Raw genomic sequence first — 69,571 nt, forward strand, 5'->3', positions numbered from 1 at the left:
GCCTCAAGCCCCAAAGCCCCAGCTTGCTCCTTTCCAAATGGCGCGGGGTGGGAGCTCTCCATCCCCATGCACACCTGTCCTGGTTTCGGCTGGGATAGAGTTCATTTTCTTCCCAGCAGCAGGCACAGTGCTGTGGTTTGGATTTAGTAGGAGAAGAATGTTGATAACACACTGATGGTTTAGTTGTTGCTCAGTGCTGCTTATGCCAGGCAAGGACTTTTCAGCTTCCCATGCTCTGCCAGGGGCACAAGGAGCTGGGAGGGGGCACAGCCAGAACAGTTGATCCCAACTGCCCCGAGGGCCATTCCATCCCATCCGGCGTCATGGGCAGTATGGAAACTGGGGGGGTTGGCCGGGGAGCAGCGATCACTGCTCGGGAACTGGCTGGGCATCGGTCGGCGGGTGGTGAGCAATTGCATTGGGCAGCACTTGCTTTGGATATAATTATGGTCCTTATTATATTGTTATTATTATCATTACTATTTTACTTTATTTCAATTATTAAACTGTTTTTATCTCACCCCAGGAGTGTTTCTCACTCTCACTCCTCCGATTCTCTCCCCATCCCATCGGGGCAGGGGCAGTGAGCGATGGCTGCGTGGTGCTGAGCTGCTGCCTGGGGCTGACCCACGACAATATCGTACCGCTGAGCCCCCCCGTGCGCCCCAGGCAAGGGCAAAGCAAGGGCTTTTCCAGCAGCTGATCCGCCGGCTGCGGGGCAGGCCAGCACCGGCCCCGGCTGTGGCTTTGCCAGCCCGGGGCAGACCCACCGCAGGTACCCGGGTCCTGGGCGTGCTCAGCCCCACTGCGCATCCCCGAGGGACGGAGCCGGCACCACCGGGGCACCGGAGCTGCAGGCAGCGCGGGCAGCCCGGGTCACGGGTACCTCCCAGCAGCGAGACACGCGTGTGCGCACATGCAGACGCACAATCCCCCCAGCACGGTGCGCAGCCCCTCTGCGGCCCTCCGGGCAGGGACGGAGCGCCTTGGCTGCCACCCGCCGCGGCACCGACCCCCGGGCAGCACCCCGGGCTCGGCCCGGCCGCACACGCGTGTGCACGGCAGCCCCGGCAGCCCCCCCGCCTGCCTCGGCAGCACGTGGTGCAACCAGCCCCACCGTATGCATTGCTTCATAAATAAATAAAGCAGCCGTCTCCCACGCTCCTCGGAGCGCAGAGAGCCCTGAGAGATGATATCACAGCCCATAAACTCATCCAGCGGCGGGAGTGAATCAGCACCACCCTCTGCACTTAGCCAGGCACGAAATGAGCTCCGGTTCGGTGGGCTGAAGGCAGCGCAGGGGAAGGATCGGTGCCAGCGCGGCGCAGGACCCCACCACGGCAGATATTTACCGATGTCATTAGAGCGGCGAGCGGGGAGGCCTGTTATCTCCCGAGCTGTGGCAGAAGCTGTTGACCCCTCTGTAAAACAAAAGACAAGTTGTACTTTCCGTTTTCTGCAGCAGTGTGTCATCTGCAGACGCCTTTTACGCGTGGACTTCAACAGATAATCCATACCCTTGAAGCGGAGTGCATCATCTGCTCATCACCAATGATAAATCATTTGCAAAATATTAAAATGCTTGAGGACTGTCATACGGGCTTCATGAATTGCTTTGCAACACACACACTTCTGCCTATTAAAGGAGAAAATGTATTCATGGCAGACCCAGGCAGAGCTATCAAACTCTGCTTTATTTACAGTCTGGAGTACAGAGCTATTGGAGAGGCACAGCGGTGGAGGGAGAGCCGCCTCCCGGCCCCGCCATTGCTGCCTTTCTAGATAATCTGACACCAGCTATGGAAACTCATTAAGGTCGTTAGGAAACGTGCCAGTCCTCCCCAGGGAGCCGGCTTCTTCTAGATTAAAAAAGGGAGCGAGAGCGCGTGCGAGCGCTGCTAACTGCACGCTTTATTCGCATCTATACAAGTGTGCTAACCACGGGGAAAGAGTAATCTAATATATTCTCAGACAATTTAAACTCATTTCAATAGAAAAAGAATTAGAGGGAAGCAAATGGCAGGGAGAGCAGATGTTACAGGATTGGTGACACCCAGCAGAACAAGCCCATCGCGCTGTTGCATGGAGACACCGCTGCCAGCCCCGGACGCGGGCCGGGAGTCACGGGATGCCCCGGGAGCGACCGGCTCGGAGCAGGAGCCGGGCTGCCACCGTTTCACCTGCTCCCAGGAGCCTGCGGCCACCAACAGCTCCCAGGGACCCTGTGCCACGGCCGAGCCTGCGGGGACACACCAGCGGGACGAGGACCGGCGGGTCCGGGAATCCACAGCCATTCTCGACCTGCAAAGCCACCGGCGTTCATCCGCAGCGGAGAGCGGCAAAGGGGCCGGGGGAGCTGGGGCAAGGACCAGTGGAAGGGCGTGGAGGCTTCCCAGCGTCAAAGCCCTCCGCTCACAGCAGCACCCCCTCTCCCCTGCCACCCCCGTCCCTGCCCGCCGGCCACCAGCTCCTTGAGCAAGGCGACCGAGCTCCAGGCGGGGCACGCAGCCAGAGGCACATTAGGGACCCAGGTCCTGCGGCATTTGGGGTCGGGACACCCCAGCCGGACCCTCAGCCACCACGGAAAGGGGCACGGGAGGTGCCCGGGCTATCCCCCACCAGGGGTTCCTGCAAATGCTCCGGCTTGTTTGGTAAATAACGACTTTGTTATAAATATTCCATAAGTCCAGGAACTGCAGTGCATTAAAAAATGATAAGGTCCCTGCTTCCCAAGCAGCCGCTCCTCTGCACCAGGGCCTGGAAGAAGTGTTTAAAATCGAATGTCAGCTAGGGCCGACAGAGGAATTTGTCGTGGGGCTGATGAATAGTTTGAGAAATATTCAATACCTTCAGGAAGGATCAATTTATCACAGTTTGGCTCAGACCGAGTGGAAACATACGGCCATCCACACTGCATTCGTTTATTAAGAAATTCAGGTCATTTTGTTAGACATGTGGTTTATTATTATTTTTTCACCAGATGAAACTAATGTAGAAAAAGAGCCACGCGGTGCCTTGATAAGTTGCTCCAGCAGCCAACGCTGTGCTCGTTTCCCCAATTTAAACACCTGCAGAAAAGAGGTGGCAGGACCAGCACCAACATTGGTTGGCGATTGGTTTAGTGCGGACTTGGTAATGTCGGGTTAATGGTTGGACTGAATGATCTTAAATGTAATGTTGGGTTACCAACATGGATGATCTTAAATGTAATGTCGGGTTAATGGTTGGACTGGATGATCTTAAAGGTCTTTTCCAACCTAAATGATTCTAGGATTCTGTGAACAGCGCGCGCTCCCAGCCGGGAGGGACGGGGAGGGCCTCAATGAGTGAGCAAACCCTGGCAGCTACGAAATCATTTGCTTTGGGGCAGCGGCCATCCTCTGCTCCCCAAGTTTGAGGCCGTCGCCCCAGGGCAGACCCTGGGGTGCTGCTCATCCCAGGGGTGGTGGCGCGGGCGGGAGGAGCCCAGCGCGTGCTCCAGCTCTCCCATCTCCAGGGCAATTAAGCACCACCAGCTCCAAGCCAGCCATCCGTCGGGAAGAGCCGAGACCAGGGCATTACAGCCTTTGCAAAGCCTCTACGTAGGTTTGCAGGTGCAAAACCAGGGGAGACGGAGCCACCACGTCCGCGGGCACAGAGGCGCAGCCAGCTGCCAAGGGCCGAGGGCCGGCACGCCGAGGAGCGCATCTCTCATCGGCATAATGCTCCGGTGTTAGCGGGAGGGCACCGCAGCTCCCGGATATTGTCAGTCTCTTCTCTGCATACGACAAAAACCTGGACATAAGTTTCCCGCGGCAGACGGAAGGAGCGACTTCCTCAGCGACCCAACCCCACAGCCCCGCGCCTGCCCCCGTTAACCATCGACCGACGCCGTGAGGGTCCGCCGGCCAGGCGAGGCTTCAGGAGCAGCTCAGGACTTCCCCTCGGCCTCAAGGCTTTCAATTAGGTACATATGTATTTATGAAATATTATGACAATTGAAAGCCCGTTAAGTGTTACAGTAAAAATCCCTATGTGCAAAACAAGCGGGGCATCAGCGCAGCCTTAACTGCTAAATCCATTTGGTAATCAGGTTAGGCTGCCAGCGAGAGGCCGGTGTCAGCGGTTTTTATTAAAAGCTGGGTTTTTGCTGTAAGAGGTACCGGTTTTATGTTGCCATAAATTGTCAACAGTTGGTCAGATCCCCACAGAGAAAGGATCGATACCCAGCAGAGGGGAAAAAGCGCTGAGAAAGGAAAAGCGATACTCTAATTAGAACAAAATTTAAGAGTCCAGGGTTACGGATGACAGTGCCTAATATGTTGTAATTTATTGACGGCCTCCAAAGATGGGGTTTTGCTCTGGCTCTGAGGCAGCCAGGTGTTAATGAACACCCAGCAGACAGCAGCTGCCTGCAGGCAGGGAGCGGGCAGCTCCTCGCGCACCGATCCTCCGCGCCCTCGGCACAACCGGCGGCCAGCCTTGCACGGCGGAGCCGCCGCTGCCGCCGGGTCAGCTCCTCCAGCCCAGCCGGTGGTTTCTCTCGGCTCCTCCGGTTTGCGCATCTGCCGGGGTCCGCGGTGCCCCCCAAGCCGGCCGCAGCCCAGCTGCCGGGGCACGGGGACAAGGCGCAAAGCCCGGCCCCCGCCACGGCCAGCGCTCCCCGGGGACACCCCCGCCTCCCCAGGGTGTCAGAAATCTGCGCCTCGCTTGGCAGCAGTCTAATCCTGGCTTAGCGCAGCGGTAATCCCGGCCGAGCACCCGAACATCTGCGAGCCCCAGCTCTGCGCCCAGACGCAGCCTCCGCTGCTGACCCAGATTTAATAACCGCCCGCATCCTAACCTGTCCCTGCTTCGTTTCACAGCGCACGAAGCACCTGCCGTGGGACCCTCATAAACAAGGAGGCAATAAAATTTAATCACTCGAAGATCAAAGTTCTCAAGTGTTTTCCAATCGCCCTCTCGCCACCCTCCCAGCTAGGTTAAGGGAACTGCAGCGGGCTCTCCATTTAATAAGTGGCCATAAAAACCCGGCTGGATTGGAGAAATGTTGGCAAATATAATAAACAAAAATATATTAACTCTAAATCTGCGAAGCCTGTGGCTATATTAATATCTCTTTAATGTAATCACCTATAAATAAGTGATGACCCTGTGATTTAACATGACATCTGTCATCCCCATTTCCATACAAGACATGAAATAATGACTCTCTCTGGTATGTAAGAAAAGGATGGGAATCGTAGGCTCTGGCTGCCCACCAGCTCCTTCACCCAGTGCCTGCAGGCAGCCCCAGGAGGTTTGGCTCTGGCTCACCATTCCCAGCGGGATGGACGGGACCATGGACCAAAGCTGCATGCGTGGTCCCAGCGCGGGGGCTGGCAGTGCCCGTGCATCCCCCAAGTCCCGGGGCCAGGCTGGGTCAAGGGGTAACGCAGCACGGCTTCTGGTAAACAAGGTAGCTTCAATATTTCCGTAACTGCAGCTGGGCGACGGGAGATCAGCAACAGCTGGTGACAGGCGTGTGATTTGGGGACCAAGGGGGGATTCATGGGTGACCCCGCGCCTGCCCCGGGCGGTAAGCAGCGCAGCAGGGGCACATGGCACGCACCAACAGCCAGCACGTCACCTCAAAGCTTAGCGCTTCCCCACGCCGGCGGCACCCTGCCCACCTCGCTGCACCCCTCGGCCGCTGGACGGGCAAGATGAAGCCCAGAGCCCCCAGCCACGTCCCCTGGCCCCACAGCACGGGAGGGCTGGCAGCCTGGCTTCTCAGCACCAGGACCAGTCCTGCCCCAGGAAGAGCCAGGCTCCCGGCGAGGAGCCGCCGTGCTCCGAAAGGCGCCAGCCGGGACAAAGAGGCAGGTCCCTGGCTGCAGCAGCCCCCCAGCAATCCCTGTGCCCCGGACTGGGGTGGGGGCAGCGGCCCCCAGCACCCTCCCCTGCAGGCACGGGGGCAGAGGCGGCGCCTGAGCCCCCAGCCCCGACACCCCCGGGGCTGCAGCCGGGGACCCCCCGGGCTGTGGCACTGCAGCTCCCGGAGCTGGGCCGTGGTTCGAGCACTGGCTGCTGGAAGACCATGGCAATCACAGGCGCCAGCGCTGTAATTTAAGAAAGCTCGGTGCAATCAGGAGGAAGGTAGAGCAGTCCCTTACGTGCATATTTTTCACTTTAGCTGGAGCTCTGCTGTCAGGGGAGGTGCTGGGCTCCCGGCCAGGCCCCCGCCAGCTCAGCAGGGCAGGGACCAGCCCTGCGGCACGATCCTGCCCGCTCCGTTTGAAAGGAGGGCAGCCCCGCGCCCCCCCAGCCGGCGCTCCGGGGCAAAGCCACCCTTTCCCCATTCTGTCCCGGTAGCTGGAGATTACTGGTGCGCCACGCAGCCTGGTGCGGCTTAGTGCCGCCCGCGTGGCTGGAGAGGGGACGATATCCTAACAGCCCCGAGACAGGAAGGCAACATGGTTCACAGGGAAAAAGCAGCTATTGCGGGCATAGGGAGCCTGGGCCGCGGCTGCTCTTCCCACCAAGAGCGTGTTGCAGAACTGCCTGACCCCAGAACTGGCCAGAATAAGCAGAAGAGGCTCCACCTTATCCCCAGCCACCCCGTCCTTGCTCGCTCCTGGAGTGGATCAACCCCACGAGCAGCAGCCCGCAAGCAAATCCAATGAAGGAGAAAAGCCCGACCATCCCGCCCCACGCCCTGCAGAGCTGGCCGCTTGCTCCGGCAATATCGCAAAGGTGACAGCCGAGTAGCAGTAGCAGCAGCCAGCCACGACTCCGCAACAGGAGTCCGCAGCCAGAGTCATCTCTGCAACCCCCTGGGAGAGCCCCACAGCCAGGGAGGGGAGCCCGGAGGGCACAGCGTGGGCCGACCGGCCCTGCCCACCCAGGCCAAAGCAGCCCCGCAGCGACGCCGAACCTCCAAGCCCGCCTCTGCGGCTGGAGCACCGCTTTTGGGCATTGGGACACGTCTGTGACGCTGCATCTCAGAAGGAAGGAGGAGAGAGGAGGGGGAGAAAAACCCTTAAGAATCAAAAACTGCATTTAAAGGCAAGTTTGCGAAGCACGAGCAGCAGCCCCTACCACGCCGATCTGATGGCTTGCTCAAGCGGAAGATCAGAGCCCGCAGTGGAAACGCCTCTGGGCAACTCCAACCACATCATCTTCCATTTTTCCCTCCTGTCCTCCAGCCGAGATGACACGCTGGATTGCTAAACTCGTTTCACATCCCATTTGCCCTCCAGACCGGCACCCAGGCGGCCCGGCAGCCACGGGGCTAGTTGCCCAGCCGTGCCCGCAGCAGCCGCAGCTGAGCAGCTCACCCAGCCGAGGGTGTCCCCTGCAGACGACACAGCCACCCGCACAGAGGACGACAGAGGCCCTCCCTTCAGCAGCCGGGAGCCATCCTCCTCCCACCCTGCTCCATCCTCCTCATCCTCCTCGCTGGGCACGGCGAGAAGGCAGGAGCGGCCCATCTGCATTCCCGCCCAGCGGCCCACGCTCTCCTCCATGGCTGCAGAGCCGCCACTGCGTACCCTGCTAAATGAAAAAGTGTTTAATTAGGACAGAGCTAGAGGAGCACACAATTAACACTCTGTTACTATCTACTCTCGCACGGTTTAAGCCTCAGTTCAATAAAGAACCGGGAAAGGCCAATATTGAACCAAACCTCAAGCAGCAGAGCCGCACTCTGCATCACTACAGCGGCCAGGGGACAAGGAGCAGGCTGCAGCGCGGCCAGCGCCGGCACCGCACGAGGGCACATGGGGACCCTCCCACCAGAGCCTTGCACCCGCCAGCGAGGGGGCACGGCCCCGGGACACGGGGCCAATGCAGACGGGAAGCCACGGTCAGAGACCCACGGACAGAAAGGAGCCGGGGCAGCCGCAGCCTTCGAGCGGAGGCCTGAGCGTTCTGCAGGCTGAGCCCAGATGCGAGGCATGGCCGGGGGGACAGCGGAGACCCCCACCTCTGCCTGGCCAGGTACGAGCCCCCAAACCCCGAAGAGGAGCCAGACAGCATCCCCCAGCCCATGGGGCTCACGGACCAAACTCACCGGCACAGAAAGGCTCCGTCCAGGTGCTGCACCCCGCTCTCGGGATGCGCTGGGAGCAGGGACCCCGGCCGAGCGCCAGCAGCACGCAGCTGCTTCTCTCCGCAGACCAGCATCGGGGAGAGCACCGGGGGGTGAGGTAGGAGCCCGTGTCTCCCCCTCCCCAGCGCACTATCCCCAAAAACATGCCTCCAGGTGCTTGTTTCCCAAGAGGAGCGGAGAGGAGCCCTGCCCGGGATGCAGAGGGAAGTCACCAAGCCCTTGCCCCCCTCCCCTGCCTGCGCGGGCAGGGGCAGAGCTGGGGGGCTGGAGCCGGCGCCGAAGCCCCCCGCACACACCAAGCCCACCCCGAGACGAGCAGGAGGGCGGCACGGCTTGCGAGCAAGAGCAGGAACACGGCCAGGCTGGAGCGGCGGCTGCCGCGGACCTGGAAAAACGCTCACTCAGGCAGGATGCCTAGTAATAAATTTATTGTATTTTATTACATATTCCCCTTTTTGCACTTAATTCCAATTCCTCATATTCAAACTCTTCTTTCTGAAAGAAAATGATTTTTAACATAAAAATATAAATTCTGCATATTAAAAGTGCATACACCTTGAATAATAAAACATACAAATAAATAATAAAAGGCATTGACACAGTCTCATGCACTTGTCCTCAAATAATTTAAAATTTATGGTACAATGTTCAATCCCAAGTAAAGACAGCCTGCTTTCCAGATTACTGTACAGTTCAAAAACATTAAAATACAGAAGAGAATATCAAAGGTGTGGGCAAGCCCCACGTCCCAGTATCAGCGTACAGTGATGTGACATGCAGTTTTTAGAACTGTAGATATTCCAGTGTAAAATCTGACATTGTGTCCAGAAGAGAAACTGCATTTGCAACAGGACTTAAAATTCAATTTTAACCAATGGTGAGGCACAGTTGGTGAGCAAATCTGTACAAATTAATACTTGGAAGGCCACAAGAAAATAATCTAGCCACTTGTAGCCTGTATTCCCTTGTGTCACCCTACCCAAGGCAATGTAGCACCTAAAAATGGTTTCTTATTGCACTGCACAAATGCCATACAAACCTAACGCTTTCTCGCAACGCGTTTGTGCTGCGGGGCCTAGAGTGAAACGGAATTTGTGTTCACTTAGTTTTAATCTGTGTCTTTTAAAAAACACTATTTGCAGATAAATTGAGTGCTATCGCCTTTAAAAAAATAGAAGATTCCCTAAACCTTTAGACCTAATATAGATATTGTACAAGTCTCCAGGTGATTTTATTTTACAAAATAAAGCTCCTAATAGTAAATGCTTTATGGTGCTTTTATTAAGAAAACCATGTCGTACTTTCATCTCACCACAGATTAAAACTAAATTTCAGTTCCCTCCACAGATAACATTAGATACCGCCAAATTATTTTGGATTAGTAGGCAAATGACAAAGATACAAAAAAAAAAAAAAGATAACAGTAAAATTATTTGGAATGTCGTTTCCAAACGCTCTCCGTGCTGGCTGACCAAGGGGGGCGGGCGCAGAGCCCGCAGGGGGAGCGGGGCCAAGAACCTGCCCCACACCCAGCTCAGGCCAGCTGCTCCGTGAGGACAAGCGTGCTGCGGGTGGCACCTCGGGGGGCACAGCCAGGCACCCCGCCAGGAGTCCCGGGCCCTACGCCTTTCGCCAGCCCAACGTGCCGCTCGTGAGACCCCGCCAGCCTGCCCCAAGCCAGCGGCTGCCCGCTCTGCCCGGTGCACCCACGGGCTACGCGCCCGGCCGGCCCCATGCTGCCTCCGGCCGCCCCGGTGGGATCTGAGGTCGAACGGGAGCACGGCTCAGACGAGCCAACGCCACCACGGTTTTGGAGCACGAGCGGGAAGCGCAGCCGCGCCCGCGGGCGGCGGGGGCCCGGCGTGGCTCTTCACGGGAAGGCAGGCAGAAGCCCCGTTACCAGTACGGGCAGCACACCGACAACTGGAAACTGCTCCCTTACCACGGAAATTCAACAAAACCTCTTTTTTTTGAGTGCTTGTACGTCTACAGGTGACTGCCTCTTCTCACAACGTAGAACGTGTCGCTAAAGTTACATGGAAAATGGCAGGCTACATACAGAACACTGATCAGGTTTTCCCTGTTAAAAAAAGAAAAAACAATGCAATACAGAAAACCAGTTTGTTCTCATTTCAACATTTCAGATCCCTTTGACGTTACGCTACACTCCAGCCTTGTCAGTAATGCAGAATTCTGCAAAGGAAAGAATCAAAGATGTGCAAACAAAGCAGGAACCCAGGGACATGCTCCTATGTGCTGACACTCAGCTGCACCGAGAAACAGAAGTACAGACTCAAAGCAGCGCTCCGGAGTCTACACAGCAGCTTCTGATACTGAAAGCACAGCCTATGGTTTGGATTAGATGCTTGCATAGTTAGTAAGTGCATGCATTTGGGTACAGCGAGAGAACTGCCATGCAAAACTGCTTGTATTACTGAGAAAAATGGTTGATCATGCTCAAGTTTCAGCTTTGGAAAGCAAACAACCCCGCAGCTAAGACGGATGAGGGCACTTACAGTGGAGTAAGTGTACTGTAATTAAGCTGCTAATTTTCTATCCTAAGTATCTTTTTTTTATTTAGCCATATTTGATAAGTTTGAAAGGGTTAACAATTCATACACCCAAAGTGAGACACTTAAAAGTTACAGAGAACTGCAGGCACCAAATTGTCTATCAAATGTGATTAATACAAATAAAAGGTGCCTCTTTAATACACATCATTGAAAATGTGCTTATAATTTGATTACTACTAAACACTATCCAAAAGACGCAGCCCAAAAAGGGTAAAAATAATTTCTTTAAGTGACTCCAGCAGGAATCCAGCACTGGAATGAAGGCACTGCTTTCCTGCGCCCAGAGGGCTGATTCCAGGAACAGGAGCAAGTGTCAGACTCGAGATGCGGTGCGAAAGAGGCGGTACGTATGGCGATGCGGTGCGAAAGAGGCGGTACGTATGGCGATGCGGTGCGAAAGAGGCGGTACGCATGGCGATGTGGGTGAGTTCAACCCAAAGCCGATTGGAAACACATCACAAAACCCTTCAGAGGACTCGAAGCCTGCTTTCCCTTGGAGCTTGCACGGCTGTTTGAGACCAGGCACAGCGCCGGACCTCCCCCTTTCAAGGCGTTTCTCAGCAGCGCGAGGCTGCCCGGTAAACCACTGCTTCCAGGCCATCGGCACCGGGGCCCCAGACTCTGCCAGCCCCAAGCCAGGACAGCTCACACCGTAGGCAGCCACACCAGGGGCCGTTCAGCACGCACCATGGCTGCGTGCGACGGGCAAAGCAGACCCAGACAGCAGCCGTTCTCGTCCCGCTCAGACGCCCCAGCAGTGACACCGCCACGACGGCCCCACGCGCCGTCACCCAGGGGCTGGTGGAGATCCCTGGCTGGCGGTGACCTTCGGAAGGCGGCAGAACCCACCTCCTCCACAGGCACAAGTGCTTCTGAAGCCAAACGTGAATTTTGAGAAAAGAGGTGACCATGTACAAGTGGCTGCTTCAGAACAGCCTCAAGCCTTCCCTGCTCTAAGGATCAGTACATGAAGCCAAGGCGGTGTTGACATCTAGGACTTGGGAGATCCCTCTCGGAGCGCTCCCTGGTACCACGCCACATCCTTACAACTGGACAACACGATAAACATGGGCAGGAATTCCTATGCTTGAAAGGGCTAAGAAATAAGTCTGCTTTAAAGCAAGGAGAGAAGGCTGATGTTGCTTTTCCCCCAATCACTTTAAGCAGGGCCTGCGATAACCTACATTCAGTTTTAGAAATATTTAGTCTACATCACTGATGGAGCCGTGACTTTAACAGCAACGAGGCTTGGTTTCACACTCAAAGAACATTGCTGTTTCCTGGACCCACACCCTTCAACCCTCTCCTGCGCAAGGAAGTTCATATACTCCTGGAAATCTGCGATACCAGAAAGCAGAGATGCAGTGGCAGCAAATGGCTGCTTTCCAAACCGCTTTGTTACAGAATCGACACAGCCACAGAACAGGGACTGCACTTTCCAGGTCCTGCACGGGCACGCTTTGCACGTTTTGCCCGGTGCATCCCTTATATTCAACACGAACTACTGCGCACCCTTGTAAGTCAAAACATTTTGCTTGAGGACACCCTAAGTCAAGCCCTCCTGAGCCAGAACACGTGCCACGTGCTGGCAGCCCACAGAAGAGCAGCATCCCATCTGATCCAAGACAAGGGCACTGTCAGCACGGCCTCTTCTGCCCGCTCCGTGCTTATTTGCGGAGCGAGGAGTCTGTGCGCGAGAGCTGCTGTTTTCGGAGGGACAGGTAGGAAATCCAGTTTGGCAGCATATGCAGAGTAGATAGTGCTGGAGCTGGCAGCAACTTCCATCAGGAATTATGGGGAATACACAGAAAAAGAGCTAGATTACGTATCATGGGATTGCAGAGGTTTGACTGCTTTTAACATCAGCTGCTGGAACACTTGGCACCAGGACCTCCCATTCCCATTTTGTCCAAATGGGAGCTATAATGACCGTTCTCACACCCCAAATATAAACATATTGAACTGGTGTTCAGCTAAAATGCCAATTTGGACATGGCTTCCAATTTCCTTCAGTCCATGCACGCAATGCAGGAGGAAAAAAACCACCTCAAAAACCATACACCAGCTTCCAGTTTAAACTTCTCCAGTGAACGATGGCATGAAAAGAAAATGTCATTTGATAAAAATAACCTTTCACAAATGTCCCATGGTAAAACGCACAGAAAACTAGGTTCTGTCTATTAAAAGACACCAAACCAAGTTAGCACTAACTACCAGAATTACATTCTTGCTAGAAGAGTTGTTACAAGAGAAGAGCCAACACAGTGCAAGACCTTAATACAGATAAAACCTTAAACAAATACTTCAACATCAACATTTCAGGGAGTAATTTAAGTACTACAATGTGAAGCAAGTCTTATCTGCTCTGCTGGATATAACAAAAAAATAATCCAAGAATAATCCAAGTCATACATTTAAGAAGCAAGTAATGCAATCTTTGCTTCTTGTTGCTGCAATAAATGAGACTGAAACAATAGCCGGGAGAAGAAAAGCCTCAAGATGGTCATGTTCAGGTTTAAAAACAGAGTCTAGGGCACAGAGTCCAGCACATTGTAAAAACATGCAGGCTACTGGCATCGCTTCTGGGTTGCATGAAGGTTAAGTACTGCAGAACGTCATCGGGACAGAGCAAGGGTTACACCGCAGGCGGGCTCACCGTCACACGCCGACCAGAGCTCTGGGGCACCCCCAGCTCAGCTCCACACACACACACACACTGCCTTTCCTCCAAGGTGTCAGCTACCCCCAAAACACTTCTCTCCAATGCTTGCTGCAGACGTGTGGTGAGCCGAGTACAAAAAGCGATCACGGAGCAGCGACATGCCCAGCAGACCCGGGGGCAAGGCTGCTTGCAGGGTTGTCAGCACATCAGCTCAAGAGAGGCGGTGGAACAGGCTAGCTCAGAGCCACTGCTTGTCTGAGGGCTGTTCGTTACGGTGACAGAAAAGACGTACAGATAGGTCTGCCCACAAGCTAAGCCTGGAGAAGTTTTGCCAAACGCGACTGCATGACAGGCAAAGACCTCATTCAGAAGACAAGCGTGCCCAGCACACTGCCCAGCTGCTGCATGTCGTGACCTACGCAACAGATTGCTGCTGTACATAAAGGATAAGCGGCACATTAATAAAAACTCATGAAATTAAGAAAAGATTACACCACATGTATATAAGAGGACTTGAGGAATCCACCTTTCAAGAGGAATCTTAAAGAACTTGAGGAATCTCCCCTGTAAGAAGGGCATGTAAACAAAGACGTCACTAGGTGTAGTGTTTTAACCCTGATAGAGACTGTCATCCAAACAAGAATGGGGATCGCTTCGCTAAGGGACACGTGGTAGCCAGACCCGCCGGGGAAGGTGACAAGTATGCTGAAAGGAGGAACGTAGCAGCGCTCTGGAGAACATGAAAACTGCTCCGCAGTATTTTGGTACAGCCCCTCCAACCCGCACGAAGAGGCTTGTTCAAAGCATGCTCAGAGAAGGCAGAGAAGACAAGACGACACTTGGCTTATCTAAACATTACTCCTATAAATAACGGATGCTATATTCACACCACTATGATTAAGCATCTGAGCACATTAGGAGATGCTTCTTCTCAGGAGTTTCAACAGGGGTCCTAGCAGCATCACTGCCGTTCAGGTGCATGAAGACAGCTCTCCTACGGCACTGCAACCATCTCCCACCTAGCGCTTTCACAGGTACGAGCTGGCGACCAGTTGCTGCTTGGTGATTTCTTCTGTTGCTCAGTATAGCTTTCAGAAGAAAGCAAGCAATTCAAGAGCACAGGGTAGAGGTCGCCTTAGGTATGGACAGAGTAAAACTCTTCATAGACACAGCAACAAAAAATACAGGTTACATTTCATGGCAGGGGGGGAACCCAAAACTTTCTGCTGTTGGAATGCAAAACCGAAATCTATTACAGACACGCGTACGCACAGACACACAGGTACGTTTCTGTCCATCCACTAATGCTAGTCCCTCCTATACTGGCTGAGTATATACCTGAGAAACAACATTAGTGTTGAAATATTGCCCTTTAGAAAGCTTGAAAAATGGAGGGGAGCAGGGAGAGAGGGTTGAGAGAGAGCATAAAGAAGCAGCAGTCTCTCCTTCCCAGTTTCCTTCGCATCCTCCACAGCTCAGAACAAGGCCATGCACCAGTGCGGACACGGCCTGCTCAGAACAAGACCAAAGGAATATCAGTTCACAGCTCTACAAAGCACACTAGTGTCAGTACAACTGGGTTTCAGATTTCAAACCTTGAATCTGAAGAAAGTTGTTGCATTTTCTATAAAGAGACTCCTGTACAAGTGCTATGGGACAGCTGCATTCATGTTCAACAACAACTCCAGCTAGACTACTTGCATCAGTGCTGGCTGCCTGTGGCTATTTGGTTTGATGGCAGAATCAAAAGGCGCTTTAACAACTTGCAGTTAACTTCTCCTCAAAACATACATTAGGCACATGAACAAAAAAACAAGAGCTCAGAATAAATTAGCTTCTCAGCAGAAAAGACACCTGGATTGCAGCATTTCACTGAGGTTCCAGAGAAGGCCGTACAGACACCTGCATGCTGGAAGGTAATTTTTTCAGCGGCTTGTCAGCAGACTGCTTGCCACTGGAAGGAGGAGACTGGACTCCGGGATCTAGCTGGGAAGACTTGGACTTGCGACTGGATAGCAGAGAATGTTTGTTGGGTGTGGCATCTTTTGGGACAAGTTTTTCTTTTGCGGTAATGTTGGCATTGGTTTGAGAGGCTGGTGGGACAACACCTTTCTCCGATTTGTCTTCCAGCACATTTTTACTGCCTGACTTGGAACTGCCACTCACTGTCTTTTTTGAGAGCATCGTTGTCTTTCCCAGGTCTGCAGACCTCCGTGTCTCCTTCTGCCTTAAGGCTGATTTAAAGAAAGACAATCCTTTCTCTTCTGACTTGCTGTCCCTCTTCAAACCAGAACGCACACCAACATTTGGAGACCGCAGGTTTGCCATAGAGGAACTCCGCACATGCTTGCTGTCTACTGCCCTGCTGTCACTCCTAGAGTGGCTTATCCGCGGGGAGCTCGTTCTTGAACTGCTGGTAACACTCGTTTTATCTGACCCCAGACTTATCTTAGAGCCCTCCCTGCTGAGGCTTCGGTCTGAAGTCCGGCTCTTCCCTGCAGAAGAGCCCTTAGTCAATGAGCCTGATGGGGTTTTCTTGGCAGCTGTGGAGGATGGAGAAGAACCTGACTTTTGCTTCTGTTGAGGCGATGGGACAGCCACCTCAAGGGGCTTCGTGCTATGGTCCTTCCTAGCCTGAGTGGGAGCAGGAGACCCATGTCGCCCACTGGCCCTAGAGGAGTCCGTCTTACTTCTGGACCGGGAAACTTTCTGGGAACTCTTTAGCGGAGGAGGAGAAGAGTGAGAGACTTTGGTCTCTTGGGTAGGTAAGACTGTCCTTCCCTTCCTCAAACTTTTGTCTGGCTCAGAAACTCCCTTGGAGCTGTGAACCTTCTTAGGGGTGCCATCTGCCTTCTCTGCAGCCAGCCCTGTCCCACTCGGGACTTTCACCTCCTTGACTGGAGAGCTATCCACAGAATCACTCTGATCAACAAAGGCGATTTGATTGTTGTTATCAAAAGGGTCCAAAGCAGGGTGATTCCTGTCTGGCTGCACAGAGCTTTTACCGTACCCATCTGAAAGATCTGAGCTAGATGTCCTTACAACAGACTCTTCCCTGAACGCCCCTTCCATGACAGCCAAGGGGGCTCTGCGAGCCGTCCTGTGCTCTCGCCGACTGCCATCACAGGGCTCCAAGTAGCTGCTAGACAGATTCCTCAGGCTGCCGAAGCAAGAGGTGGAGACTTTATCATCAGCAGCCTCCCCGATCTTCTCCAGAGTGGAAGCAGAGGTATGCACAGGGGAATCTCCAGAGAAGCGTGATGGAGAGTTGGAGCGCAACTGCAGTTTTGCAGAAAGCGACCACGAGGGCCTGACACCATTTTCACTCACTGCCAGTGGGCTGGTGACAGAAGATCTGGATGACAAGCTTTGACGCTGGACACTCCTTACAAAGGGACGAGTTGAAAATCCTCCTGCAGAAAAAGAAAGCGACATCCTCAGTACGAAAGGCAAGCCTGCAGTCAGTTTATCCCACCCATCCGCAGATGCTGTTTCCATAAGCGAGCCAGATAGCCCACCTATACCACATTGTATGCCTGTCTCTTCATGCCTGCTGCAGGCACAGCTTCTTGTGTAAAAGCTGAATAAGGAATTCAACAACTGTTATTTGCTAGTGGTCACACAGAAGTAACGCTCTCTGAAGCCTATAACTGAAAATCCACATTTTCTTCTTATCCCCAAGCAGCAAGAGACCAAACACAGGTTTTGTACCTTGGAAGTCCTTGAAGCTAGCAATGAGTTCACCAACTATGATTATGTTCCCAGAAATACATTTTTCTGTATGAAAGAATATTATCCCATACCATCCTGTAAAAGGCAAAGTAGGATTCCTACCTCTTTATCTAAAGCAATGTATTTGTATTTACAAAGTACAACAATAAGCATTTTAGAAGTGCTACTACCATGGCTAGATCTGACAGTTATCGCAACACTGCTGCATGGACACCTCTACACCCGCTTCAGAATGCTCAGACTGACCCCTGAAGCTCCACATTTTCAAGAGTTACAAGGCACTATGTGGAGAAGCCAGGCAAAGCCAGGAACTGAACAGCTATTTGCACACACAAGTGAATTTGCTTATTTTCACACCTCCCTGGGAGCAGCTGCCTGCAGCATGACAGCAGACAATGAGTACCTATATTAAGCGGTTAGCAACATGTCAGCCTCCCTGCAAAGGTGCTGCAGTGAAACCCAGAAAAAAACAAACACAAAGTTCTTGAAGGAGAGGTTTAGTTGATGCCATTTCCTTTCTTTGAAAGGATTCTTAACGTTCCTGCCCTGCTCTTCTCCATCCTTTCACACCATAGAAAAGCTCACCTGTGCCAGAACCCATCTGCTCCTACTGACACAGTACCTGCCTCCCCCAGCTGCTAGAGGAACTGTCCCTCGTAACTACAGCTATCTTTGCAACTATCTTAGTAGGGATCTTGTAACAGAAAGACTAATGGCCCGATATCCCCCACGTGCTGCAGTGTTGATACACACCGTCATCTTCACTCCTTTCCCCAGTCAGCTCTACCGATTCCGAGAGCGAAGCCAGGGATGTGCGCCGCGATGATGCTGCCGAAGCAATGCTGGGCTGCTTGCTACCAGGAAGGCGGCTGACCCAGTGCTCACAGAGCGAGGAGCTTGTGGAGCCTGCAAGAAATCAGGCACAGACATCAGGCCAGTAGCATGCAGCTGCAGAGCATGTGAAACCTTGGAAGGCCACCGCGAGTCAGGTAGGCACTGTGCTGGCTTCGACAGCCACCTGGAGTCTGGAGCTGGCCCACACAGCCACAGCATCCAGATACCGCCGAGAGAATATGTCTTTACTCTTAGGAAATAGTTATGATCATAAGTGAAAGACCAAATTGCATTTGTCCCAGCATGCTGTGAATCAAAAGTGCAGCACGCAGGCAGAGGGCAGTCCTTGAGCCACCACAAAAACGCAGCGCGAATCCTCTCCTTTCCAAAGGCAAGTCACCAAGCCTGCATCTGCGCCCAGCTCACCCCGGATTCAACCAACACATTCAGCTGCTGGCTGCCTACCCGAGACCAACAGCACTGCTGGAAGGAATGAGCTAGTCACATTTTTATGCCATGGTTCTGACAAGGGCAGCTCTGGGCAGAATTACCCATGGGGGTGGCGGGGGACTCCCCCATCTCCACAGCCTCTTTACCACAATTAGCCTTTACAGAAGAGGTGGGACTTTCCCACGGCCTCTGATGCCACGCAGCAGACTGAGACAAGCCTCGCTGAGTTCTGGGACAGAGAGTAGAGGCTTAAGCAGAGCTGGGCAGAAAATTCTTCAGAAGGACAAACTATCCATGAAAGACAAACTACAACTGCTCCTTGACAATGCCAGCGGGGCTTACCTGCCACAGAGCTGTTAGCAGACCATGATGGGATTGCTGTGCGTCGCTGGTAGAAAAGAATATAAGCTGTCTGCTTGCAGACTTCGTTTTCAGAAAGTTGCTGAACATCACTGTCATCAAAGCAGTACCACTGGCCATCAACTGAGTTTTTGCAATATGCTAAGAGAAAATACATTACTATTAGACTTTCCTCACTCCTACTACTCTCAGGTTTGCTGTATGATAACTTAACCATGACCGTATCTGCTATGACAGACTCAGAGGAGAATGAAAGCAACAGATTTATTCATGCAACATATCCTCTTCCAGTCTGACTGGCAAGAGTGGGGCCTGAGGCCACCAGAATACAATAAACAGCTCATATTTCAGGATTTTCTTTGTCCGACATTACTGCTCAGAACAGAACACCGTTTGGGGTGGCTCCACTCACTCCACGTTCTGTTACTTGTGGCAGTCTGCCTCCATCAGTGAATCTCCTTCTGACTGAGCCCACCCAGGACAACACAGCCCAGAGATGTGCATCAGAGGGCAAAACACACACATTTTCTGGGCTGCTGTGTGAAGTCATACAGATCCTAAGAACCACCAAGCAACTTTGTCTATCTCTGGCTGCTCTGGGAGCTGCTGGAACAAGCAAAGAGGAGTTCATAAACTGACTGTGCACAGAGGCAATGTGCAAATACTTCCTATGTGTAACAGCCTCTTGCAACTACAGAAGTTTTGCGCTGAGCGGCCAAGGAGCACTTCTGAAACATGAAAGGCCAGTTACATTACTCTGAAGGAAAAAAAAAAAAATAGCAGAGAAAGAAACGTACAGTAAGACATTTTGGGTCTACAGGCATTGCTCCCTTCCTCAAAGTCATAACAGTTAGCCCCCCAGTATTACATAGCCAGTCCTTATTAGTTGAGGTAGGTCCTTTTGTCAAGAAAGACGAAGAAGTTATGGACACTCAACAGAAAGATATACGTGTTTTCTTTCTGGAAGGATCCAACATACATAATACTGCAGGATACTTGCCTGTATAGTGTCCCCCTTGCATGGTGCCGTGATGATTGCAGACAGCATACAGGTCATAGATATAGTCCTCAGGATCCCTTCCGAGACCATAAGGTCTCCTCCAGGGTGACCAGTGAGATGGCAGACTCCAGCTGCTCTGACTGCGTTTGACAACATGAGGAGTCATGTCCAAGCCACTCAGGGGGAATTTAACCATGTTTTGAAGTTTCATCCTTCGGTCTCCTTCCTGTGTAAATAGAGAACAGCATGAGCTGCAGTGGCAGCAAGGCCACCACGCCTGGTGAAAGCAAAAACCCAGGAGAGGAATGCTTAGGGCAGAACAGCTGCTTCTGAAGAGGTGCTCTAGTCAGATCCCTCCCTGGCTGGGAAGCAATCCTCCAGCATCACTGCAGACATCCTTACCTGTCTAAACCTTTTGAGATGTATGATGAGAACATCAGGTAAGGTCCAAAGGCTCAGTGTGATGCTACCCTGCTGCAGCTGCTTGCAGTGTGGGCATCGCCACGCGTCATCTGGGGCAAGCTACAAGGAAGAGGCATGAGTGGGTATTAGTTCCCAAATTCCAAGGCAGCTTTTACTGCCTCTGCTGCCCCAGGCCCAGTGCAGACGCTGACCCCTGCACCCCGTCTACCTCCAGCATTTATCAAGCTCATTGGATGCTTTTCGAAATAGTGACAAGCAAAGAGACACGTGCGCCTCACGCAGGAGACACTTCCCGCTGCAAGACAGAATCCAGCTAGTGCTGCTGTGCAGAGAAGCTATTTCCACCTTATAAACCCCAATCCCTTTGAAGTGGGGGAGAAGAAACAAAGGCAAAAAGCAGGCAGGCTTGGCAGCCCGAGTAAAAGTATTCTCACAAGAAAACCAGCATCAAAGAAAGAATCAGAACGGAAAGACGACAGGTGTACTTCGAATTTCATCTCTGACACCTCGCTGCCCTCTGGAAACCCTCTTCCTCGCTATGTCCCAATGGCACAGACTTACAAACTGCAGAGATTTTCACTGTCCACCAAGGAGAATGTGTCTTTTCAGAGACACAAACACAACATGCGCTTCCCTCCACAGCCCAATGCTCAGAAAACTCAGAAGCCAGAGAGCTTTAAGCTGTCAAACAACTTTTCCCTCACCTCTGAGAGAAGCAACAAGAGAGGCTCCAAAATTATTAAAGCTCAATCACGGGTCCGCAGTCCACCTCTAGGACCATCCCTTTTTACAGCAGATTAGAGACCTCTGGCAAAGAAATGCAGATTGCTTACGTGTTCCAGGCAAGGGCCAGATCAGACCCATCTCTAGTCTGCCCTGCGGCACTCCATCTCTCCTTCAACCTCCTCACACCACGAGCTGAGCTAGAGAAGGAGAGCGGCCACGCTTCTGGAGAGCCGAGCTCGGCGGTCACTGCGCTGCCGTTCAGGGGGGTCTCACTCAGTGGGGGTTGCCTTGAGCCCTCCCCAGCCCTACTCAGGCTTGGAAACACATAACTGCTCCAAGGCAGAGCAGTAAATTCCCATGAAGAAGCCACACTGTTCTAACCCTTTATAACATATGCCAGAAAAAGACATTGCTACTGCAGAACACAGGCGTAAGTTCTCATATCAACATCTGGGGGGCAAAAAAACCCAAAAGCAGTACCTCCCGCAACTTTCTCCTCACTGCAGAGAAACTCTGTTAGCAGGATGGGTAACTAGTGCTGTGTTACAAATTTATTCTCCCATCTCAACAAATCAGGGTTTGCAGAAAGCATTTACTCTGTGGGAGTTCAGGCAGCACATGGACCAGCCAGACCTTCTGAGTCTTGCCTGCTACACAGTCTTGTCCCTACCTGTTCCTCTTTGGTGTACAGTTGGAAACACTGAGATAAAGTGCAGGTCTGAGGTTGATGATGAAGCTCTCTCTGCTGGCGGACGCTTTCAGAGTCTGGAATATACTCCTCTTCCGTATTCACAAACAAGCTGCATCAGGGAGACAACACATTTACCAGCACATCCACCCGCTCCCCATGCTGCCAAGGAGCCATCCTAAAGGTACAAACAGCAGCTCTTTCCTGGATTTGTCCTACTGCATGTGAGAGAGCTGACTGGCAAGAGATCCCACCAGGGCAACACAACTAACACAGGGGTAAACAGCTTCAGTGGGCACCCACTCCAGTTTATCTCAGACAGAAAAAGCTACTCACTGCCCACGAACTTTCTCGCACAACTATGATTTGTGGGGGAAGGAGCCACAAGCGAGACACCTGCTCCATAATGCAAAACCCCGACTACAGAGAAAAGGACTCCAACTCAGAGCAAGTTTAGCGCACCCAGCGCAATCTGTCCCTGCAGACAGGGGCCAGGGCACGGGGTGGAGTTTTTGAGGGGTCTCAGGTTTGCTGAAGGGTGCACAATTCACACAGAGCCAAACTGGCCACAAGCATTGCTCTCAAGGTGAACACACTTTAAGGCTTTCTATTTCATACTTACTAATCTTTAGTTTCTTTGTCCCATTCTACCACTAACTTCACATGCGCAGTTCCCCCCTGTCCGCATGACTTCAATGCCCTGGAGAGAGAAGAAGTTAGAACATCTTTTAATCGGAAGCCTTTGTTATCTTATAGAGGCATGTAACTTCTCTTTGCTAGCCCTTCATCCTTCCTCCACTCCCATTCAGCTCAAGTTTGCAAAGGAGTGAAGGAATTCAGGCAGCAAAGGACATGGCAAAGCTGGCAAAGTGCATTTATCTAGGTACATTAATTCTGTAAATAAATGTACACTTATTTACAGAACAGGCATCTGCAAAAATTTCTAAAGAATAACAGTCACTAAAAAAATGGGGGAGTAATACTTTCATTCTCTTCTCCATTTCCAAGGAGGACAGACTCCAGGTGACATGACACATGACTGAGCATCCTCACACAGCTTCACAAGACATTCGGTCGTCTCCCTGCTCCTCAGGCCTATGAAGTCCATTCCCCACATCCACACCAAGACTGTCCCTTTCTGCATGGCTACACACCAAATTCCCAGCCGACAAACCTCTCCCCACTCCTGGGAATGAGGACTAACCCACCTTTCCACTGTTGGATGGCAGAGAGGTCGCTCCTCCTGAGGTAGCAAGTACGTTATGCCCACAACACTGACCACTCGCAAGCTGAATGGGCAAACCTGCAAAGAGAGTAGAAGCCATCTCAGTGACTCAAACCCAACTTACCTATATGCAAATCTGCTTTCAGCACCAGCTGACATGTATTTTATCCTAGAACGTGTGTTTTACATGAGAAAGTAAACGCACAAAGTCTCAAATATGCCTATGCCAATCAGCTAACTGAGGGGTGAGGTACAGCAGGTGAGGCTTTGTACCCAACAACTCCTCTACGGTGACCAAAGACACCCCTCTGCTCTCAGAGGGAGCTCTCATCAGAAACACAGTCACTAAACAAATGTTTCAGCTTTTCTTTCAGGCAAACACCACCAACCAGTGGATTTCCAGTGCAAACAGCAGCACTAATCTCTCAAGTACTTCCTTACGTGGGGGTAAGGAAGGAAGTAAAGCATGCAATTTCTTCACCTGATCAGTCTAATCTGACTTGTACCTTTCAGCAAATAGACAAAAGCACTGAAGAGGTGGAATACCAGACTTGGACGTTATTGCACAAAGAAATATTGGGAAGCCATCAGTTCAGCATGTTTATTGCTCCAAGTAACTGGCTTCCCCTTTAGCTCACATCACACAGAGCTGGAAGTCTCAGAACAGACAAACCATTTGCCTCACCTGCATGCAGGCTGCTGGCCGCAGGAAATACTGCATCTTCTCCAGAATCTCCTTCTGCAGAATATCCCAAGCAATTGTTTTTTCCAAATGCAACACAAAGGGCAAGCCAAACCTACAGGAAGGAGTAGCATTTGAGGGAGTAATTAAAAGATTATTCTGTTCAGCCATCAGATCCCCAAACTCTGACAGTGCCACCCCTTTTTGATCAACACATTCTTTAGCACCTAATGCAAGGTAGGAACGCAAGCAGTCGCTCCTTCACCTTGTGTTTTCACTACGCGGTGAGTAAAACCCAGGTCAATTAAGGAAGCAGCCAGAAGAGTAACTCCGTGAAGCTGCCAGTCACCTTTTGCTCTGCTGTCCAGTGCACGCTCTGTTACACACCAGCAAGACAATCTTGTCATTTGCTGCTGGTTTAGTAGAGGACTGTTCCAGTTTTCCAGACTTCAGTGTTCCTTGAGAGTAAGATATTGTTCGGGAGTGCTCAGTGCCACATTTCAAGTTATTCAGGTTATTGTTCACATGTATTCCTGAAAAATTAGGAGAAAGGAAACGTTTTGTTATGTCATTTGCCTTTAGTGCCCTGCTGCCCCCCTCAAGAAATCCTCTTTTGGCTGCAGAGGAGCAGGTCAGTATGGAATCGAGACCATTTTTATTACTTGTATGAAGGCTTCAAAGAGCAATTACTTTTCATAGTGACTATGTCTTTACAGAAAGAAATTATATGCAAGTGGTCACCTAACAGATTTTTCACAGTCATTTCTACAAGTACTCATAGCTTCGTCTGCCTGTAAGAAAAGCTAAAGTGACAAAACCCCTACTTGTTACTTCCAATAATACAATTTGCTTTTGACTACGCTCCATCTACCCAGGATGCAATTATTCCCTTTCATTGACAGAGAGATGCAGAGAAGCTGAGTTTTTTCAGCTTTGAAAGAAGAAGTGTTTGTTCATTCCTGAGACTGTTTATTCATCACTGGCAATCTGATTTTAAATAACACAATTTCAGTGGCTTCATCTGGTCCCTAGCAGATCTTTAAATTAAGCCTGACAACAGATTTCACATTAAGCCAGCCTGGCCTGCAGAATCAGCCCCAGGAAGAGGAAGAAAGGAGTGTACATCGCTTCTTGATAACCTCCCAGCTGACAACACCATTAAGTCTGCTGGAATGAGCTCGGACAAAGTCAGAGTTGAAATCAATACACCAGAACATCAACTACTTGTGGGACTTTTATTCTCAAGTACATCCTTCTCCAAAACAAGCCTCCCTCACCTAGTCACCTGAGGTGGGCATTAAACAGAGTTATCGACTTACCTCTCTGACTAAGGATACCCTCGGGCCTAAATATCTCTGGGGTCTCAAAGGCAAAAATGCAGTCGCTTTCATGAATGGTGTCCAGGTCATCAGTATCGCAGAAGGAACGATGAAACCCATCATAGTACATCTCCGTCAGCACAATCTAGAGTCAGCAGAAGCAAATCAGAACCCATTAAACCACCCATGCCTGGTCCAGCTGAGCTGTCCCATCTCTTGACTGGGATTTTCCTGCTACAAGAGGACATTCCTCAAAACATCCTGGCATCAGCCAGGAGCAAAGAGGAGGGAAAAGGACTGCCATAAAGGAGAAGCTGGGGTAAAGGCGGTATGAAAAGAGGTTTTGGTGGGATCCAACAGCTTTCTTTAAGCTCTTCCTACAGAGGAGTTCCCATAGGTGCCCAGTGGTTCCCTCACTGCCAGCATGCACAAATCACCGGGTGATCAGGCAGAAGGTCGGCACGCTCCGCGGATGGCTATCCCAAGGTCGCTAGTTTTCAAAAAGTCAATGCACAGGGAAAAGCATGATCCAGATCATCACCACCCTGCTTCCCCCATTCAATCATGGGCAGCGAATTTCAATTCCTACATATCCAACACGGGATGAAAGCCTCCGCATGCCCTCCCGCTGAAGGCAGGGCGCGCGGGTGAGGAGACCAGCCCGTTACCTGCTCCGTGGGTATCTTGGTCTCTGAGGAGACAGCCTCCCGCAGCCTGGCCACCGTTCCAGAGATGGGCACTGCCACCCCGATCCGCATGCAGTGAGAGCACTTCCCCTGGTACACCACGGTGACGTAGAGCGGCCTGCGGAGAGCACGGGAGGCACTGCTGGGGCTGGGCTGAGCATTTCCCGGCAGTACCTTCACAGAGTCAGCCCGACCTGGGTGCATCCAGGCTGCCCATAAGCTACGGGGCCGTCTCAGCAGTCTGGATCCACCGCACATTGGAGTTACGCTCGGCCACAGCCAAATACGTTTGGTTTCTGAAGACTCCTTTCTTACTACATAGACTGGTGTTACTTGTTCCCAACAAGCAGTAAGTCTTCTCAAAAAAGCCCCACAAAGTTAAAAATAAAACTCCCTATTACAGGGCAATCGTAATGTTCCAGCAACAATCCTGTAATGCAGCTTAGGACAGCCCGAGGCAGCACCTTAAAGCACTGGGAGAGAGCCGCTGCTGGGAACAGCTGCTCCAGGTTGTCTCTCCACGCTCAGTCCTGCCTCCAGCAGCACCCAGAAGCGCTGCCTCAGGAAGGGAAGAGTGGGGCAGCTGCCTACCCGGGACACCTTCCCTGGAAAGCCCAGTCAGCCTCCACTCGGCGCTGGAGCAGGGACTTCTGAACCAAACGTGACATCATTATATGTAATACGTTCTTTCATTACTTTGTTCCATTGCTTCTCGAACCCATACAAGTTTTCTGCATCCAAAACATCAGGTGAAGGAGTCGCTTATTTATACAATGGGTAGTTTTGCTGTGCACCTCTCTATCTTCACTCTGAACTTTTTATCTGGATTTTTTTTTCTCCCTGGAGCTTTTTTCTTTATTGGCAACAGCTGTCTTTCAAAAAAAGCAAAACATTTTGCAGGAAAGCCTTTAACTTCACTTTTTGAAATTGGAGTGATCAGTGAGACTGTTCTAAAGAAAGCAGAAAAAAAAGCATTTCATCCTTTTCCCCTTTTTAATTTTAAAATGCTGTAAGTTAAGTCAAAAGCAAAATATTTTGGTTACCTGAATCAAAGATATATTTTTCTCCCCAAAATTAATTCTATACGAAGTTAAGGGTGGGGGTAAAGGGCTGTTCTGAAACAAGTAAAAGGCTTGATTTTCCAATTTACCTGCAAAGCAAAAAATTTAAGCCCCATATGGTCCTATCGATCTTTTTTAAAGACTTACCGGAGAGATTTTGCTGACATCTCTCTTCCTTCTCTAGCAAATTAAACAACACTATATGCATGGGAAACAGCCAACGTTAAGTTCAAGACAGTTACATACCGTGTATGAGGCAAAGGAATCGGCAGAGAGATGCAGAGAAAAGGGTCAAAGGTGTTACTCTGCTTCTGGCAATGAGGGCACGTCAGGGAGGACCTAGTACCAATATCAATAATAGGACAGAGTTATACCTCATTTCATCAGAACGGACAATTCACCAAATCACAAATAACAGCCTTCGCACGTCAACCTGGCTGCCCCTTTCTGCTCTCCTTTCTCCACACAGAGCAGCTCCGCACAGAGGCTGTACAGGCATAGCTGCTGTAAATGATAGACTCCTGATTTCTAGATCCTTTTAATTAGTATCAAAGTTCATTACAGGGCATGCCAGGAAAAGACTTCACTCCAATCACTGAATTTGGGTTTTAATAAACATCACTGCAAAATTAATAATTCACCAACAGTAGCTCCAACATGGAAGACCTGGAAGGATTTTCTTCGAAGAGAAGGGAAGCGACAGGAAAGAGTGCAACAGTCAGCACTGCAGGTTTACAGATCTCTCTTACTCAGAAGGGAAAAACTCCAGACAATATCTCTCTCGCATTCAGAATTAACCTGCACCTTACACTGGTTTCATGTTTTATACCAGGCTTAAGGCTTCTCCTTTGCAAAGGAAGCTTTGGCAAATAACAGGGAGAAAGCCCAGCAATTAAAATTCTTATAGCAGCACAGATACAAGCCATCGAGAGGCGCTGGAAATTAGGTTGTTTTCTTGTATTAGTTCTGCAATTAGAAAGCTCCCTTCCCAGGAAGTATGGGAAACTCATGGAAAAACCCTGAAGGGACAGTGAAAGGTTCAAGCTCAGAATTCCCAAGTGCCAGATAACAGGAACTCTGCAAGACGTCTGGGATCCGTAACTCCCCAGCAGCCCCCAGGCACCTCCAGATCTTGCCACAGGCTCTTGCCTCTGAACAGCCAGGGTAAGCCTCACAGCACTGAGTCGTCCCCAGTCTTTGCTCCATTGAGCACTGACTTGCTTTCAGGATGCATCAGGGCAGGTGAAGAGGTGGTACATACTGTAGATTTTCACAGAATATACCAAATTAGAAGTAGTGACACTCTCTCTCCTCTGGAGCAAGATCTTAGTTCAGATTTCATTCAGCAGGCACTCAGAAACAGGTGCTGACACGATGACACCAGTCTCAACTGCGCTGGGAGCTAGTGTCAGGGTAGAGTTATAGCGGGGTCACCAATACGTGCAATAATGCCTCAGAATTTACAAAATATCATACCTGTACTGGGCTTGAAAGAGTTCCTGCACAAAAGTACTACTGATTGGAAAGGCTGGTCCCTCGAGCAGCACGTCATCCTCCAGCGGTGGCTAAAAGAGAAGAATAAACCCTAGAAGGGCATCCAAGCGCGGAGGTGCACCACGTTAGATGGCTCCAGTACTCCTCGTCAAATTTGTGCCCTCCTTGCCCAAAACCACCAGAAAAAAGGTCACAGGATTTTTAAATAACAGTGCGCTCTGCTCACATGGTGGTTATGCAGGAATACGAGGTAGCTAGGGCAGCCCAAGGGAAGGCAGGGATCTCGCGCCAGGTGATGCATCTGGCAGTCCCTCCCCTGTAATGCCTCCCAGCTCTCGCAGAGCAGAATGTGACCATTCACAAATGGGTGTATTGGGGTGCACTTGCCAGGGAGTAGTGAAACAGCTAGTTACATTCACAGGGCCAGAAACAAACAGTATTTTAACCCAAGCTTTTGTTCCATACAAACTATCAGAGCTGAGAAGCCAACACGTAGAGCTAATCTAAAAAGAAAGACTGTATGCAAAGTTACAGCTACTCTCCCACATTGGCTCCCAGCAAAATCCCTTACCTTGAGCGGAGGCATGCTGCTGTAATTCACTGCATTGTTCAGATCTTCATGGACTCTGTCTAGAAGCCAAAGCAGGAACTCTTGCGCATCGTGCTGGGCATTCCCACGGTACTGCATAGCGTTCTTGGACACAATGTTCTGCAGGGAGACAGAGACGGCGTATAGCAAAAGCACAAGAATCAAGCTCTTCCCTCTACCAAGCCCTCACAATCAGACCGGCACAGGTAACGGCGCACTCAAACCCAGCTCTGGGTGGGGCACTGCCTTCCCATGCCACCTGGGGACGGGCCAGGACGCACCATCGCGTGCCGGACCCTCTGCACAACTTGCGTGAAAGCAGCAGCAGATGCCTTGCTGGGCAGAGAAACTGCCACCTGCTCTCCGAACTGACCAGAGGGGTTATGGCAGCAGTTAGAGAGGAACTGCATCGCCGTTTAAACAGAAATGTTTATAGCAAACTTGGGACTCAATTAGACGAGATGAGCACCAAAATGATCAACCTACAATGCCTTCACATAGGTCAAGAGCGAGGCAAGCTCACTTCAATCCACTGACAACAACAGGCAGTATTTCCCATGCTAACACGAGTGAAGGGTATTTTTAATCATACCTATCCATGTTATTTCCTGTTAATTTCCTAAAATATATTGGTTTAAGCCGAAGCAAAACAAGTGTTTAGTCTCTTAATGTCCACTCACCCTTGTCTAGCTCATTCCTGCTTTGGTGAGATAACAGGTTTCCTAAAACCTAGATGCAGATGCTCAGTGCTAATACAGGTATCCAATTCCAGGAATCAGCCAAAAATCAGTACATCAAAACTGCAGATGCTCAGTGCTAATATAGGTATCCAATTCCAGGAATCAGCCAAAAATCAGTACATCAAAACTGCAGATGCTTCTACAAACTGATCATCCCAGTAATATGCACGTAGAGCAAACTTACTTTGCATCAGACACTCTCTTAAGCTCCTAAGAACTACAGTCACCATGTACTTTCTCCACTAGGTATCAAGTATCCACTATGCACAACTTGCTCATCCTAAATACCACCTTCTATTGCTGCTACCCAAAACAGAAAACTTGCTTAGGATGGACCACTGAGCAGTAAGAAAAGCACAGGTTGCACTGGCATTGTACAGCTCAGAACGACTGTCCCAGCCAGACGCAGCTTCCCCTCTAGCCGGAGCAAGCACAAGGAACCAAAGCATCACAGCACGACGGATGCCAGAGCAGCACGGTACCCGACGGGCACGGCTGGGCCGGCAAACTCCAAACAAGGGAGGACTCAGCCAGCCATGGGTGCGATGGGCACAACCGGCACTACTTTGGATACACGCTGAGAGCCTGGGGAACGCATCTAATTTATGCTTGAATTTCCAGAAAAGCCGTCTCAGAAGGACACCAGCACACCCAAGGGGTTTGCTCAAACCTGTTTTTTTTCTGGACACAAATGGGAAGGACTTGAAGCTCACCAGCAACCGAAATCTGCACTTGGCAGATTTATCCTCACCCTGCAGCTCTGGGGACACCCTCCATAATGTTGAAGTTTGCATTGAGCCCCCCAGCCGGGCCACGTGTGCCCCTTCCTCAGGACGATGTCTCCTCCTCCTCAAAAAGCCAACGGGAGCCCACAGCATGGTTTGGTAGGGCATCTTCCTCACCAAAAACCAACACCAGGAAATGCTTTCCTCTCCTCCAGCTCTCTGATCTCACTTTTACCTCTACAACACCACCCAAATGGCTGGCCACCACTCATCGCTGTGCACCGGGGAACATAGCACAGGCTCTGGAGGATGGGAGCCAGGCACCAGCTTCTGCGTTCAGCAGGAATACTCTCTGGAATCATGTGCCGTGGTGGGCTGACCCCAGCAGCCGAGCCAGACCTCCTTCCCGAGCAGCAGACACCAGCACTGCCGTAGAAAAGCCAGCATTTTCTGCTTCTTCAAGGAGGCACCGGGCTGCAGCCAGGAGAGCCAGCCTGCTCCTCCCGCTGCTCATGAAACAGGGAGGACGTTCATCTAACACATGGTCACAGGTCAGCCACCCCCATGCTCCCACTCCAGCAATTTTAACCACAAAGTCAATACCAGGGTTTGCTTTGTACGAAACAGGCTCACGGCAAGGCTCGCATCAGTCACACAGCTATTCCCCAACCTTCCTGTGCTGCATGTTACCAGGAAAAGCAATCCTGTTTGGGATGTGCTGCACCTACATCCTTCAGTACACCTGCAGAGAGACAGAAAGTGCTCACACGGGACTTGAACTTGTTTGAGCAGGGTCCCCAAAAAGGGGCAGTGGCACCAGCAGAGACCAGGCTGTACCTGCGGGGCCAGAACCACGCGGGAAGGCTGCGGCAGACCAGCCACCCCAGGCAGGCTGCGCACGCACACGGTACCGGAGCTCCTCCATTTCTCTAATCAGACTTTGCAACAGATTTGAGAAATGAGGTTGGGCTGCTCGCTTTATCCCTCTAGAAAATGGGGTCATCAGAAGTGGGGGGGGGGGGGGGGGGTGGAGTGGTGATGAAAAAAGACAGGAAAGGACTGATAAACATATACTCTATCCTCCATAATCCGTCCACCTGCCTCAAGGCAGCAAAATAAGGGAAAACAAATAATCTGCTCTCATTACATATGTGCAAGCCCTTCTGACAACAGATTTACTGCCCTTGCCTGCACAGGGACCAGCACCCTCCCACACAAAATACGTAAACAGAGTTTTAAAGACGTAGCGGTGCGCAGCGAATGCTCACCTCTGCACCACACAGGTGCGAGCCCAGCACACCCCTGCTTGGTGCTCACCGCAACGTGAGCTTGGGACGCTGCTGCAAGCCAATATATTGGGGAGAGAAATCTGAATTAGTTTGTAGAGACTCAAAGACGAAAGGGGGCCAAACAGCCTTCTCTGCTCCTAGTTCCCATCAAGCAAAACAAGATCCATTGGCAGGAAAAAGTGACAAAACATGATCCAAAAAATCATCTAAAGCCTCTGCAGGTATCAGCCTGATACCTCTTGCCCTCCTTCAGCATAAAGCCTAGTGAATTATTTGTGTTGCACCAATTTATGAAGTTTAACACTAACCCCTGAAAACACAGCAAACGTACTTGCAGATCCTGGTCTGATACCTAAACACTTGACATTCACCCAGCAGGTATCAGGACAAGATGGCAATGGCCTAAGGAGCCTAGTTTAGCTGTGCTAGAAACCCACCGCCCCTGCGTCTCGCCTAACGACACAACCTCGTCCTTTCACCAGCTGACATGGACTGGCCTAGACCACGGACACTCATAACCAGATCTCTCTTTTGCATCACTAAACATCCTCCAGCTGAATGCTGCGGCACAGGGTACCGCTCCCACCAACTCTTTTTACAATTCCCGGTCCTATACAGGTCCTGTTGGATTTACAGAACTCTAGTTCCTTGATCAGAGCACCATGCATTTTTTTAAGAAAGCTCCCGGCTGCCCCATCTTGGGGTGCTCGCAAGGCAGCTCCTCGCTGTTGGGTACCGCAGGGCCCAGCAGCAGCTCTTGGGGAGCGCTGCTCTGCAGCCCCAGGCCCTGCCTCGAGCTGGTCACCCTCCAGCCCCACGACACCGTGAATTGAGCCCACGGTCCCACCTAGCAGTCAGCTGCTGCTGACAGGGTTCAGTGGATCATCTAGGATTAGGAAAAATTAATATTCCAAAATATCCCAAACGGCCGTAGCAAGGAGAGAAGGCCGATATTCACAGCAGCTGCGTTTAGCTGAACGCACCCAGACAATGGTGTAGGGAAGAATTTAAGACATACATGCGGAGCCTTCCTTTGCAAACATTATCTTTGTTCAAAAAAATTACACTGAAAATGAAATTCAGCCCTTAAATTACTGTGTCAAGTTCCAAACTGAAAAATCAATCACTGAAGTGTGAAGCAGAGATTTTAGTCCAGTCTTAAGTGGTTATCTCGCTACATCTTTTCTCTAGAACTGCTATTCATGCCTCCACAGTAACACACTTGCCTTTTAACAGCCTTCGTCATCCTTCCCATTGCCCCCTGCACCCAGGTCAGCACGCCAAGGTGACAACGTCCAGCACGGCCACCGAGGGAGGAGGGCTCCAAAGGCAGCGCGGGTCGCAGCAAGACCAAGCTCCTCCTCCTCAGCAGTGAGCTGACCGAAGAGGGCCAAGAGAAGAGAGGTGCTGAAACACACACCCCTGGCCCCTAGCAGTGTACGGTCCTCTCTGCACTAAGACATAAAAAGGCATGATATCATCAGGCCAGCATTAACACCTTTCAGCTGGCATGCTAAGAGCCGGCTGCCTTATCTGGTCTAGTTTGTTTTAGTGAAGTTAGCCAACAGGTGCTACCACTGCACTTAAGTCCTAGTCTAGACAGAGTTGAAGATAAAAGGGTCTTTAGTATTGCTAGGAGGAAGTGAATCTGGTATTTCAAGTAAAAAAGGGTGCATGGAGGGTTCTGTATGGAAACAGACATAAGTAAGGACTTCAAGAATGCAGGCTAGTATTTCTTATCGCCTCTCTCTGTCACCAGCACATCGCTCCAGTCTAGACCCTCGCTGGCTTTTACTGATGTGCGTTCCTGGTGACGTGTCGTCCTACAGCGAGCCGCACAAGCCCGTAACACCCCACAGCAGAGCGAACCCCAGGGATTCGCAACAACCACGTGCCTTGGGCTGTATCTGTGTCATTTCTCGTCTCAGAAGCATCTCCATAATAACTGTTCTGGTTTCCTCGACGCTCTCGCAGCCTGAGTGGAGCAAGGATAAAGAGCTGCCTGTGGAGACAGATCACAAGATGTTGGAAGTGATTCAGGAAGCACTACAAAATATCAGATGCAATTCCCTCACAAGAGGCTCTGCTACAAAAACACTCCAGCAATAGCAGCTCGTTCCCAGCGTTACTCATGCTTCCTGCCATCGCTGCTACAAGTGGGTTTGTTATTACTTAAACCTCTGCATCTGCTGCTCTGTGAAATGTCATGTGTCTTCCTCCCAGTACGCTCCGAGATGCTGGGGCAGCAAAGCAACCCAAGGCAGGCAAGGTGTAAAGGAGGAGCAACAGACACGCAGTGCGGAACACTCAGTGCTAAGGAACACAATTAAATCCAAGCGAGAGATAAAGGCACTGACTGAAATGCACAATTTAACAATTTGAGAAAGATACCAGGAACTCCTAGAGCACAGTCTCCACTCAACTAGATGGCTCAGCAACCAAACACAGCCCCACACGCTGCCCTGTCTCCAAAGCCAGCCCCCTCGCTCAGGCTGGGGGCAGCGGGCTGTACGGACGGGCGGTGGGGACCCTACAGCCCCGCGCAACAGACGGGGGACTGCAACCTCTGGGCAAGCCAGGCTGGCAATTCCCGAACAGCTCCAATAACATCTGAAGGGCAAGACGACAAAGCGAGCAAGTATCTTTATCATTAAGCATCATCCACCCTGAACCTCTTTGTATTTATTTTCTGAGACTCCCCTTCCAGCTCACCGGCTGCAAAGCTGCAGCAGGTCTCCTGCCCTGGCTCCGGAGCACGCTCTGGCCTCCTCTCAGCGCAGGGCTAAGGTAGCTCACCTTAGCCTGTAACAGTGCGATCCCGGCAACATCTGCGCAGCTCGGGCAGAAACCTCGGCTTCCATGAGGCCACAACTGCAACACCCCCGCCCCAAGATACCTGCTCAGCCACCCAGGCTGTGTCCAGGCTGCAGAAGGATGACTTTACACAAGGACAGGTATAAGTCAAAACATAACCTCAAACTTTCCTCTTTTGCTCATCGGGTACGAGAAGACAACACCTTCTTTTGCTGGTCATGCTTATGCTGAACCCGCTGCAGTAAAGCAACAGCAATTGCAACTGGCTGCAGATACAGAGTTAAGAAGCTATTGATTTTAAAAAAACACATAAAAACACATTAAAAACACCACATTTACCAACCCCCCATAGCCTTTAATCCTCTGCCCCTAATCTGAATCTGCTGTAAGTATAGGTGGTGCATCTGAACAGACCCCGTCCATCGCCAGAGGGTATTAAGAACAGGTCAGGAACAATTTTGGTGCAGCTGTTTCAGATGCGAGACACCAGGAGCGGTCTCCGAAGCTGCCTTCCCAACACCTTTCCACGACTGTACTGCCGTGCACCTCCAGCCCCTTTCCTCAGCTCAACCCCTAAGAGTTTGGCAGAAGGAATGAAATCTTCCCTTCCCCCAGATGTGCAAGCACTGGCACGCAGGCACCCTGAATGGAAGTGGCACCACCAGAAGAGATAAGAGGGGGAAAAATCATAATTTCATATCAATCACATACACTTATCTAACCCCCTAATGCAAGCACCCTATAACCTAACAAGTCCCTCTCGTCTATAAAGCAGATTTACGGCAAAGACACATTATCATTTTTATCAGCCCACTGAAAGTTTAATAATCATTCATCTACTGCTCTAAATAGATGCAATAAATAAAGCCAAACATAGCTGAACTACTGGCCTCTCTTTTGCTGCTGTTTTTGTTCCAGATCACAAAGACAACTAAAGGAAAAATGCCAGTCTGCTATTTTCCAGTGTGCCTCTGGTAGGAAGCAGCTGTGGAAAGGTTTTTGTGCATGAACGGATGAAGCCAGCTCATTAGAGACCTGACACAATGACACATGCGAGCAGGAAAGAAAGGCTATTCTTTACCTTTCATGGAACATCATGAAGTTATGCTCAACAAGATTTTTTTTTTTTTTTTTTCTTTTTTAAACCCATAGACGTAGTTCTTTGTTTGGGCAACTTCTACAGCAGACATCTCATGAAGAGCGTCTATCTAAATTACTCCCTCTGCTCACACAGAGAAACAGCAATTTCCCCTTTCTGAATTGAGATGTTCTTTTCTGGGGAAAGCAATACCCAGGGAACAGCGTGGTCCAGACCGTCTGCTCATCCCCAGGCGCCGGGACAAAGTCAAGGCCAGCAGTGACCCTCCGCCCAGGTGGAAGTGCCAGCAGGGACCATGACGCTCTTTCCTGCCCAGGACCCTGCCGCTGGCTGCCGCCGACAGACCTGCACGGCTTCCAGCGCTCGGGACACGTCGGCTCAGCTGCTGCAGGCTGCACACCGCAGAAAAAAAGAAAACTAGGGAGACTCGGAGCAATCAGCCTCCCCCCTCCACCGAGGCTACAGCGATGCCAGCTGCCTCCCTGCCGCAGCACGCCCAGCAACCCACCCTTACTGCCAGGAGCCAGGGATTCGGCAGCAGAAAGCCTCCGCAGCATCTCCTGGCGCGCACAGGGCCCAGCGCCGCTGCGGAGGGACAGCTGGGCTCGCGCGGCCCCGAGCTCGGCACCAGCCCGGGGTTTGCCCGCCTGCCTCCTGGCCAGCACTGAGGATGAAGCGCGGGCCCAGCCCGGGACAGATGAGATCTCCGCTGGCTGAGTTTTACCACAGCTCTCCAAAAGGCAGAAAAAGGGAGTTTTGAAGACAGCAGGTCTGTCGAAGCAGCCAGGGCGGGACAAAACGCTCCTCCTTTGCCCTGCAGCCGGGAGGTGCTGGGGCTCTGGAGGCAGCACCCCATGGGAGAGCACGGTGGCTCCATGGGGCAGCCAGCCCTGCCCGGGGCCAGCGCAGAACGGCTCCCCGCACAGCCAGGCCCTTGCTCGGGGCCTGTATTTAAAAAGTAAAAACAAGAGGAGCACAGCAGAGTGCAGCACGCCAGAACCAGAGCGGGTTGTCCACCACATTTAACAAGCCCAGACAAGAAGCATCACCCCACCGGCCCCTGCCCGGTGTCTGTCCTGTGCTAGCAGCTACTCTGACCCTTCAGGCTGAAGCCTTAATCCTGATGAACCACCTTTCTTCAGCTCCTAAGGAGAGAGTGAAGTCTGTAAAGATGACACCTTCCAGGGTTGCTGTGCACGCACGCAGCGCTCCCGCCTCCACGCAGGCAGCGGCGGGCAGAGCTGCTGGCAGCTCCCCAACACGGCGGAGCACAGCGGGAGCGGGCAGAGGGCTGGCAGCCAGGGCCAGCACCCCTCAGCCGCCTCTCCCACGCAGGAGAGGGAGCTGGACACGAGATGTGGGTTGTTGGGTGCTGCATTCCCAAACAGGCACGCTTCCTTCCCAGGCTCTTCGCAGGAGCGTGGTCACGCCTGCCGGAAGGCATTGCCAGGAGTCGGTGCTGACTGCTGGGAGAATTCATCCTTACAAACAGCAGAAACAGGATTTTGTTCTACAAGAAGACTTTCTTTTCTTGCTCCGCTAGCAGAGCAATCAGTGGGATTGAAAAGCGTGAGGGATGAAGGAGCGGGGGCACGCCGCAGGTGTGAAGCGGTTCAGTGAAGGAGAGTCAAGAAATGCGGGTGTAGTGGACAGACTCCGGGGCTGGGCTGGGGAGCCCCAGGAGCTCGTGCTCCAGCTGCACACCCGTGCCGCTCCCTCCAGGTTTTGCCTAAAGTCCCATGGCTGAGCACGGCCCCCCAAGACGGGGATCTGATCGCTACTGCTCACATGAGCCTGCCTGTGGACTTCAAGGATGCTGCAAAACAAGATTAATTTGACTGACACAATCATACGCAAAAGAGTTCATTAAAGCAGTGCTTTGCAGCAGTCATGCATTCAGATGGAAGCACAAAATGGGCTTACTCGCAATCAAGCGTGGCCATTTATAAATGCCAGCATGCAAAACAGGGCACGGAGCAACGCACAGATCCAATTAAGCTGCCTAAGAACAAGCATTCCCTCACCCCTTCCACAAGTTGCCAGACATGACACGGTTTTCATGCTTTCACCATTTGTACTTCTGTGGAGGCAGCGTGGAAATAAAGAGCTCGGACGACAGAGAAGGCGTTTTGGCAACCACGCGCAATCGCCCTTCCAGCCCCAGAGGGGGCCCAGCCCCCGGGGCCACCCCGCAGCAGGGCGGCAGAGCTGCTCTACGTCGGGGTCTCTTCCCCTGCCTCCCCCTCGCCCTTCCCTCCTGGACTTCTGGAGGCGAGTGGCTGCATCGCTTCTGCCTCCCACTCCAGCAGAGTCCCCTCAGCAACCCAGCGTCCGACATACGGACTCTGCAGCTCGGCTCTCTGCTCCCCCGGCCTTCTGCTGCGCTTTCTCAGATCAAGGTTTGAAGTATAACCCAGAAATCCCCAGAAAGTCTTTGATTTGACAGGTAAATCAGACTGCTGCTGTAAGGCAACCAGGATCCTACTGCAGGAAACCCTTCTCAGGGGGTTTATGTGAGAGGGGGGAAAAAAGTAAAGACATAAGCTTCAATTGTAAGGAAATGTACATAAAGAAAAAAGTAAAACAAAACAAAACCAAACCCACACACAATAATGGACTTGCATCTTATTGATCATTAACATTAAAAAAAGAAAAGTCTAACTTGGAAAGACTGCCAAAGACCTTTGTGATCCCAGTGAAGAGAGAAACACGTTCCCATGATGTCAAGAAGTGTCACAGTAACGATGTAGAAAATTTATAACTTGCTTTTTGTTTCAAGTAAAGCGTGTCAATTCCAAATCCCAGAGCCGCGCTAGGACACGTCTCCCCACTGCAATGCCACCCCTGGGAGCACCTGGAACGAGCACTTCAAGATCCCACGTTACCTGGCCCTACTTAAAGCCCTCTCGGATGAACATGGGAACTGAAACACCAGCAGCCAAGAGACGAGGGACCGGGAACGAAGGGTGACGGGTCTTGCATTTCTTCCTTCATGTCCCATTCTTCCATCTCTTTGTGTAAAGGGAGGACAGTCTGCTCTCCGCAGAAATATTTTAGGAATAAGCAGTTGACACTGTCTGGAATAAAAGAACTGATTGCTGCGCTAGCCAGAGAGCAAGATAATTAAACACGATCCAGGGGATCCCATTTCACATATAAGCCGCCCCGTCAGCAAAAGCACAAGGGCTCTAGCGAGCGGAAGAGCTCGTGGCTAACAGCTCCGAGTGCAGGACTGAAGGCTTCCAACACCCAAACTGTACCAAGCAGCCCCGTGCTGAGAAGAGCTCTCGTTTAATCCACAACAGGAGGTGAAGATACCAAGCACATCGATACTTGCAGGAGTTCCTTCATAATTTAGAGGAGCTGAAGTGACCAACACAGTTGACGACTGCTTGTCCCAAGTGCGGTATTTACACCAAGTGCATTTCCAAAACAGGAGCTACACAGAGCTACTATGAAATTTTACACTAAACACAGGTTTAAAAATAAATATATAAAAATGGAAGCAGCACTATTAACCTGGCACAATAATCCCTGCTCTACTAACAGGGACTCATTCTGGGTTCATATCTAATTCTGATAATCCAGCTCTACCCACTTCTTATGATTTTACTGTATTTGCTGTACACATTGCAGGTCATAACAATAAGGCAGTCTTCATCTTGTAGGACAAAGAAAAAAAATTAATGCAGTTCTAGCATACAAAGGACCTTGTTAAACACTTGACATGCTTCAGTGTGCAACTGGCTTAGCTATGAAGAAAGCCTCAAAATGGGAAACAGCCTCATCACGCACAGGAGATCAGAACTCCTGATCAGAAGGCAAAGGTAGAGGATTTGGGTAAGTATATACGATTTTTCAAGCCCAACTAGTTTAAATAAAAACCCTTCTCACTTAAGACGCCCATCATCACCTCCGAGTGTTGCAGCCCAATTGCCCATTACAAAGGGCGCTCTGTCCTCACTATCTAACACTCCCAGGAACTTTGCAGGCAGAAGGGGACAGCTCCCCAGAAAAACACAAGCCTGGAGCACAGCTACTGCTTATACAATAGATGTTTGTCACCATTGTCACACCATCACAAAGGGGAAAGAGGAAGCGCAAGCTGCAATATTGGCCCTTGTTATGAAAGCAGCAGCTCTGTTTAGGCTGGAAAATAAAAACCACCGAGCAATCAGAAGAAAACGATTGTCAAAACAAACTGTGAATGAGCACAGGGCCAACAGGAAAGCCATCCAAAGCAGAGATAAAAACCCAACACCCGTCACCTCCGCCACAGTGCTCCTGCATCATCGCCTCCCCGGGAAGGGCTCCCTTCGGCTCCCAGCCCCGGGGCTGCTACCCGAGGAAACAAACCCCTCTGCTTCCAGGTTCCTGCCAATTCCTTCCCTGCCCTTTTCCTACTGCTACAGCCTCCTAGGGGAGCCTCCTGCTCCCCGCCGCTTCCCATGGCTCCCGCGGCTCTCGTGAAGATGTGCCTCCCCACGTCCCCTGCCTCCTGCTAGCTCAGCCTCCCGCACCCGCAGTAAGCAAGGCACGCACCCCGGGCAGCGAACACCTCGGCAGGAGGGGCAGAGCATACACACAGCTTTACACACAACGTCCACTGCGCTTCAACCACAGGGAGCAAGCGCTCCCAAAGTCTTCCTCGGTGCCCTTTCCACAGCAGATCCTTGCCCCGAGGATAAGCCGTTGCAAACACTTCGGAGAGGGCTCCACACAGATCCCTGCTGCAGACCGGGAAGAAAAAAAATTATTAAAAAAAATTTTCTCGTGGCAGACAGAAATGTCAGGTTTAAAATGCAGAAACTGGCAGAGATCCTTGCGTTTCAAGTAGATCTGACCAGAGATGACGTGCTAGCTGCTGGCTGGGTGAACACTTCACCTCCCCTCACTGTGTATTAGCTCTCTTGCAAGGCTCGCTCTCGGCCCTGCAATTACAAGACAAACCATTTTATAGAAACCACTCGTTTTAATTGCATTTTCCCTGTTTTCAGCAGAAGGGCTACACAATTTGTGAACCCGTGGGATGGGTTATTTCTTGAAGGCCAACCTAAAAAGGGAAAAAATACCACTGAGAAAAAACAGCTAAGGGTAAAGAGCATCTCAAAACTCGCCCCCGCAAAGGCTTCTTGTCCACACGGACTCAGAGAGACCCTCTCTTAGAAAAGAATTTCCTCCGCCCCAAGAAAAAAGCCTATGGATGTAATAACAAGCAAGAGGATAAGTATTATCCTTTATCCTAAAATACACTTACCGCCTGCAGATAAGTATTTAGGAATCAGAAAGCGTCTTCGCCCAATTATATTCAGTGCCAAAAGAGGGAAAAAAGAAAAAAAAAAAACCCCAACACACATGTATTTCTAAGCATGCTGGCTAAAGAGCTTCTTGAGTACCAAACAAATGTCACTCTCACTAGCTATTGCCGTTGGAGTGAAAGTGCAAAATGACTCTCCTGAAAACACTTTTCACCCTTAAAAAAAAAAATTAAAGCAATGAAGATAGGGAATGTTCCACCCTCTATCCAAAACAAGCTTGGGGGGATGTTTTTCTTGTTTTGGGGAGAAGAAGCAGCAGTTTCCAGGGTAAAAATGCCAATCTCCAACTATCTCAAACCTAAGCCTGTTGTTTACATCTTTAAATTAACTGTGCAAATCTGCTGCTGAAAAAAAAATTTAATGAAGAATACTGAATTTAATAGCAGGTTCAGGCTACTTAACTGTCTTTAGAGGCGTTAATTTACTATTAAAAGTAATTGACCCCTATAAGGAAACAGCAGAGTACTTGAGATAATGACAAAGTCGTTCGGAGCAAGACACTGGCTGTTGACATCGTGCAGCACCGAGCAGGACCTACGGGGACACGATCCCCCACAGCAAGACGCTTTTTAAAGTCCTCCAGGGAACCTGGCAGGTAGAAGATTGATGGGCTCCTGCTACATCAACAATGAGTAGAAAAGTGTTCGCTTACTGTTAGTGACACCTGCAAACAAGCAAAGAAAGTTCCACCATAAAAAAATACCCAACTTGGAAGGTGGCCTTAATTTGATCTGCAGACCTGTTTCTCTTCCCCCTTCTGTCACTCTTATCTGAACACCTCTACTGCAGGCCTGCAGAAACAGCGCATCTTGGCCTAGAAAGTGGTCTGTTTCCCCTTTGATTTTATCAGCCACACTGGCAAAAGGCAATTCTGCTTTCGCAACCTTTTATTCCTGCTATTACTCAGGAGAAATCCACAATTTCTCCTCCTGCCAGAACGCCTCTAGAGCGGTGAACGATTACGATAAAGGGGAGCGCCCCACAGTGCTGCCAGGACTGGACGCACCGAAACCGCAGCTGAGCAGATCGGCCTCCCAAGCGCTCCTCCATCGAGAAACGCTTCTGAAAACACCGGCGTCGCGCACGGTCCCTCACCCGGCGCCCGCACGGCCACCTGCGCCAGGCATCCTCGCTCCAAACGCGAGCAGCCGGGCTCCCCAGAGAACACCCCCGCACGGCAGCGGTGAGGGTGGGCGCAACCGCCTGGAAGCGCGCAAGCGAAGCAAAGGGAGGATGTACCGGCCGCGCGTCGGCCCAAACGACTGAGGGTGCCACAGACCGCCGACACCTCAGAGGAGCCTCTCGGGCACCCGCCATCCAACAGACGCAGAGGGAGCGCAGACGCTGGTACCCGCGGTCCCTGCCTGCTGCCGCACCCCATCTGACCTGAAGGCGGAGAGCCCAAGAACGTGTGAACGATGTTCTTGCCATATCTTCATGCATCTGTGCATCCCCTCCCCAAGTCGTTCTGCAAGAAAGACTCCCCTAAAGCAAAGGTCTTTAAGTTAACGGTGTGGAAGCTACCACCTACCTTCTCATCCTTCCACATGGCCAAATAGTTTTATATGCCAGGGAATCACTGTTACAATAAAACTTCACAATAGTTACCATTTCAAGAAGCAAGGTAGGCCTGGAGCACTTTTAAAACGGCTGTTTCATTCCATCCAAAAGCATTATAGGAAGTTTTTAAACCGTAGGTGCGAAGACCATGCCCTCTGCTACAACAATTCCTGGGGCGAGCGCACGGCCGGCGCAGGCACGGCGCTACACGGCGGGGCAGGAGGCGGCTGCTGTGGGACCAAACCGCGGTGCGAGGGCTCCAGCAGTGGGAACGCCGGGGTATGAAGCACGAGTTAGTTACAATCCCATACGCCTGCAACTCATTCCCTAAATCGGCCCAAACTCCCAGGCGCTCGGGGAGACGGGGAAGCGCACTTCTCAACAGCCCTCTCCTCCTCCCGTGCACGCTCACTGCTACCGGCTCCAGCGCTGCAACGACCATTAGTTGCAACTTTTCTACACGCAGCACGATGGAGGTACGAAGCAGCAAGATGGACGCTTTCACCAGTAACAAGCAGCAGAGCCATCAGCCGGCTTTCAACGCCGTCGGTAATGAAGGGAGCAGCAGGGCCTGACCGCGGGCGCTCAGGCCGGGGACAGCCGCGGAGCCGAGGGGCGGCCGCCGTGGCCGATGGCGTGGGCACACGACGCTGTGGCCGATGGCGTGGGCACACGACGCCGTCGCTTGGCTTCTCCCGAAGGACACCAGGAAGCCGGAGCGGCTCCCCAGCGCTACCGGCACACCGCTGGTGAGGCTGGAGGCCTTTTCACGCCATGTAAGCGCTCGGACCAGCCACAAGGCCCCGCCGCACCCGATGTCTAGAGCGGACAGGCAGCCCATGGCGCGGGGGAAATCGCGCTTCTGGCATCACCGCCGCCACAGGCCTCTCCCGCCGGCCTGGGAGCGACGACGGAGCCCAGCCTCGAGCGCGGCAGCCCCGCGAGGGGCACCGAGGGGCCGTGCCCTCCCCACGCCGAGGCGGGCGGGCGCTCGAGGGCCGGTTCCGCGCTGCTCCCGGCCGGCCGAGGCCCGTGTCGTGCGGCTGCCTCACGCCCGGCCTTCGCGCCTCGAAGAGACGAGGCGCCCGTCCCGCCCGGCCGCGCCCGCTCACCTTGAAGTCGCGGCTGTGCTGCGGGGTGTACTCCAGCGTCCAGAGCGCCCGCACCAGCTGCGCCAGCTGCTCGGTGACCTCGCCGGGCGCGGGCGGCGGGCCGTCGGCGGCGGGGCCGGGGGCGGCGGGGGGCTGCCCGCCACGGAACTGCTCCAGCGCCAGGAACTCGGCGAAGAGCTCGGTGTTGCTGAGGCACTGCAGGATGGCGTTCATGAAGCAGGTGTTGCCGTGGTTGCGCAGCCCCGCCACGCCGGGCACGGCCTCGGGGCCCGCGGCGGGCCGCGGCGGGGGCTCGGGGCTTTGCGGCGGGCCCGGCGGGAAGCAGCTGCCCAGGCCGCCGGCCGCCTGCGGCGGGGGCAGGCGCGGGGCGTGCGGGCCGCGGGGCTCGGGCTCGCTGCTGTAGTGCGAGAGGGTGGAGAGGGTCTTCAGCACGCGGCTCATGAACCCGCCGAGCGACCGCCCGGACGGGGCCGCGGCCGGGGCCGGGGCCGGGGCGGCGGCGGCGGGGGGGGCCGGGGCCGAGCCCGCCGCGGCGCCGCCGCCCGCCGCCCGCCCGCGGAAGAGCCGCTTGCTGAAGGAGCGCTTCTCCTTGGCGCTGCCGGCCGGCCCGGGGCCGCTCACCCGCGACATGGCTGCGCGGCGCAGCGCGCATCCCCGCTCAGCCCGCCGGCCGCCGCATCCCGCTCCGCCCGCCGGGCCGCAGCCGCCGGCGCTCGCCGCCTCACGGCGCCGCCATGCAGCGGGCGGGGCGGGGCGCGGCCTCACGTGACCGCGCCGCCACCTTAGCGCCGGGCAGGCGCCGCCGCCATCTTTGTTGCGGGCAAGGCGGGCGGGAGCGCCCGGGGCCCCGCCCCGCCGCCCACCCCCTCCCCGTCCCCGCGGGGACCGGCGCCGCGCCCCCCCCACCCCCACCCCCACCCCCCGGGGCTCCGGCCGCCGCCTGCCCGGGGGCGCCCGCCCGGCCCCGCCATCCCCGCCGGCCGCCGTGGGGCGGCGCTGCGCGGCCGCGGAGCGGGGGGGCGGCGGCGGGGCGGGCCGGGGCGGGGCGGGGCGGGCGGCGGGGGTAGGTGCCGGGGCGGGCGCCCGCCGCGCCATCGGCAGCGGCGCCGGGGCCGGGAGCGCAGCATGGCCCCGCCGGGCCCGGAGGGCGGCCGAGGTGAGGCGGCGCGGGGGGGGGGCGCGGAGGAGGCGGTGTCGCCGGGGAAGCGCGGGGCGGGCGGGGGGCGGCGGGGGGGGCCCCGGCGCGCCGCGCTCAGGAGCCCGCTCTGCCGCTCCGCAGGCCCCGCCGGCGCCATGGCCCCCGGGAGGAAGATCAGGGCCCGCATCAAGAGGACGCTGCCGGTGAAGGGCCCGCAGGCGCCGACGCTGAGCGAGCTGATGCGCTGGTACTGCCTCAACACCAACACGCACGGCTGCCGGCGCATCGTGGTGTCGCGGGGCCGCCTGCGCAGGTTCATCTGGATCCTGCTGACCCTGAGCGCCGTGGGGCTCATCCTCTGGCAGTGCGCCGAGCTCCTCATGAACTACTACAGCGCTTCGGTCTCCGTCACCGTCCAGTTCCAGAAGCTGCCCTTCCCCGCCGTCACCATCTGCAACATCAACCCCTACAAGTAAGGCACGGGGTGGCCGCCGGCCGGGAGGGCAGGGTGGTCCCCAGCCGCCGGGGACCCCTGCCCGATTCGCCGGCCCGGCACCGGACCCCTTCCCGGGCCGCAGCGCTGCTCGTCAGCGGTCTTTCCCGACCGTGGGTTTTCCCTCTGCGGCGCTTTCGGTAACGCGTCCGCCTCTGTGCCGATGCTCTGCGGGTACCTGTGGGTTTTGATCACGCCCTCCACTTGCTGCCTGCTGAGCGAGGCTCAGTCCATTTAGCTTTCTGCTCGAGACAGGCCCTGGTCAGCTCCGTGCTGCTCTTCAAATTCCCTTCTTCCCAGGGCCAAAGCGCCAGGATTACAAACAACGGCATCCCCTGAAGAATGGGAAGGGAACACCTGTCACTCCTCTGCTGCCTCTTTCTTTCCTTATAGGATGCTTTGACATTATCAATCAGCAACACTGTCTCTCCAGCCAAATGACGCTTTACGTTGACATCTGTTCTGCGGCCAGCTACCCACCCCGGTCCCTGCAGGCGATCCAGCTCGCCGGTGCCTCTTGGCACAGATGCAGAAGTCTTATTTCCACACGCTCTGCCTCCTCGGGCTCGCTAACGCAACCTTCAAGGAGCTTGGGAGTCTGTGCAGGCTTTCCCTGCAGTTCAGTCTGTTTTGCTGCTTATGGTCCTTGCTCTGAGATCTCTCTGTGGGTATAGCTGTGTCTGCCCGCACCGATGTAAATCGATGTGGTAGTAACCCAAAGCATTCTATGATTCTAAGAGAGATCGATGTGAGTCCGCGACAAAGAGTTCTGTCCTGAGCGATGAGATTCACCGTGCAGCGGGCAAAATGCTGCAGCGAGGTGGTGAGGTGAGATGGGGTGTCACGTTCTATCACATTGTCTCCAATGCAGGTACAGTTCCATGAAAGACTATTTATCTGAATTGGACAAAGAGACAAAAAAAGCTTTGGAGACTTTCTACGGATTTTCAGAGGGCAAGTCCAAGGTGCGCCGGTCGGTGGATGAGTGGAACAGCACAGGGAGCGACTTCTTCAAACACATCCCTCTGCTGAAGTTTGAGGACTTCTCTAAGACTGCGACTGACCTTCGCAGTGGCCAGAAGAGGAAAATAGAGGGCAGTGTCTTTCACAAGGATTCATCCATAGTGAACTCTGGGGATTCAAATGATATCATCGGCTTCCAGCTGGTGAGTGCCACTCTTCCCTGGCCAGCAAGTTCCTTGGGGGGCAATGAAGGGTGTTTTGGGTTGGTATCCCTCCAGTCAGTTTTATTGCTCGGTTAAGTGGCTTTATAGTGAAATAACGCTCCCTCTGCTCTTTTGCCCGTTCTGCCACGCCTCCGTGGCTGCCTGCAGATTCATCTCCAGCTCTCTGGAAGAGAAATGCCTTCCTGAAGTCTACCCAAATAGACTTAGTGCCTTCCGTGACCCGTTCTGTGGGCCTGAAACATTTGATTGTATCGCTTGGCCCTGAATGAAAGGTCTTTGATGCCCTTTTGTCCCCTTTGTGCTACTAGAACTTCATGCGTGGTTCTTGCTGTGGAAGAGAAACAGTATCACACATACCTTGTAGAATACATAATTTCATTTCATCTGAAATGCTTTTTCCCCTTTGTAATTATCAGTGCGATGCAAACAACAGCAGTGAGTGTGCACTTTATACATTCAGTTCTGGTGTTAATGCTATCCAAGAATGGTACAAGCTGCATTACATGAACATCATGGCACAAATTCCCCTGGAGACTAAAGAAAAATTGAGTTATTCTGCTGATGACCTTCTACTGACATGTTTCTTTGATGGCCTATCTTGTGACAAAAGGTCAGTGCACAGAAAATACCTGCCAGCTTAACAGCTTATTTCCAAGTGCATAACACGTAGGAATCGAGTATTTGGTATTTGCTGAATTCCAGCAGGAACCGTTTCCATTTTTAAACGAAAGCAAACATTTGCGTCTTCATGAACTTTAATTACGCCCTTTAATTTACTTTGTCTTAGTGTTCTGCTGTCCACATTTCAGATGAACTCGTGAGTTTTGGCAGAATCAAATCTGCCTGCTTATGATTGTGGCAGTGCAATTCTTGTGTATCCTGGTAGCAGGAGAGTCATCCCTTCATGCTGGGGATAACGGCAGCGTTCCCCTGTGCAGTTGTGGGGATAGGATTGCACTTGTACACAGGTTTAGCAATTTCCCCACTGCCGTGCGCAAAGCAAGCAATGTAACTCATTACCGAAGGCATTTTGCTTGTGCCTGTAATTGTGCAAATGCATAACATCTTTTCTTAGAATGAAGATATTTGCTTGAGTGGGAGGGGATGTTCACAGGAAAGACATGAATGCTTGAATCACGAGGGTGTGTCCCCAGCCTTCCCTGCATGACAGTGGCTATGACACCTGTTCTGAAAAATGAAGATTCGTGTTCCTTTAGACACTTGGCTGTCAAATGGAAGAGGACTCTGTCCCCTCCACCACCACGTTCCTTCTAGCTCTGTAAATTCGCTTCCCCCACCCTCTCAGCCCCCATTCCCACATGAAACCCTCCTAAACTTTTCATTTGCCGATGCTATTAAACCAGATCATATTTCCGTGTAGTTTCAAGATATTAAGAAAAAGACCCACACTTTTCAGCAAAATAAATTGCTTGCAGAAAAAAAAAGAAAAAATCCAGTCCTGCTACGTCTCTGCCAAAACAAAAAGCCCAAATCTGCTGATTTTCTCCCGCAGGCAGTTAAAACTGCAGAGGGCAATGTAACGATACTTGGTTTCTTTCAGGCACTTCACTCGTTTCCATCATCCCCTGCATGGCAATTGCTATACCTTCAACAGTGGGGAGAACGGGACGATCCTGAGCACCTCCACGGGAGGCAGCGAGTACGGTAAGGAAACTGAGTTTGCAGAGGAACTATTAGATAACAAGCGGTTCAGCGAACTGGATCCTACTGGAGAGTGATTGATGTGTTGGCTCTAGATGTGCAAGCTGATTGGGGAAATGCTTGTTTGAACTAGTGCAAACTGTTGCCAGAGAATACAAAGATAATATCATTGCATCACTAATGTTTTCCATCTGAAATTACTGCTTCCCAGTTATATAACTTTTTAAAGTCGGTTTCAGCCACGTTCTACGCAGGCATTATCTGTTTGCGGTACTTGGGGCCGCGGGGGGACATTGCTTGCTGCAAGGGTCTCAGGCTAGCGCTGCAAAGGCTTTGCTTGGCTGTTACAGTTCTACTTAAGGCCAGATAATATTAAGTAAACTGTGCTGCCCTCCCTGACCAGAAAAAATGGCTCTGGCTTCTGGTGTAACTCTGCTCCCGCCTTGTCTCCGTTCTTCAGGATTGCAGGTTGTTCTGTATATCGATGAAGCAGACTACAACCCCTTCCTGGTGACATCCACAGGAGCCAAGATCATTGTCCACGACCAAAACGAATATCCCTTCATTGAAGACATCGGCACAGAAATTGAGACTGCAGCAGCCACCTCCATAGGGATGCACTTTGTGAGTGACAGCAATCTTGTTTCCAGGTGCACGGCACCATTTCCTTCAAACAGATGTAAATATGAACTGATACGGTGCTTGAACGTAGCCAGTAGCTGGAAGGCATCTTCATACCTCACACTTGAGCAGCTGAAGTGCCCCAAGGAAAATCCTGTGATAGCACTTTCCTGAACAAAGTTTTCCTTTGTGCAGAGGCTGTTGGAAAATCATAAACCAAACAGCTACTGGGAATTTGTTTTTTTATCCGCCCCTTCAGCTTTCCAGGGGATTTTGTTTTGTTTTGTTTTCACAGCAAAATCCACAACCACAGAAATGTGTTGTCAAGTGCCCCGTTTCGCTTTAGCAATACGCAGACAAGTTTGCATCCCACGCAGGTTCCAGGGGCGGAAGAGAACAAGCTCGAGCTGTAGGTAACCCACGGTAGGGTCAGGTCTGTAGAGGTGACTGCAGCGCAACCCATTTAACTGTTTTGTGGGTGTAAGTCTTGTTTTTCCTGGGTTTCTTGCTATCCCAGCTGTAAAGAAAACCTCGTGGGCAGCGACCATGCCTTTGCCAGCTTAGTGAAGCATCTTGCTGTTGCTGTCAGCGAGGGCAGGAGCTCCAAATGTCCCCAATTAGTGTAGTGCAGACAAGGCATTTGACCCAAGGGGCTCCTTTCCGTGGTAGAGAAGTGAAAGCAGTGCCATCAGGCAAGCCAGGCTTTCCCCTTTCATCTGGATGGGCTGTTAAGTGAGCATTTTAGTTCTGCCTTTTCTTCACTGATGGTTGGGTCAAACACATCAGCCAGCTGCTTATCTGTCCTGGCTGGGTGTGCCAGATCTAGATAGTCCACGCATTAGAAAAGACATTAAAAAACCGGGCTGATGCTTTTAAAATGTGCGAATAGTTAACTATCTTCCAGCTGCCTGGAAAACCGTGGCAGCAACTCCTTGGTCTAACCAGTGGGGATAAATGCTACCTAACAAACCAAAAGTGAATAGGAGGTATCGGAACCAGAACAGTGTAAGGGAGGCAAAGTCTTGCAAGACTATTTCCTTTGTAACTATTACACCATACAGGAAAAGGTCACTGCAGGCAGAGTCTCAATATTTAATGGAGTATTTTCCTGGCATGGTAGATTTGAACTGTTGCACGTAGCGTAAAGAGCAAGACTGAACATATCTCAGTAGCTATGTTTAAAAGATTTGGCATGAGGAAGTGATCTGATTGCAGATCAGAACTTAACACCCAAAAGAGAAACTGGACACAATTTCTGGACTCAAAACAAAAGCTGGTGATCACTGTACTGCCAGAGAGAGCCTGCCAAGGGGGAGTCACGATTGTCAGGACAGGACTGCACCACCGAGGCTCAGTCCTTGTACCTGCATCCAAATATACGAAAGAGGACACAGCGGACATGTGCCACACACAACACTGCTCACGAGAGGCTCGAGCCTGGCAATCGCTGGTTTCCAAATGCGAACATCAGTGTCTAGGTTATTGCTCATGTATTTCTGCTGTGCACTAGGACTGCCCCCCCGCCTCCAAAAATATTCCAAGATGTTTGGAATGCAAACAAGGCATTGCTTGGTAGGAGTTTCAGTGCTTTAGTTAAATATTTAGTTTGGAAATTATTTCAGTACCTGAATGAACAAGTGAGCTTTTGTAGGAGTATAAGCCACGACAAAAAAATTCTGTACAAAGAATCTATCATCTGCTAGAAGATACAGCAGCAGACTGAGGCAGGTGTCCTGGCGTTAGCTTGTCTGTGGAAGTTAAAAGCTGGTTTCACTCAGTTTTCAGAAGTAATCCATCTCTAATATTGAAATCACATATTTCTGTGTTCCCTCCAAAGAGAGGTTTGAGCATCTTTCTATAAGAGCTGACTTGCACCATACATGCCTGTAGCCACCTATTGCTGCAGACAAAAATGGTGATGCTCGCTCTCAGGTTCGACCTCAGTAACCTGTAGATCTACAGTCAGTGCCTTAAAGGTATGCAGGCATTTCTCAGGTTCCTACTAAATTGATCCTTTGTAGGATTAGCCCCTAATTTTAAACTCTGTAGAGATTGATAGGTAAATGGATTTTTAAATGCACAACATTTCTTGTCGTTTCAGGCCACTTTCTTTGTTTTAAAGTGGATAATTACTGCAGAAAGATAGTAAGAGTTTAAGGCTGGGCGAGGTAGGGCAGTCTGCAGGAAGCAGGCGATGTAGCCTGAATCAGGTCTTGTGAATTTGAGGGCTCCCAGCCCTGGTTTCAGCAGACCTTGGAGGCACAGCACGTGGCATTTCAGAGCTCTTTTCTCTGGACAGAGATTGCAGAACAGGAAGAGCTGTTATCATTCATCAGAGAGGAAGGGTCAGAGCAGTACCTGGAAAAAGTCCTGAAGGAGATACAAACGTTTGATTTAGAGTGATTTTGGAGAGGTGCTGTTGAGCATTAGCGGAGCCCGAAGTGCTGTTTTACGCAGAACAGAAGCAGCCTGTGCAACAACAGCTCAGGAAGGTGTGGGTCTTCACAGAAAAGAAAACAAAAAACGCAACAACCTCCCTTCCCTCAAAACAAACACACATCCAGGATAAATGATGCATAGCCTCTAGGACTTTCCAGCGAGAGAAAACATACATATGAATTACTCTGTTTTGAAAAATCCTCACTGTTTCGATTATTACCATCTCTGCATATCTGCAGAGGTTTTCAAAGACAGCAGGTAATCCAGCCGGAGCAGTGTTTTGGAAAATGGACATTACAAACCAAAAAACCCCCTTGTTTTGACAAGTGATTGACAAATCATTTGAGATGGGAAAAGGTAAACATGCTGTTCAAACCTGGCCCATCACTTACAGTTTCAGAATCGTGATGAGCTGCTGTTAAATCCTTTGGTTTCTCTGTGAACTCCAAAAACCAAGATTTGTTCTTTTCTGGTTCTCAGACTCGGTCTCGCAAGCTGAGCAAACCCTACAGTGACTGTACGGAGACTGGTGCTGACATACCAGTAGAAAATCTCTATAACAAGAGCTACTCACTCCAGGTAAATCTGTTACATTTGTTTTTATCAGTCGCTTGAAAACTACCTTCATAAAAAGCTTTACAATATTCTGTAGTTCAGGATCTGAGATTGTCAACAGTCCAGGCACAGGGTCACTGCTTTTAACCACTGATGTAAAAATACAGCACTTTTTAAAAAAATCCAAGTTTTATTCCTAAGTAGTTCATGTTTGAAGTTCCCTTAGGTGCCCTGTTAGATAAAGGGAGAACATTAGCTCATTAGGCAATTTTCAAGCAATGTGAGACTGGAAAATATTGGCCAAGTAAATGTTGCAGCTTAGTAACCCTTGAAGCCAGAAATTGTGACCTTTAGGACTCCAAGAATAACAGATACCATCTAATCAGTATCCAGATAGCAGGATGTTTGTTTACAGAGTAAGTTTCCACTAATTTTGCATGGTTTCTGTAATTGGGTCCTCTTGGAGAGTGTCAGTTGTTCTTGCACTCTCCGCTTGAAGAATCATAATTATATTAGCTGCTGCCTGCTGCAAAGCCTGTGCCTAGGCTGGTTTTTTATTTTATGGGATATTATACCTGAAATCTGCTGTGATGTATTGCCAGGTAGGATCACACAGACATTATCTCAGGTTTTTAATAACAGTACTTCACCAAAACTCAGGGCTTAGGAGGGCTGCGACTGGAACCAAAAAGCTTGACGACTGGTATTTCAAAAAGAGAAGTTCCAACTGATTAAGTGTTTTAGCACAAAACAGTGACTCTACTGCCCTAGTAATCCCTAGAACTTCAGGCCTCCAAATACGCACTGACAGAAGTTGGTCAAAGCTGTGAACATTTTCACTCGTGAGTCACATCCTACACCTAGTTGTTGATTCATGAACTACATGCCGTGGCTGACCAAAAACCTTCTCCTTGGCTGTAGAAAGAGCCACTGCAACACTGAAGCTTTTGATGGCTTTAGGGGAAGTGTGAGCATTCACAGAACCCCCCCTCAGAGATGATATTCTTCTTTCTTGCACCAGAGCCCAAACCCTCCATGGCACTTTCTGCCTGTGTTTGTATTCACTAGCAACAGAGCCTGAAGGCGCAGGGAAATGGGTTTCCATCTTATTGCTACTATCATAAACAGGACATTTTTAGGTGCACTTGAGCCTGGAGCTTGGCGCTGCAGCAGTGCAGCAGCCTGTGCTTCTTAGACACCAGCTCTTGATTTATCTCCCCCAGATTTGCCTGCACTCCTGCTTTCAGAAGGCCATGGTGGACTCGTGTGGCTGCGCCCAGTACGCGCAGCCCTTACCTGCTGGGGCAGAGTACTGCAACTACAAGAAAAACCCCAACTGGAGTAAGTGTTCAAACACCTCCCACGTGCCTCAACCACCCGCTGCCAGCCACATCCCTCCACAGCCCCGTCCCCGGTCAGCACGGCCCTGCCTGCACCCAGCACCACCCTAGCCACACTGCGCGCTGGGAAGAGGCGAATCTGCCTTAGCCTGCCTAAGACCCTGTACCGCAGAGCCCAAAACCACCTCTCTTCTTTAGATTGACTTGTTTCTGACAGTTGTCCTAATTGCTTGCCATCTGTGCACACCACAGAAGTGTCAAGTGGAGGACTTGACCGGGTGAGGCAATTGTTCATGCCTACAGCAAGTGACAACCACTTCTCAGAGTATTTTGCAATATTTATAGGCACATCTTGTTATCCCCACCACTTAGGTGATGGCCGCAAAGGCCACCTACACCCCAGAAGCCCCACTCCAGCACAAGTAGCAAAAGGTCATTGCTTTTCTTTCCAGCTTCTCATACGTGTGTCCTCCTCCCTTCTTGCAGTGTACTGCTACTACAGACTGCACGAAAAGTTTGTGAAGGAGCAGCTGGGCTGCCAGCAAATCTGCAAAGATGCCTGCAGGTAAGCCCTGGCCACAACCAGAGGTAAAGTGCTGTGTGCGCGTGGGAGTTCAAGCTCACAACTGACTGTCTGCATCTCTCTCCAGCTTCAAGGAGTGGGCGCTCACCACCAGCATCGCCCAGTGGCCATCCACCGTGTCAGAGGTCAGTCCCTAATTGCGCTCCGCCGTGACAGCAGCACGGCACAACAAGGCATTAAATAAACCCAGAGGTTCAGCACAGAAGCAGGGGGCCCCTGGGGTATTTGTTAGCCCTTCGAGGATGCTCCTCCCAGAGGCTCAGTCTGTAGTGTCCAGGTCCAGGCTTCCCCTCCAGCAGTTCACCATTAAACTAAGATTTGGCTTGTGGGCTGGGAGATCCCCTCAGGGACAGCTGGTCAGTCACACACATTCAGTTCTGGCACCCAAGCTGGTCCAAGGAGGTATGGAGCATGAGCTCCCTTTTCAGGGGATTTCTACACAAGTACATGCAGCAATAGCAGTATTTTCTGTCTTTTTTCCAGGACTGGATGCTTCGAGTTCTCTCTTGGGACAAAGGGCAAAAAATCAACAAGAAGCTGAACAAGTAAGTTTCCATGTATGTGTTTCTAGCTTGCACCTCAAGCTCAGATATAATCTCAGCAGCCCTAATGATGGCAATTGGGGAAAAAGCTCCCTTAGAGCAGCCCAGCCCTACTGGTCCAACTGGTTATTTGCATAGTTTTTCAGTATGTTTCATGTTATTGTTTTACTAAACCCTCAGCCTGCCTTCTGTTTCTCCTTTCAGGACGGACCTCGCAAACCTCATGGTGTTTTACAAAGACCTGAACGAGAGATTCATTTCGGAGAATCCTGCCAACACAGTAAGTGAGCACAGCAGTTCCCTGCTCAGCACCAGGAGGATGCAGCTCTTCCTCCCGGACAGGCTGGAAGTTTTCATCTTGCCAGGGGAGCGGTCCCATCCAGGCAGGGGCAGGAAACCATCCACAGACGATGCACCCCAGGGCACCCAGTCCTGTCCTTTGCAGCCCTTTTATCCGGGGCCGCTTTTCAAACTGTCCAGTCCCAAGCCCTGCAGCGGGGTGGCCTGCGGGCTGCCTGCAGTAAGCGCAGCGCTGAGCTCCCGCCGAAGCAGAGCAGGAGAGGGTAACGCAGGCAGCAGAGGAGGGGCCCAGCGCATTTGTTAGCGCTCACAGCAAACCCTGGGTGCCCCAGCTTGGTGCAGCCTCCCTGCACGTTGTCACAGTGCCGTGGACACGTGTCCAGTGCCCGCAGGAGCTGATAACCTTGTGCTCTCTTCTCTTCCAGCTCGTCATTCTTCTTTCCAACTTTGGAGGCCAGCTGGGCCTTTGGATGAGCTGCTCCGTCGTTTGCGTCATTGAGATCGTCGAGGTCTTCTTCATCGATTCGCTTTCCATCGTAATGCGGCGCCAATGGCAAAAGGCAAAGAAATGGTGGAACGACCGAAAAAGGGACCGGTCAGGGAAGCCACCGCAGGCCGGCGATCTGGAGAGGCAGGGCCACGATAACCCCGTCTGCATCGACGAGGACCTGCCCACCTTCAACACCGCTCTGCACCTGCCGCTGCCCCAGGACAACCCCTTGCCCAGGACTCCCCCCCCCAATTACAGCACTTTGCGGCTAGAGACTGCGTTCACAGAGCAGCTGCCCGATACGCTAGAGGTTGGGCAACACTGATGCTTATTTATCCACCCATCCAGGTGCCAGAAGAAGAGGTGGGTGCTGGACCCACACGTCCAGGGGTGAAAGGCACGCATCCAAACGAGCACTGAAGGGCTGTTGGGTCAGACCCTTATTCAGGAATTGAACTTGCAGTCAAAGCTTCTCTGAGCAAAGCTCAGACACAAAAGCCAAGGGCTCAGAGACACTGGGAACTTCAGGCAACATCAATTCTCAAGTTAATCATTGCAGGAGATGGCTGGAGCAGGATGTGGCACTGAGCTGGGATGTCTTGCCAGACAGAGGCATACATTAGCAACCAACTGCACACACCCCATTGTAAGTGGGCAGGAATTACTCCACAGCAGAAGATTGATGCCACATTGAGTATTAATGCTAATTGCTCTCTGCTGTGCGGCTTGACTTGTGGGAAAAACCCAGAGCTTTCAGGAACGCGGCCTGACATTTGTTACAAGGGGCATGACAGAGGTTTGGGAAGAGCACAAACTGGATAAAAGGAAAGCTTTCAGGTTGAATTTTGATTAGGAACCCGATTCCAAAGGTGGCCTGAGGACCTCTATATTCTGAGATGAAATGTTAGGATAGCCACGGATGTGCTTGTAGAGCAAGTTATTGCACAGCTTGAGAACTTGAGTCATCCCAAAAGAAACATCTGAAAAGGGCACGAAATCCAATTCGGATTGCACTAATGAACTGCATACTCTACAATCTTGTTTCATTTTACATCATTCAAGCCAGCCATTAAACATAACCTCAGAGGAGGTCGTGAAGCACCACGTGGCCTTGGCCACACGTCACTTCCCAGAAGCCTCAAAGGGAGCTGGCTGCTCTTTTCCTGCTGAGCCCCAGGCAACGACTTCCCTCCTGCAGCCTCCCGGCTCCCTGCCCCGGAGCTGGCGGTGCCCGGGGAGGGGATGGAGCCGCACGGGGCTGCGGCCGGAGCTGCCCTGGGCTCCGCACGCAGCCCTGAAGGGAGGTGGCGGGAGGATACCTCTGCCCCACCGGTATGTTGTCCACCTTGCTTACACCCCCTCCATTCCACCGCGCTGCATCAACACCCTGCGTTTTGCCTCCCGTGCGCTGCACTGCTTCCACCGCGCCAGACCCTCCCTGCACCACAGGCGGCTGCCCACAGCTGCGGAGACACCGCCGGGGCACCCGGCTGCGGTGGCCGCGCCCTTCTCCTTGCTCCCCGTCCTGCACCTGACTTTTTCCTACCATAGCTGATTCTTAGCTGCCTAGAGCACACTGTATAGATGTTGAGGATGAATATAGCCTACACCAGGTTGGCTGCTTAGGGTTTTCGTAGAGCAAGAGCGATTGAGTGTGTGTGCGTGTATAAGTGCAAGAAAGTCTCTCTTTTCCTTTCTCTATATAAGCTTATTTTATATAGGACAGTGAGGATCCAGAAAGGTTCTTTAATGTGCAATAAAACATATTTTAACTGGATTATTTAAATAGCTGATAAACTGAAAAAAATAAAGATATATTTTTGAATAACTGCTTTTTTTTTTTTTTTTTTTTTAAATCAGCAATATGCAAGTTAATTCCATGCAGGCATCCCAAGAGGTTATGGGACTTGCCTTTGCCTGCCCCGGGGCTGCCAGGCACCCTGGGCTGCTCTGCAGAGCGCTGCTAGACCTGGCTCGGGAGCAGGCTGGGGGTGCAAGCAGCTGCATGGTGAAAGTGCCTTTCAGAAAGCAGCATTAGCCAGCAAGGTGACCAAAAATGCTGGAACCTCCAGACAGTTCCACTCCTGGACAGTCCTTTGGGGACCAGAGGAGAAGAGAGAACTGGGTTTGCTCCGCCTCAGAGCCCCTTCCCTAACGCACGAAGGTGGGGTGCTCAGAGCAAACCGTCGCTTGCCCCCATCACCTCTCTAACAGGGCATCAAATAACAGCTCTCACTGCAAATGGGCCAGGCTGGGCTAACAGCGGCAAAGCAGACCTAGAGAAAAACGCTGGGGTAGCCTACGAAAGGCATGTGCACACCAGGGCCACCTCCCCCTTCGCATTACAGGGGTGAGCTGTCACAACTACGGCAGCGGTGGAAATAACAGCAAACTTCAGAGCTGCATGGCATCTTAGAACCAGCTCCTTCCTCTCCAGTTCACTGCTTCTTTATATAGGAGCTGGTTTGGCTCAGTAACACCTAACTAAGGACCTTCTTCCAGATGCAGACAGTTGCCAGGGTCAATTTTGACTCCAACTCTTACAGAGCAGAGCCTCCTATGAACCTCAGGGCCAGGGGGGATGCACACACACATCTCCCAGGAAAAAACAAGCCAACGTTGCAAAGTGGGACATACCATGATTCTCCTGTTCCTCATCCATACCTTTGTGGGCCACGGTGCTCGACAGGCTGCAGCTCTCCACGGGACCTGCAAGGTTTGCTCAGCTCTGCTTGCAGACAGCACTGCGGAGGGGCTGCAGGATCTCAGCTTGCTGGGACAGCACAGCTCCTTCCCCACTGCTGAGCCTGCTCACACAGGGACTCCTCTTCCTCTCAGGCTGCCCAAGCAACTGCCCCACTCCCAGCAACCCTCCAGCACCAAGAGCTGCGTTAAATCAGCAGGCGCTGATCACGCAATCAGCCCCCCGGGAGGGAAGGAACCCCCGCAGCTGCTGCCCCGAGCATCGCGCGGCACCTGGGTCCCGCAGCCGGGGAAGGTGCCGGCAGCCGGCGCGGCTCGGAACGGGCCGAGGGGGCACGGAGGGCAGCCGTGTCCCCGGAGCTCAGCAGCGGCCACGCTTCCCATCACGGCGGCAGCCATAAGCCGTGTCGAGCGGATGCTGCGGGCTGCTTCCCAGATCTTCCTCTGGGGCACCTGAGAATTCACAACACGGACAAAGCCCGGCAGTAACGTGTGTTAGAGCGAAGCCAGACCTCAGTGGGAGCTGTAAAGCGGATGACACTTCAACCCGTGGTAATTTTAGAAAGCCTTGTATTTTTAAAGGCTTCCCAGAGCAAAATAAAAGCCTTTTAAAATAAACTAAGTGGTACCAATCCCGCAAGCAAGCAGCTGTATTGACCGGTCAAACTCGATACCCGATAACTGCAGTTCTGATAAAGAAATTATCATTTGATTGGGAGCAAGGCTGCTGAAGCGCAGCATTCCCCTGCAGCGTGCCTGCAAGGCCTCTCCGGTCGATAACCCGGGACGTGCGTCCTGCCGGGCGCCCTTTGGCGCGGACGCTCGCTTTAAACTCTTTGGGAAAGCGCAGGTTTTCTGTGGGTGCTTTTTGCATTTACTTCTCAGGGCAGGCGCAGCACCTTTCCTCCTTCTATGAATAGTCCTCAGGAGGCAGAAAGCCACGGAGTAGCTACAGAAACAGATTACTTCATCGTGAATTCAATACTGAACTCCGCTGAACTCCTGAGTCATCTTAAGCACAGAAAACTACCTGGGACGGTACGAGAATCAGGTCTGACGCACGCTAAACACCATAAACTCAAAGCGTTTGGGAAATTCAGCTTGGAGTTTATGGGAACAACAAGCAGTACAGTTTGTGGTTTGGCGATATCCCCTCCGCCGCCGCTGCTCCGAGGGCCAGGCGGGAACCCCAGCCTCTTCCCATGGAGACGGTATTCCCAGGAGACTCGTGGCGCGGTGGGAGCCCGGCCAGCCGCGGGAGCAGGCAGGTCCCCGCTCGCTGGCACCGCGGGGCTGCAGGAGAGCGGCTGCGGTACCCAAAAACGCGGCGAAGGTGCAGGCAGCATCGCAGGCAGCATCGCAGGCAGCATCGCAGGCGCGGCGCAGCCTCGGCGCCGGGGCGAAGGGCGGGCTGGGGAGGGGTGTGGGAGCACACCTGCGGCAGGCAGGTGCCGGTGACTCAGGAGGAAAGGCTGCCTGCACGCCAGGGCCGGCCCTTCGGAGCAGGGGAGACGCAGCGGGCGAACCTCGCTCGGCTCTTCCGCAGCTCCCAGCAGCAGCCACTGCCGGAGGGGAGAAAGTTGCGGGTGACGGAGGAGCTGCCGGGGCAGGGGGGCCGAGGGGGAGGGAAATCCAGCTGCACAGAGAAGGTTTGCTGGACGGCAGGAATCTGCCGCTGCCTCTGCCAGCAAGCGATGCCCAGACAGAAACCGGGTTTGAAACCACACGGAGCCTGCTGGCCCTTCTCCGTCCTGCTGGGGAAGGGGCGCAGCCGGACACCACATTATGGGGGCTGCTGGCCGTGCCCAGGGCTCGCTTTGTCTCACTTAACACGCAATTGCCCCCTAAGAGCCTTCAGGGGCGTGCACCCATCTGTTTTTTCAAGGAAATCTTCCCAACCAACCCCAACCCAAATAGCTCAGGCGCTTTGCTTGCGGGTGCCTGATTTCTGTGGTTGCTGTGGGCCTGCCCCCACCCCAAAGGAGCACTGCAAAGGCTGCGCGGGCGCTCGTCCCGCCACGAGCAGTTTGGGGAGTGGTTTGTCCGAGCCGTGGTGGAAGCGCTTGCAGAGCAAGCACCAGCCCCGCTGCCGGCCCTGCCTGCGGTGGCTTTCCCGGTGCTCCCAGCTCCTTTGACACAAGCGTGCAAACACCTCCCGCGAAAACCACGGAGCGAGGGGCAGCTGTGCAGAAACAAACCCCGGTTGCAGTAGCAGGACTTGCTACTTAAATACTTCTGAGACTCAAAACTGCTGGGCAAAGGCTTTTCTTGGGTGGAAAACCAGACTCTCACCCTGACTGCTTGTTTCACTGCTTGGCCTGAACAGCCAGCACAGGAGTGACTCAAAGATGGGGCGGCCAAATGCGGGAAGGATGTGTGCTTTCCCTGTCAGATGGAATTTCACCTGGTAATCCAGAGAAAAACGGGAGCATCCAACCTCCCAGTCAGCTGGGATGAAAAACTTGCCTGGGATGAGACAATGAATAATAAGCCACAGATTCCTTGGAAAACACGTCTGAGACGCGGCCCAGCCCCAGCCCCAGCCCAGCCGGCCAAGGCACGGCCGCCCCCAGCCCCACGGGGATGCCAGCCCGGAGGGGTAACGCCAGCCCCCCTCCGAGCGAGGGGATGGCTGCCCAAAGCTGCTCCCAGCAGATGCAGCCGGGCAGCACCGACGGGGTTAAAGGCTGCCCGGGCCCCCTTCCACACTGGGTGACATTGCCGTGGTCCTCAAACAGGTTTGGGACTTAATGCCTCATTAATGTAAATGGGGCTGGGGAAAGCCATCTCCAGCACATGCCTATGGAAAACCCTTCCAGGCTCCAAGCCTCCGCTTGTGCCCCGCAATAAGGCGCAGCTCTGGGGAGGCTGGGACACGGCTGGAGATTGTGGATGTTTTAATTCTACCCTTTCACCTTCAGGGCAGGGCGAGCCAGCTCCGTAACGATCAGCATCAGGAGGTTTCTCCTCCAGACACCCAGGAAGGGGCTCGCAGGGCTACGGCAGCTCTGCTGCCGCTGTCTTCTCGTCAGACCTCCCAGAAACACCCCAGCGAGGGGCTCTGCCCTGCGAGAGCCCACCCGTGCCTCCTGCTCAGCCGAAGCCCTGCAGTCTGGGAGATGGGTGCTGCCTCACCGGCAGTGGCCGCAGCCACCACCAGACCGCAGTAGCCCACCGACGGCACACCAAAGTGACGGGCATTCTCCACACGTGGCCACGACTTCCCTCTGCTCGGAGCTGCGGCCATAGAGCCCCAGGCCAGCGCTGCTCCCGGGGGGCACACCAGCTCGGGGGGCTGCGGTGGCCACGTGTGCGGTACGGCGGGTGCCGGCAGGCAGGTACTTTATTGTACAAAATTGTTGCCTTGACTTGCAAGTCCCACTGCCCGTCTCAGGCACCGCCACAGCGATGGGTGCCACGCAGCCGGAGCTGGGCCGCTCCCTGGAACGATTCCCCACCACCAGACGCCAGGTCTGGGCCATCCCCCCCAGCCCGGGGATGCTCAGCGCTTTGCGGAAGCGTTTTTGAGCAGCCTCAGCCCCGGGAAGGCTGCCGACAGCCAGAGCATCCCGAGTACGGGCCGGAGCTGTGGCAGTGCCGGAGCGATTTCAGGCAAGCGTGAGTCAGAGGTTAACCCCCGATTGCAGCAGTTGCCCTCTGCAGTGACATGCTGTGACACGGCTCCGGCACTAATCCCGACGCCGGCATCTCCCTGCGAACAGGACGGACCGGGAGGTGCGGCGTCATCGCCGATTCCCCACGCCTCCGCTGGCACACGCGGGTAACGCCGTCAGCAGGGCTGGGCAGGCGGCGCTGGTCACGGCTGACGAACCCTGGCAAGAGTGAGAGTTGGGGCTGAGTGCGACCGATGCCTCAGGAGGGGAAGGAGAGAAGAAATCCCAGGCCAGGCTGAGCAATTCCATCCAGCGAACCGGACTTCCCTGCTGTGCAGGGGGAGCCTGGAGCTGCTGCGCCAGCCACAGGGCAGTGCTGGTCCCGGCTCTCCCCGCTGCTCACCGACATCTCCCGGTGCCCCACGCCGTGCCGGCGGCTCAGTGCCACGCTGCTCCCGAGGGCAGCACTGGCAGCAGCCACCCCCTCTGCCCGACACCCTTGCGCGCCCGCCCAGCTCTGCCTGCACAGCAGTGTGCGCTCGCCAGCCTGGCCCCGCGAGCCCCGCGAGCCCCGCGGCACGCCGGGCTCTGCTCAGCCGCTCGCTAGGTGGGGGCCACCGGGCGCCGGGCTGCACTTGCCAGCCTGCGGCCACAAAACTGCTCCCAAAATGAGCGCTGGTCTGCAGCACTGCACGCACAGGGCGCTCAATGCTTTCTGAAGCAACAGCACAATTATCCGACCGCGTCGCTCCCAAACAGCTTTTCTCTGGGACTGACACTTTCTGGCAGCAAGGCCACCCCGATCCCTTGGGTTTTTTTTATGAAATCTCTTTCTCCATCTGTCCCCCTTCTTCCCAAAAGCAAAGGCTCTTCCCGTGCATCCCGCTTATCCCACTCCAGAGCACGCGAGGGAGCATCCCACCCATCCCACCCATCCTGCTCATCCCACTCCAGAGCAGGACGCCCCAGCCCCGGGAGCTGGTGGTGGCATTGAGGGCGGTGGTGGCATTGAGGGCGGTGGTGGCAGTGGGGGCAGTGGTGGCAGTGGGTGCGGTGGTGGTGGTGGGCAGGGTTCTGCCGGCCGTCCCCGTGACGCAGGACAGAATGCCACGCGGTGGATTCCTGCAGCAGCTGGCCACGCTGCACCACGCTGCACCACACTGCACCACGCTGCACCACGCTGCACCACGCTGCACCACGCTGCACCGGCACTCTTCCCTTCGGCCCGGGCAGGAGCAGCCGTGGGCTCGGGGCGCTGACCCAGCAGCCGCGCCTGCTCCCCGGCCCGGTTGCAACACAGCCGGAGGTATAAACAGGGAAACGCACCCGCCCCTGGGGCCGCGCACAACATGTTCCTGGCGTTTTGTCCTCTCTTGTATCATCACCCGTGCTTTGGCACTTTCCTGTAACACTCCCGTACCGCCTTGTCTCTCCCAGCCTTACGCTCCTGCCTCAGTTTCCCTTCCAGAAGGAGCTGGGTGGGAGCCGCATCCCCGGGGGGCCCGGCCTCGCCGCGCTGCCGGGCGCGCAGGTGGGCTGCCGGCCCTGTGCAGCTCTCCACGTGTGTTTTCGGCGGGCTGCCGGCCCCGCACAGCTCTCCACGTGCGTTTTCGCCCTGGCAGCATTGCCGTCGGGCGGCGTTCCCGAAGGCAGCGGGACGCGACGCACGGGAGGGGACACTCGCCAGCGAAGCCCCCGTCGGGCCAAGTGCCACGAACCAGTGCCATCCCCGACCTGCCTGCCTCCTGCCCACCTGAGAGCAAACTGAGGCAGCTGAACAAGCCCAGCCCCATCCAGCGTGCTGCTGCGGGATCTCTTCTGTCTCCTTCCACCCATGCACTTTGTCCAAATACGTTTCTAGAGATGGAAAACCGTGTGTGTTCACTAGATTGTTCCACCTGCAATTTAAAACGTGCTGCAGCCCCAGTGGAGATGCGATCACCGCGAAGCGTGGCTGAACGCGCGTGCCGGCCGGAGCCGCGGTGAATCACACTGTTTTCACAAGGCCTCTCGCTGCAGCACCTTCCCCGCTTGTGCTTTAAGACCTTCTCACCCACGTTTACATAATGAATCCTGAAAGGTACAGCCTGTTCCCCTGGACAATCACACAGGGTAATCATCCCTCGCTCTTGTTCTTGTCATAAAAAGTCACCGGTCGCAAAATATTTCCCATTTCCCCAGAACATGGGAGAGGACCTATAAAGCGCCGGCCCACGGGGATCTTCACGGTGCCCTGTGCCAGGACAGCGTGGCATCCCCGGGGCCTGAGGCCACCCGCAGCTACCGCATCTTTAGACACTGGAGTCACGGCAGGCTGGTTATTTTTTCCAGTGAACATCTACGGCACAAAAGGTAAATGAGTGCAACTAATTCCCTGTCACACCAATTAGCTAGGGAGCGGGTCCGGGGAAGCCCCACCGGTGACAAACCACTGCGTGAGCACGCAGCCTGCCGCGGCCCTGCGCCGAGAGCCTGCTCGGCTTCACCCATGCAGCGGAGCGCAGCCTCGGTGATCAATGTCATCAACGCCCAGGCTGAAGGGCTGTACCTGAGCCGCGTTTTGCCCCATCCCGCCCGTGCTGGAGCCAACAGCTTGGCTCGCAGCGTGGCAGGGAGCGGTGGTACCCGTGCGCACCCCCGAGCCCCTCTCCCACCATCCGGGCCGTGGCCGCCGGCTGACCGCGCCGTGCCAGCGTGCAGGAGCTGGGCCCGGGGGCGGCCGCTTCCCTCCCCTCTTCTGCTGCTTGTAAAACAAAACCAGTCTCGGTTTTACTGCCTGATCTTTGTAACGCAAACAGAGGTCAGGTAAAGAGGTTTTATACGCCGCGGTTACCGGTACAGGTTGGCTGGTGGGACGCTTGCTGTCATTCGACTGTGATTTTACTGGTCACAACTAAACGACTCTATTTTGTTTAGTGACAGCGCGTCTCTGAAAGTGCACCCGATAAACCGAGCAATTAAAGTGCTGAATGAGCCTGTTTGCACCCTGCACGGGAACGGGTGATGCCTGGCTTCCCTCGGCAGAGTGGAGCGGGAGCAGCGTGCCCGCTGCCGGGGCTGCCGCGCCGACCACCAGCACCGGGTGAGCGACGGCGCTGGGGATGGGCGCGCTCCTCCCTTACGGCAGGGCTGCCTGCGAACCCCAGAGCCGTCCGACTGGAAGCCGGGCTGCAGACGTGACTAATATTTAGCACGTACTTCTCGCAGCTCCTGCTAAATGGCAATGTAATTAGCGGGTGCGTGCGCTGGCGGTGCCTCTCAGCCGCGGGCAGGGCGGCTGGCCACGCCGCGCCGGCACCCGGGCTCGGAGAGGGGCTGCCCGGGAGGGGACCTCACCCCCCCTTACACCGTGCTGAAGGGCACAATTTGGCCAAAAGCGATGCAGAGGTACACAGAACCAGATATGAACAAGTCATAGGGGTTTTCCGGTGACCTGAACTCAGTTCTACCAACGGGGTTGTAATTTGGGGTGATTTCCTTCCTGCAGAGCTGTCCTTGGGTCTCTGCGTTGGGCTCTGCCACAAGCACCCCGCTCTTCTTTGTCTTTATACGCAGGCCTAAAAACCAGCCCAGAAACCTTTCCAGCCTCTTTGTGTTCGCTCCAGTCACCATTAAAACATTTACATTTTTCCAGATAAATTTAGGACCGGTTGATATTTTCAAAACACGAGAGATTAGACCGACAGTGCCGTTTTCGGGGCTGATTCGCCCCGTGTATCTGGTTTCTCAGCTGTATTTAGCTGCTGTCAGTGGTGCATCACGCCAGCACAACACCCCGACTCGGAACACAATGCCTGGGGTGCAGAAGAGCTTTCCGCAGTGTTTTTCAGCTGTATTTTTAGCAGGAGGTTTTTGCTTATGAAGTAAACTTTCTCATGAAGCAAGTGAGAGAGATAACGCAAAGTCAAGCCGAATTCAAGGTCATTTGGCTTCACAGCTGATGTTTCAAACCACTGAACAAATGCAGCCTGCTCTATTTTCAGCGTTAGAGCTGCCAGTGCTGGTAGCAGACATTGTTCTCCGGGGAAATAAGTAGCGATAGAAGGGCAATTATTTTGACAGGACAGAGGTTAGAAACTGGGTAAGTCCTGGTACTCACCATCAAACCTGTTCGTTCTAGCTTCACTTGGAAATACTGTTCAAACACAATCCCGCATTCCACTTCTGCAGAATGGTAGGAGGTGCACTTGTGCAATTTAAAAATAAAAATCCCTTTTGTTCCCAAACAACGAAACACGGGGACATTTGGGAAAGTCTGACCGGGTCCTGATTGAACAAGAACCTGTGATTACTTTTCCTAGCAAGAGGCAATCGTTACCTTTTACAATGGTTTGCTGCTCCACAGTGATTTATAGTTCCAAGGAAGTTTATACACGTTTACTGTTCTGTCGTGAGGAGTTAATGTCTCCCACAGCCGCTCAAGATGCTCAGGGTTTTACCCCTAGACCGTGTTTGTACAGTAGTGTTGGACTCGGGGATCCCACCCCACGGCATGCAGGCACTGGCCCCAGCGTAGGAAAATACCGAAAATAAATGGGGGGGGGCGAGCATCTCTCCCCACCCCCCCACCCCGGGATAATTACATGATCAACAGGAATTGGTCTGCGAGACACGTAAGACTGAGATTAAGTCATAAAATGCAAAAGTGCATGCCAACCGCTGTGGAAATCGCAGACAACTGGGCGACGAGCGTGTGCATGAGGGCACCCGGCCCCGTCCGAGCCGCTCGCGTTCCGCCCTCGGAAGCAAATAGAGCTGCTTAGTCTTTTAATTTCGCTGTTGTTTTATGGAAGCAGAGCTCATTTCTCCTGGCAAGAGCTTGTCATCTTTCCGACTCAGCCTGCCGGTGCCACCGAGGCAGAGCTCAGCCCCTTCTATTTAAGCATCAACAGCCGCCGTAGCCTGCGCTTGAAAGACGCGTGGTGTACAAAACACTGCCGGGAAAGCGTGCCCAGCAGCAGTCTTGATAGTAAACACAGCTGCTCAGGGAGACTTTAAAAAAAAAAAATTATAAGATTTATACCTCTTTAAATAAAAAAATTATAAGATCTTCTAAAAAAAGGATGGTAAAGCTGTTTCAAAACACTAGTGCGGTTCACCTGCAGATATTTAATCTGTGCCAAAGGCCCATCACGGGGGATGGCTGGCACGAGGGAAGCCGGAGCAGCAAGGGGATGTCCTGGCGCCTGGGACATTTCCAACCAGACCGAGAGCCACCCGGTCACCGAGGAACACACCGTAAATCGCCGCAGCGCGAGGGTCAGAAGACCCGGTTGTGCCCCACACCTTCCACGCGCCTGCCCGCATCCCAGCCGTGACCCACGGCCTCCCTCCCCCATGCCTGCCATTCTATCGGGGCTTTTTCTTTTTTTGGGGGAGAAAACCAGACAGGTGCTCATCCTTTGGCTCCCTCAGCACCTCGGGAAGCATGAGCGGGCAGCGTCGCGCGGAGATTTGTGCGGCTGCCATTGCACTGCCCGTGGTTTTTGCAGGGCTGGGGTGGGAGCAGCAGCAGCAGCGGCTGCAATTCCCGGGCTGGGGGGCAGGTTGGGGGAAAAATTAAATAGCGCTGGGAGAAAATACAGCCAGATTTCAACCCAGCCTGGACGAGGCACGACTAAAACGGGGCTGAAAGGAGGGAGGGTTCCGATGCACCGGCGTGAAATGCCAAGGGGCGGGATGGGGCGGGATCGGGGCGGGGGAGGCGGCGGGGCCGGTCCCGCTGTCGGCGGGGAGCGCTGCCGGAGCCGGGCGGGAGGCAGGTACGGGGGGCCCGGGGGGTGGCTCTGGGGAGCCCCGGGGAGGGGGACATCGCCGGTCCCTTCGGTCCGGAGATGCCGTCGGAGGATGCCCGCGGGCGGATGCCCCGCGGGCATCCTCCGACGGCATCTCCGGACCGAAGGGACCGGCGTGGTGGGGCAGGACCTGCGTGGGTTAGCTAAAATGCCAGCCTTTGAATGCTACTAAGTCCCCCCCCGCCGCTTCTTGCAGCAGAGGACGCGGTTTTAAAGCCTAATCTTATTTACAGAGCAGAAAAAATAAGGGGGGGTTTTCCTCTCTTGCTGGGGAGCGGGGGGGAGCGGAATGCAAAACTTGAATTCCGCCGCGGTGCCTTTCTGCGCTGCCGCGGAGGTGAAATCATCCCACCTTCGCACGCTTCCGCAGCAGCGGCGCGGGTTCTCGTGCCAGCCGGGTGTTCTGGATGCGCGCAGCGTGCGCTGGGGGGGTCGGCGTTGTTATTTCGCCTCTGTTTGCACAGGGTTTCCTTTAATCTCCCCGATAAAAGGTGCGGAAGCAGACGGCAGCTTTCTGAATATTTCGCCGTCCCTCTCCTGTGTGGTGGGATGTCCTGCCACCCACCCCAGCCTGCTGCCTGCGGGTGAGGGCAGGGGACGCTCCCTCTCCGGAACGCCGGCCTTACTGCAGAGTTACGGATCTGCGGGTGGGCAGGGAGCTGCTGGGGGGTTTTGCTCCGCTTACGTTCCAGGATTCACGTTGTTCATTGCACAAGCAGCAGAGTTAACTCTCAGCAACCTGACGTTGCTGGCATGTGAGGAGTAAGGCTGCTTGTCATCGTCCTAGGAGACAGGGACATCACGGGAAACACGGGGTCAGGCAGGCAGGGGAAGAAGGGATGGAGCGTCTTAACGTACGGTACCGGCAAAAGTCAGGCAAACGCTATCTAAACTTCCAGACTGTAAATACTCTTTGAGTGCTGCATGCGTGCCCATCGGGATTAGAGGCCCAGAGGCGCCTGCGTGGCTCGGAGCGGCCGTGGGCGTCTGAGCCGGCAGCTGCGTGCGGCGGCCGCTCTCTCTTCACGCACGACAGCAAGGCGAAGCGTCTGCCGGGCACTCTGTGGCCCCGGGCTCAGGAAGGGCTTTCGTTGTTTGCTGACACGTTACTGCTCCGCTTTTCTTTTTTCAACTTCCAACCTGTACACTCATGATGTAATGAAAAATTTTCCTCCGGTTTGCAAAAATACGACTAGGTAGCATAAATGTCTTCTCTAGGAAAACAAGGTCTTTGCATTGGGCTCTGGAGAAGATGGCAGATGAGCGGCGGGTGGTCAAAGAGGAATGGCTGCTGCGTGTCCCAGTAGAGAAAGTACTGAATAATCGCAGTATCAGGCCCAGCAGTGCTGGAGTAATTTTGTGGCTGAGGTACCACCCTGGAGCCTCCACGAGTGTGCTGAGTTTTGCTTATGTCTTTATTTCCTTTAAGTGGCAATTGCCCTAGGAAAACCCCAGAGGAGATTCAACGCAGTCAACACCATCATTTCGTAACGTGGGAGTCTGATCTCACCCGTAAGGCGGAGGAGTTTCACCTGGGATGATGCTGGGGTGATGCAGGGCTGGACTCGTGGCTGCTGGGGGAAGGTGAGGACACCTCCTTCGCAACACAAAGCAAACCACGTTAGAACCCGGCGCAGGTTGCTTTTAGGACAGCTTCTGTCATCAGGGGGATGCGGGTACTGCCAGCAGAAAGGCACGTGGCACCCTGTGCACCGCAGTGGCCCTAGGATCTGTTCCTGAAAGTCGTTTCAGATGACACCAGCGTGCTGACAAGGGGCAGCCCGGAGCAAAGCACGGCAGCGGGGAGGTGGCGAGCGCAGCAGCAGTGGTTCCCCGGAGAGGGTCCAGCACGGGCTGGCCAGGTCGGTGCTTGCAGAGCGCGGTGTGAGCTGCAGGCGCTGCAGGCACCCTCGGGGCTGTAGAGCTGCAGTAACGCACTGCCACAGCTCTCCTGCAAAGGAGACGAAGCCAGTTCTTATCTGCACAGTACAGACCGGTCCTGTAAACGGAGCGGTGTGACAATAAGAAATGCAAAGGAGGAGTTGGGGAGCCTAACGGGTGCGTGTGCCCCTTCCCTGACCTGGGCCTTGGAAGTGGAGCTGCCAAACAAGAAATAAAACCAGTGAGTGGCAGCTGGGAGCTGCCAGATGTCGGGGCCCTCAAGCTTCGCACACTGTGCAGATATTGGGGATTTGAGGGCGGCAGCGGGGACAGATTTTTGTAACGGTGAGACTGCCCTGCACGGCACGCACCAGCAGGAGCCGGGCTGCGTGTCCGTCAAGGGGGAAGCACCTCCTGAGTCCCCAGCCCCGATCTTGGCTCTTGTCCCACCGCAGCCTCCGCTCCCTTTCTGCGGAGGGGGTTTTGGGAAGGGGTGTTGGTTATCTGTGTGCCAATGGCGGGTGGCTCTTGTCATCCCTCATTTGTCACCCGTCTGCTCCAGGTACAGCCCGCGGATGGAGGAGAGCAGGACAGGCTCCCGGCTGGCACCAAAACCGGTACCAAACCCTCTCCGAACAGCTACGGCGCCCGCGCACTGAGCCTCTGTGCCCGGGGCGAGGAGCCCCCAGTAACAGGGGCTTTGGCCTCCGATCGGGCAGGCTCCTCGCGCGGAGCGGCTTGCAGCAGTGAGGAGGAAACAAGCGGTCTGTTTGGAAACATTCTGGAAATAAAGGTAAGAGGAAAACTATTAAAATGAAAAAAAAGAATGAAAAAAAGTAGTCATCCAAGTATGGTCAAGCGTGGCTTTTGCTTAATGTCATTTCTTTTATCAAACGATCTTCCGTTTAAAAGCACAGCGTGTGCCTGAAGGAAGAGCAAGCCTGGGTCTTTGCTCTGCTGCCATGCTACGTGTCCCCTGCGAAGCCTGTGACTGTT

At 53.1% G+C, this 69,571-nt stretch overlaps 2 protein-coding genes across 3 annotated transcripts; one reads left to right on the top strand and one right to left on the bottom strand.

Moving 5' to 3' along the window:
- Positions 1-15,175: 15,175 nt before the first annotated feature.
- USP31 (ubiquitin specific peptidase 31) lies at positions 15,176-43,862 on the bottom strand. Of its 2 annotated transcripts, XM_075718069.1 has the most exons (16): positions 43,233-43,862; positions 28,558-28,695; positions 27,969-28,057; positions 26,739-26,831; positions 25,414-25,549; positions 24,746-24,890; positions 23,776-23,959; positions 23,430-23,541; positions 22,728-22,822; positions 22,142-22,219; positions 21,502-21,631; positions 20,085-20,204; positions 19,683-19,908; positions 18,665-18,823; positions 17,792-17,944; positions 15,176-16,719 (listed from the first exon to the last, which is right to left on the bottom strand). In XM_075718069.1, exons 1-16 carry the CDS (start codon positions 43,860-43,862, stop codon positions 15,176-15,178), a joined length of 4,032 nt encoding a protein of 1,343 aa, XP_075574184.1. The 2 variants fall into 2 exon arrangements, with proteins under 2 accessions (XP_075574184.1, XP_075574185.1); XM_075718070.1 differs by lacking the exon at positions 20,085-20,204.
- A 649-nt stretch (positions 43,863-44,511) lies between these two features.
- On the top strand, positions 44,512-55,781 carry SCNN1G (sodium channel epithelial 1 subunit gamma). Its single transcript, XM_075718071.1, has 12 exons — positions 44,512-44,842; positions 45,735-46,029; positions 46,467-46,660; positions 47,612-47,715; positions 48,173-48,336; positions 51,253-51,351; positions 52,551-52,668; positions 53,154-53,232; positions 53,318-53,375; positions 53,734-53,795; positions 53,997-54,072; positions 54,518-55,781. Exons 1-12 carry the CDS (start codon positions 44,526-44,528, stop codon positions 54,905-54,907), a joined length of 1,956 nt encoding a protein of 651 aa, XP_075574186.1. The 5' UTR covers positions 44,512-44,525; the 3' UTR covers positions 54,908-55,781.
- The last annotated feature ends 13,790 nt before the right edge of the window (positions 55,782-69,571 follow it).

Source organism: Pelecanus crispus, chromosome 11 (assembly GCF_030463565.1).
Source record: "Pelecanus crispus isolate bPelCri1 chromosome 11, bPelCri1.pri, whole genome shotgun sequence".
Classification (NCBI taxonomy): domain Eukaryota; kingdom Metazoa; phylum Chordata; class Aves; order Pelecaniformes; family Pelecanidae; genus Pelecanus; species Pelecanus crispus.

Bases quoted from the DNA above. Each gene is read 5' to 3' on its own strand.
- USP31 (XM_075718069.1), bottom strand. From the start codon at position 43,862: ATGTCGCGGGTGAGCGGCCCCGGGCCGGCCGGCAGCGCCAAGGAGAAG. The intron at 22,823-23,429 runs GTGAGGCAAATG...CTCTCTTTGCAG, and splicing joins GGCCAGCAGCCTGCATGCAG to GTTTGCCCATTCAGCTTGCG. The intron at 19,909-20,084 runs GTAAGGATGTCT...CTATTTACACAG, and splicing joins ATCTCAAAAGGTTTAGACAG to GAAGGAGACCGAAGGATGAA.
- SCNN1G (XM_075718071.1), top strand. From the start codon at position 44,526: ATGGCCCCCGGGAGGAAGATCAGGGCCCGCATCAAGAGGACGCTGCCG. The intron at 46,661-47,611 runs GTCAGTGCACAG...GGTTTCTTTCAG, and splicing joins GGCCTATCTTGTGACAAAAG to GCACTTCACTCGTTTCCATC. The intron at 52,669-53,153 runs GTAAGTGTTCAA...CCCTTCTTGCAG, and splicing joins CAAGAAAAACCCCAACTGGA to TGTACTGCTACTACAGACTG.